Genomic DNA, 71,129 nt, shown 5'->3' with positions numbered 1-71,129 from the left:
CGCCGGAATCACTGAATCACTGGACCTTTAACTCCGGATTCATCGCTACCAGCTAGCTTCAACTAAATGGACGCTGTGGTCTGGCTAATCATCCTGAGCTAGGCCCATCTCCCGGCTATCTACCTCTCTGTCAACCGGACGGGACCACCTAGTGTTGACACGGAGCCCCGCCGATCCTACACGACTGGTCTGCCGACGAAATCGTCTGATGTGGTTACGACGTTAACCACGAAGATTCCATCCATCTGCTAGCCCCGGCCCGCTAGCACACGCTAGCCGTGGCCTCTTACTCACTAGTGCTTTACCACCGGACCTTATGATAACTCAGCTATACAGCTGATGTCTGCTGGACTGTTCCTTTTTACGGTACTACATCCTGTTTATGTTTAGCCTCAGCCCAAACATGGTTAGTTTATTGTTGTTTCGGTTATTTCTAATTGTACTATATCACTGTAGACCCCCAGCCTAGCTAAACCTGCCTTAGATAGCTCCTTTGCCCCTCCCCCTATACACGCGGAGACCGACTCAATTGATGCCTCCAGCGATGCTATCTCTTTCATTGTTACCCAACGCTTAGGTTTACCTCCACTTTACTCATATCCTTCCATATCCTTGTCTCTACATAATGCCCTGAATCTTTTCTATAACACCCGGAAATCTGCCCCCTTTATTCTATGTACCCAACGCACTAGAAGACCATCAATCAATCAATCAATCAATCAATTTTATTTTATATAGCCCTTCTTACATCAGCTAATATCTCGAAGTGCTGTACAGAAACCCAGCCTAAAACCCCAAACAGCTAGTAATGCAGGTGTAGAAGCACGGTGGCTAGGAAAAACTCCCTAGAAAGGCGAAAGCCTAGGAAGAAACCTAGAGAGGAACCAGGCTATGAGGGGTGGCCAGTCCTCTTCTGGCTGTGCCGGGTGGAGATTATAACAGAACCATGCCAAGATGTTCAAAAATGTTCATAAGTGACAAGCATGGTCAAATAATAATCAGGAATAAATCTCAGTTGGCTTTTCATAGCCGATCATTAAGAGTTGAAAACAGCAGGTCTGGGACAGGTAGGGGTTCCATAACCGCAGGCAGAACAGTTGAAACTGGAATAGCAGCAAGGCCAGGCGGACTGGGGACAGCAAGGAGTCACCACGGCCGGTAGTCCCGACGTATGGTCCTAGGGCTCAGGTCTCTCAGTTGGCTTTTCATAGCCGATCATTAAAGAGTTGAAAACAGCAGGTCTGGGACAGGTAGGGGTTTCGTAGCCGCAGGCAGAACAGTTGAAACTGGAATAGCAGCAAGGCCAGGCGGACTGGGGACAGCAAGGTGTCATCATGCCCGGTAGTCCTGACGTATGGTCCTAGGGCTCAGGTTCTCAGAGAGAAAGAGAGAACGAGAGAATTAGAGAGAGCATACTTAAATTCACACAGGACACTGGATAAGACAGGAGAAGTACTCCAGGTATAACCAACTAACCCCAGCCCCCCGACACATAAACTACTGCAGCATAAATACTGGAGGCTGAGACAGGAGCGGTCCGGAGACACTGTGGCCCCATCCGAAGAAACCCCCGGACAGGGCCAAACAGGAAGGATATAACCCCACCCACTCCGCCAAAGCACAGCCCCCGCACCACTAGAGGGATATCCCCAACCACCAACTTACAATCCTGAGACAAGGCCGAGTATAGCCCACAGAGGTCTCCACCACAGCACAAACCAAGGGGGGGGGCACCAGTTCTTAAAGCCTTTAGCCGTATCCTTATTCTAGTCCTCCTCTGTTCCTCTGGTGATGTAGAGGCTAACCCAGGCCCTGCAGCCCTCAGTATCACTCCTACTCCCCAGGCGCTATCATTTGATGACTTCTGTAATCGCAAAAGTCTTGGTTTCTTGCACATAAATATCAGAAGTCTACTTCCTAAGTTTGAGTTATTCACTGCGTTAGCACACTCTGCCAACCCTGATGTTCTAGCAGTGTCTGAATCCTGGCTCAGGAAGGCCACCAAAAATTCTGAAATTTCCATCCCCAACTATAACATTTTCCGTCTAGATAGAACTGCCAAAGGGGGTGGAGTTGCAATCTACTGTAGAGATAGCCTGCAGAGCTCTATCATACTATCCAGGTCTGTGCCCAAACAGTTTGAGCTTCTACTTCTAAAAATCCACCTTTCCAGAAATAAGTCTCTCACTGTTGCCGCTTGCTACAGACCCCCCTCAGCCCCCCAGCTGTGCCCTGGACACCATATGTGAATTGATTGCCCCCATTTATCCTCAGAGTTTGTACTGCTTGGTGACCTAAATTGTGATATGCTTAATACCCCAGCCATCCTACAATCCAAGCTAGATGCCCTCAACCTCACGCAAATTATCAACGAACCTACCAGGTACAACCCTAAATCCGTAAACATGGGTACCCTCATAGATATCATCCTGACTAACATACCCTCTAAATACACCTCAGCTGTCTTCAACCAGGATCTCAGCGATCACTGCCTTATTGCCTGCGTCCGTAACGGGTCCGCGGTCAAACGACCACCCCTCATCACTGTCAAACGCTCCCTAAAACACTTTAGCGAGCAGGCCTTCCTAATTGACCTGGCCCAGGTATCCTGGATGGATATAGATCTCATTCCGTCAGTAGAGGATGCCTGGTTGTTCCTTAAAAGTAATTTCCTCTCAATCTTAAATAAACATGCCCCATTCAAAAATACAGAACTAAGAACCGATATAGCCCCTGGTTCTCCTCAGACTTGACTGCCCTTGACCAGCACAAAAACATCCTGTGGCGTACAGCATTAGCATCAAATAGCCCCCCACGATATGCAACTTTTCAGGGAAGTTAGGAACCAATATACACAAGCAGTCAGGAAAGCAAAGGCTAACTTTTTCAAACAGAAATTTGCATCCTGTAGCACTAACTCCAAAAAGTTTTGGGACACTGTAAAGTCCATGGAGAATAAGAGCACTTCCTCCCAGCTGCCCACTGCACTGAGGCTAGGAAACACTATCACCACCGATAAATCTACAATAATCGAGAATTTCAACAAGCATTTTGCTACAGCTGGCCATGCTTTCCATCTGGCTACCACTAACCCGGCCACCAACTCTGCACCCTCTGCTGCAACTTGCCCATGCCCCCCGCTTCTCCTTCACACAAATTCAGACAGCTGATGTTTTGAAAGCGCTGCAAAATCTGGACCCCTACAAATCAGCTGGGCTAGACAATCTGGACCCTTTCTTTCTAAAACTAGCCGCCGAAATTGTCGCAACCCCTATTACTAGTCTGTTCAACCTCTCTTTCATAACGTCTGAGATCCCCAGAGATTGGAAAGCTGCCGCGGTCATCCCCCTCTTCAAAGGGGGTGACACTCTAGATCCAAACTGCTACAGACCTATATCCATCCTGCCCTGCCTTTCGAAAGTATTTGAAAGCCAAGTTAACAAACAGATCACCGACCATTTCGAATACCACCGTACCTTCTCCGCTATGCAATCCGGTTTCCGAGCTGGTCACGGGTGCACTTCAGCCACGCTCAAGGTCCTAAACGATATTATAACCGCGATCGATAATAGACAGTACTGTGCAGCCGTCTTCATCGACCTGGCCAAGGCTTTCGACTCTGTCAACCACCGCATTCTTATTGGCAGACTAAATAGCCTTGGTTTCTCAAATGACTGCCTCGCCTGGTTCACCAACTACTTCTCAGATAGAGTTCAGTGTGTCAAATCGGAGGGCCTGTTGTCTGGACCTATGGCAGTCTCTATGGGGGTGCCACAGGGTTCAATTCTTGGGCCGACACTTTTCTCTGTGTATATCAATGATGTCGCTCTTGCTGCTGGTGACTCTCAGATCCACCTCTACGCAGACGACACCATTTTGTATACATCTGGCCCTTCATTGGACACTGTGTTAACAAACCTCCAAACGAGCTTCAATGCCATACAACAATCCTTCAGTAGCCTCTAACTGCTCTTAAACACTAGTAAAACTAAATGCATGCTTTTCAATCGAACGCTGCTGGCACCCGCCCACCCGACTAGAATCACCACTCTCGACGGGTCTGACCTAGAGTATGTGGACAACTACAAATACCTAGGTGTCTGGTTAGACTGTAAACTCAACTTCCAGACTCACATAAAGAATCTCCAATCCAAAGTTAAATCTAGAATCGGCTTCCTATTTCGCAACAAAGCCTCCTTCACTCATGCTGCCAAACATGCCCTCGTAAAACTGACTATCCTACCGATCCTTGACTTCGGCGATGTCATTTACAAAATAGCCTCCAACACTCTACTCAGCAAATTGGATGTAGTCTATCACAGTGCCATCCGTTTTGTCTCCAAAGCCCCATACACTACCCACCACTGTGACCTGTACGCTCTTGTTGGCTGGTCCTCACTACATGTTCGATCGTCAAACCCACTGGCTCCAGGCCATCTATAAATCACTGCTAGGCAAATCCCCGCCTTATCTTAGCTCATTGGTCACCATAGCAGCACCCACCCGTAGTCTGCGCTCCAGCAGGTATATCTCACTGGTCATTCCCAAAGCCAACACCTCCTTTGGCCGCCATTCCTTCCAGTTCTCTGCTGCCAATGACTGGAACGAATTGCAAAAATCTCTGAAGCTGGAGACTCTTATCTCCCTCAATAACTTTAAGCATCAGTTGTCAGAGCACCTTACCGATCACTGCACCTGTACACAGCCCATCTGAAATTAGCCCACCCAACTACCTCATCCCTATATTGTTATTTATTTTGCTCTTTTGCACCCCAGTATCTCTATTTGCACATAATCTCTTGCACATCTAGCATTCCAGTGTTAATACTATTGTAATTATTTTGCACTATAGCCTATTTATTGCCTTACCTCCATAACTTGCTACATTTGCACACACTGTATATATATTTTCTGTTGTATTTTTGACTTTATGTTTTTTACCCCATATGTAACTCTGTGTTGTTTTTATTGCACTGCTTTGCTTTATCTTGGCCAGGTCGCAGTTGTAAATGAGAACCTGTTCTCAACTGGCTTACCTGGTTAAATAAAGGTGAAATAAAAAAAAATAAAAAAAATAAAACAGAGAGGTAGATAGCCGGGATATGGGCCTGGCTCGAGGCTAGCTCAAGGCTAACTGGTGCTTGCTTCGGGGGCAGTGGTGATTAGCCAACAGCAAGATCCATTCGGTTGCGACTAGCTAGTTGCGATCCGGTGTTAAGGTCCAGTGATTCAGTTATTCCAGCAGAAAATCCGATGTTCTGGGTGAAAACCGCTAACGGTGGCTAATAGCAAGTAGCTAGTTAGCTGGCTAGCTAGTTTCAACTGGAGATTCTAGATAAAAGGTAAGTAAATGATAGAATCCGTTCCACATTGGGTGAGGCGGGTTGCAGGAAAGTTTATTTAGTAGAAGGATGAAAAGTGTGATAGGGAAATATATACAACAAAAGACAAAAAAAAGAAAAAACTGGCTATTTACACGGACACACAACAGAGTACACGACCGCACTGCTACGCCAATCTAATGTACCTAACCCTTCCTGTACATCTAACTCAGCTGTACGTAGCCTAACCCTAACCCTAACTCTATTGTACCTAACCCTTACGGTAAATCTAACAATTATGTACGTAGCCTAACCCTGACTCTAACACTGTAACCTCCCAGGATGCTATTGTGGATCTGTTGTAACTAACGGTTTCACCTCAGAGAGGCAAAGCTAGGGGCTAATCGCTCTAAAGCCCTGTGGCTGCTCCAGAGGACAACAAGTCAGAGCCACCCTATGACATAGGGTTACATTCTAACCGACACCTCCCTCCCTAACACTCCCAGTGAGGAATAATATAGTTTCTCTAAATCAATGTCTGCTTGAGTTGGCAGACGGCTCCAACAGCAGCAGCTAGAGAGAGAACAGCCTTCTGGAGCCAAGAGGCTTGGACGGGAATGTAGAAGAATAACAACTAACGAAGAGTGAGATGTACAGTACCAGTGAAAAGTTTGGACACACCTAGTCATTCAAGGGTTTTTCTTTATTTTTACTATTTTCTACATTGTAGAATAATAGTGAAGACATCAAAACTATGAAATAACACACATGGAATCATGGAGTAACCAAACAACTGTTAAACAAATCAAAATATATTTTATATTTGAGATTCTTCAAAGTAGCCACCCTTTGCCTTGACGACAGCTTTGCACGCTCTTGGCATTCTCTCAACCAACTTCATGAGGAATGCTTTTCCAACAGTCTTGAAGGAGTTCCCACATATGCTGAGCACTTGTTGGCTGCTTTTCCTTCACTCTGCGGTCCAACTCATCCCTATCCGTCTCAATTGAGTTGATGTCGGGGGATTGTGGAGGCCAGGTCATCTAATGCAGCACTCCATCACTCTCCTTCTTGGTCAAATAGCCCTTACACAGCCTGGAGGTGTGTTTTGGGTCATTGTCCTGTTGGAAAACAAATGATAGTCCCACTAAGCCCAAACCAGATGAAATGGCGTATCGCTGCAGAATGCTGTGGTTGCCATGTGGGTTAAGTGTGCCTTGAATTCTAAATAAATCACTGACAGTGTCACCAGCAAAGCACCCCCACACCATCACACCTCCTCCTCCATGTTTCACGGTGGGAACCACACATGCGGAGATCATCTGTTCACCTGCTCTGCATCTCACAAAGACACAGCGGTTGGAACCAAAAATCTCAAATTTGGACTCATCAGACCAAAGGACAGATTTCCACTGGTCTAATGTCCATTGCTCGTGTTTCTTGGCCCAAGCAAGTCTCTTCTTCTTATTGGTGTCCTTTAGTAGTGGTTTCTTTGCAGCAATTCGACCATGAAGGCCTGATTCACGTAGTCTCCTCTAAAGAGTTGATGTTGAGATGTGTCTGTTACTTGAACTCTGTGAAGCATTTATTTGGGCTGCAAATTCTGAGGCTAGTAACTCTAATGAACTTATCATCTGCAGCAGAGGTAACTCTGGGTCTTCCTTCCTGTGGTGGTCCTCATGAGAGCCAGTTAATTGAAATGCATTCCAGATGACTACCTCATTGAGCTGGTTGAGAGAATGCCAAGAGTGTGCAAAGCTGTCAAGGCAAAGGGTGGCTACTTTGAAGAACCTCAAATATAAAATATATTTTGATTTGTTTAACACTTTTTTGGTTACTACATGATTCCATATGTGTTATTTCATAGTTTTGAGGTCTTCACTATTATTCTACAACGTCGAAAATAGTAAAAATAAAGAAAAACCCTTGAATGAGTAGGTGTGTCCAAACTTTTGACTGGTAGTTTATGCTGAACGCATAACGTAATAACATTTTTGCACGTAATGTAATCATTAAATTATTATTATTACATTATGAGTTGATTATTACATTATAAAGTGGTTTAAAAAAGTTAATCAATAGTGGAAAAACTTAAACCAATCATGCAATAACCTGAAATCACTCTTTCTTTAATGACATGAACCCCCCCCTCTCCATATCCCGCCTGGCGTATCCCCACCAACCCCTATAAATGTCAGTGCATGGTCAAAGATTATCTATTATATTGACAAGATGGTCGAGTGATCGCTCTAACAATGGAAATACATGTCCTCAAAGACAGAAGGCACGTGGGCGGAGGCGAGATCAGGTGGGACCATTCTAGCCAATGAGGAGCAGATACGCGTGTGAACAACAGGCACAACTCTGAAATAAAGTGTTGTCGTCAACCGCCTGAATTCAATGGCGAAGGTATTTCAAATTCATCTACCTCATGAATATGAACAGCCCGTCTTGAATTTCAAAAGAGACACCTCCGATTTAACGTTAATTTTTTTTCTCAAAGTTGCCGGGATGACACGTGCATCACACATACACCAGTACACTCGTAACACCCTAAGCATTACAAAACTGTTTATCTTGACTAAATTTGACACTCTCTCATTGCCCCCCATACAAAAACTCCTCACCTGCTTAATAATTAAGGATCTTTTTATTTATTTTTATTTCACCTTTATTTAACCAGGTAAGCCAGTTGAGAACAAGTTCTCATTTACAACTGCGACCTGGCCAAGATAAAGCAAAGCAGTGCGATAAAAACAACACAGAGTTACATATGGGGTAAAAAACATAAAGTCAAAAATACAACAGAAAATATATATACAGTGTGTGCAAATGTAGCAAGTTATGGAGGTAAGGCAATAAATAGGCTATAGTGCAAAATAATTACAATAGTATTAACACTGGAATGCTAGATGTGCAAGAGATGATGTGCAAATAGAGTTACTGGGGTGCAAAAGAGCAAAATAAATAACAATATAGGGATGAGGTAGTTGGGTGGGCTAATTTCAGATGGGCTGTGTACAGGTGCAGTGATCGGTAAGGTGCTCTGACAACTGATGCTTAAAGTTATTGAGGGAGATAAGTGTCTCCAGCTTCAGAGATTTTTGCAATTCGTTCCAGTCATTGGCAGCAGAGAACTGGAAGGAATCTGCTTAATGTGGACAGATTTTGGGCAGCAATATGGTTCTCGCTTCACCTCCCTCTCTCTGGTGTGGTTCAGTTCAGTCTACATCTGGGTTCTCAGCAAACAAGGATGTCCTAAGGACATTCGGTATCGTTCCCATTAGGTCCCTTTAAGGGTTTCAGTGAGACGTTATCCTACTCTAGGAAAAAGAAAATAACATGACTTCAACCTCAGGACCATAAAAGGACGTTCAGTAAACGTCCCGGTTTGGTCACAGTATAACGTTATAATAAGGTATTTTGATGTCCATTAGGGAACGTTATGAAAAGGCTTCTATTTGGGTCTGATAGGACCACAAGGGGATGTTTCATGATGGTCAAGGGGACGTTTCATGATGGTCAAGGGGACGTTTCATTATGGTCAAGGGGACGTTTCATGATGGTCAAGGGGACGTTTCATGATGGTCAAGGGGATGTTTCATGATGGTCAAGGGGACGTTTCATGATGGTCAAGGGGACGTTTCATTATGGTCAAGGGGACGTTTCATGATGGTCAAGGGGACGTTTCATGATGGTCAAGGGGACATTTCATGATGGTCAAGGGGACGTTGCATGATGGTCAAGGGGATGTTTCATGATGGTCAAGGGGACGTTTCATGATGGTCAAGGGGACGTTTCATTATGGTCAAGGGGACGTTTCATGATGGTCAAGGGGACGTTGCATGATGGTCAAGGGGACGTTGCATGATGGTCAAGGGGACGTTTCATGATGGTCAAGGGGACGTTTCATGATGGTCAAGGGGACGTTTCATGATGGTCAAGGGGACGTTTCATGATGGTCAAGGGGACGTTTCATGATGGTCAAGGGACATTTCATGATGGTCAAGGGACGTTTCATGATGGTCAAGGGGCGTTTCATGATGGTCAAGGGGCGTTGCATGATGGTCAAGGGGACGTTTCATGATGGTCAAGGGCGTTTCATGATGGTCAAGGGGCGTTTCATGATGGTCAAGGGGACGTTTCATGATGGTCAAGGGGACGTTTCATGATGGTCAAGGGGACGTTTCATGATGGTCAAGGGGACGTTTCATGATGGTCAAGGGGACGTTTCATGATGGTCAAGGGGACGTTGCATGATGGTCAAGGGGACGTTTCATGATGGTCAAGGGGACGTTTCATGATGGTCCAAGCCTAAATAAGTTCAGGAGTAGAAACGTAACTAGGTCAGATAGGGGAGAGGTTAACTAGGTTAACTAGGTCAGATAGGGGAGAGGTTAACTAGGTCAGATAGGGGAGAGGTTAACTAGGTCAGATAGGGGAGAGGTTAACTAGGTTAACTAGGTCAGATAGGGGAGAGGTTAACTAGGTTAACTAGGTCAGATAGGGGAGAGGTTAACTAGGTCAGATAGGGGAGAGGTTAACTAGGTTAACTAGGTCAGATAGTGGAGAGGTTAACTAGGTCAGATAGGGGAGAGGTTAACTAGGTTAACTAGGTCAGATAGGGGAGAGGTTAACTAGGTTAACTAGGTCAGATAGGGGAGAGGTTAACTAGGTTAACTAGGTCAGATATGGGAGAGGTTAACTAGGTTAACTAGGTCAGATAGGGGAGAGGTTAACTAGGTCAGATAGGGGAGAGGTTAACTAGGTTAACTAGGTCAGATAGGGGAGAGGTTAACTATGTTAACTAGGTCAGATGGGGAGATGTTAACTAGGTCAGATAGGGGAGAGGTTAACTAGGTCAGATAGGGGAGAGGTTAACTAGGTTAACTAGGTCAGATAGGGGAGAGGTTAACAAGGTCAGATAGGGGAGAGGTTAACTAGGTTAACTAGGTCAGATAGGGGAGAGGTTAACTAGGTTAACTAGGTCAGATAGGGGAGAGGTTAACTAGGTCAGATAGGGGAGAGGTTAACTAGGTCAGATAGGGGAGAGGTTAACTAGGTTAACTAGGTCAGATAGGGGAGAGGTTAACTAGGTTAACTAGGTCAGATAGGGGAGAGGTTAACTAGGTTAAATAGGTCAGATAGGGGAGAGGTTAACTAGGTTAACTAGGTCAGATAGGGGAGAGGTTAACTAGGTCAGATAGGGGAGAGGTTAACTAGGTCAGATAGGGGATAGGTTAACTAGGTTAACTAGGTCAGATGGGGAGATTTTAACTAGGTCAGATAGGGGAGAGGTTAACTAGGTCAGATAGGGGAGAGGTTAACTAGGTTAACTAGGTCAGATAGGGGATAGGTTAACTAGGTCAGATAGGGGAGAGGTTAACTAGGTTAACTAGGTCAGATAGGGGAGAGGTTAACTAGGTTAACTAGGTCAGATAGGGGAGAGGCTAACTAGGTTAACTAGGTCAGATAGGGGAGAGGTTAACTAGGTCAGATAGGGGAGAGGTTAACTAGGTTAACTAGGTCAGATAGGGGAGAGGTTAACTAGGTTAACTAGGTCAGATAGGGGAGCGACGTTGTGCTGTGAGGTGCTGTTTTATTGGTTTTTTAAAGCTAATTATTTTTATGTTTACTTGAGGAATTTGAGATGGAAGGGAGTTCGATGTGATCATGGGCTCTACATAATACTGTGCATTGCCTTGAATTCGTTCTGGATTTGGGGACTGTGAAGAGACCGCTGGTGGCATGTCTGGTGGGGTAATGGTGGGGTAAGTATGTCTGTCAGAGCTATATGTAAGTTGATTATACAGACAATTTTGAATTTTCAACACTAATATTTCTCAAAAAAACAAGAAACGATGTAGTCAATATTTCCTGTACTTTGAGCCAGGAGAGACTGGTATGCATCTAGCTGATATTATCCCACTGATTACAGTGAAGAGCAAGATGTGCTGCTCTGTTCTGGGCCAGAATTATTATGTTTTTCTTTCATTATTAGGTATTTTATGCATGGATATGATGGCTCAGTTTGTTGTTGGCATTTCATAGCTGAGTTTGCTCACTTTGCCAACTAAATATTTGGGGTGGGGTAAGGGGGGGTAGAAGGATTACTTTATCCTATCCCAGGTATTCCTTAAAGAGGTGGGGTTTCAAGTGTCTCCGGAAGGTGGTGATTGACTCTGCTGTCCTTGCGTCGTGAGGGAGCTTGTTCCACCATTGGGGTGCCAGAGCAGCGAACAGTTTTGAATGGGCTGAGCGGGAACTGTGCTTCCGCAGAGGTAGGGGGGCCAGCAGGCCAGAGGTGGATGAACGCAATGCCCTCGTTTGGGTGTAGGGACTGATCAGAGCCTGAAGGTACGGAGGTGCCGTTCCCCTTTACAGCTCCGTAGGCAAGCACCATGGTCTTGTAGCAGATGCGAGCTTCAACTGGAAGCCAGTGGAGTGTGCGGACGAGCGGGGTGTCGTACTCTGCGAATGTTGTAGAGCATTAACCTACAGGATCGGGTCACCGCCTTGATGTTAGCAGAGAACGACAGGGTGTTGTCCAGGGTCACGCCAAGGCTCTTTGCACTCTGGGAGGAGGACACAACGGAGTTGTCAACCGTGATGGCGAGATCATGGAACGGGCAGTCCTTCACCGGGAGGAAGAGCAGCTCCGTCTTGCCGAGGTTCAGCTTGAGGTGGTGATCCGTCTCCACACTGATATGTCTGCCAGACATGCAGAGATGCGATTCGCCACCTGGGCTGTTGCCAGAGAATTGAATGTTCATTTCTATACCATAAGCCGCTTCCAACGTCGTTTTAGAGAATTTGGCAGTACGTCCAATCGGCCTCACATCCACAGACCACGTGTAACCAGGCCAGCCCAGGACCTCCCCAGACCACGTGTAACCAGGCCAGCCCAGGACCTCCCCAGACCACGTGTAACCAGGCCAGCCCAGGACCTCCACAGACCACGTGTAACCAGGCCAGCCCAGGACCTCCCCAGACCACGTGTAACCAGGCCAGCCCAGGACCTCCCCAGACCACGTGTAACCAGGCCAGCCCAGGACCTCCCCAGACCACGTGTAACCAGGCCAGCCCAGGACCTCCCCAGACCACGTGTAACCAGGCCAGCCCAGGACCTCCCCAGACCACGTGTAACCAGGCCAGCCCAGGACCTCCCCAGACCACGTGTAACCAGGCCAGCCCAGGACCTCCCCAGACCACGTGTAACCAGGCCAGCCCAGGACCTCCCCAGACCACGTGTAACCAGGCCAGCCCAGGACCTCCCCAGACCACGTGTAACCAGGCCAGCCCAGGACCTCCCCAGACCACGTGTAACCACGCCAGCCCAGGACCTCCCCAGACCACGTGTAACCAGGCCAGCCCAGGACCTCCCCAGACCACGTGTAACCAGGCCAGCCCAGGACCTCCCCAGACCACGTGTAACCACGCCAGCCCAGGACCTCCCCAGACCACGTGTAACCAGGCCAGCCCAGGACCTCCCAGACCACGTGTAACCAGGCCAGCCCAGGACCTCCCCAGACCACGTGTAACCAGGCCAGCCCAGGACCTCCCCAGACCACGTGTAACCAGGCCAGCCCAGGACCTCCCCAGACCACGTGTAACCAGGCCAGCCCAGGACCTCCCCAGACCACGTGTAACCAGGCCAGCCCAGGACCTCCCCAGACCACGTGTAACCAGGCCAGCCCAGGACCTCCCCCAGACCACGTGTAACCAGGCCAGCCCAGGACCTCCCCAGACCACGTGTAACCAGGCCAGCCCAGGACCTCCCCAGACCACGTGTAACCAGGCCAGCCCAGGACCTCCCCAGACCACGTGTAACCAGGCCAGCCCAGGACCTCCCCAGACCACGTGTAACCAGGCCAGCCCAGGACCTCCCCAGACCACGTGTAACCAGGCCAGCCCAGGACCTCCCCAGACCACGTGTAACCAGGCCAGCCCAGGACCTCCCCAGACCACGTGTAACCAGGCCAGCCCAGGACCTCCCCAGACCACGTGTAACCAGGCCAGCCCAGGACCTCCCCAGACCACGTGTAACCAGGCCAGCCCAGGACCTCCCCAGACCACGTGTAACCAGGCCAGCCCAGGACCTCCCCAGACCACGTGTAACCAGGCCAGCCCAGGACCTCCCCAGACCACGTGTAACCAGGCCAGCCCAGGACCTCCATGTCCGGCTTCTTCACCTGCGGGTCTGAGACCAGCCACCCGGACCGCTGCATTTAGTGCATTTACATTTCAGTCATTTCAGCAGACGCTCTGATCCAGAGAGACTTACAGTTAGTGAGTGCAAACATTTTCAGACGTTTCTTTTGTACTGGTCCCCCGTGGGAATCGAACCCACAACCCTGTCGCTGCAAGCACCATCCTCTATCAACTGAGCTACACAGGACTTCTCCTAAAGGTTTGTATTTCCCACTGCTCCTAACCCAATGTGATGTAGGACGTCGGTACATTTTACATTTTAGTCATTTAGCAGACGCTCTTATCCAGAGCGACTTACAGTTAGTGAGTGCATACATTTTCATACTTTTTCATACTGCCCCCCCGTGGGAAACGAACCCACAACCCTGGCGTTGCAAGCACCATGTTCTACCAACTGAGCTACACGGGGCCCAGCCAGGCACTAATGAGTCTCTCTCACTGAATGAATGACAAATGGATGAATGGCCGATAATTGTGCACCTTCACAATTACATTTAAATTAGGCCTAACTAAATGATAAGGAGGGTGAAGAGGTTGATTTTAATTTAGGAAGACATTAGTGTAATGATGAGTTTGTGTTGTGCCCATTGATCAGCAGCAAATCATTTGACCGAACACCTTGGGGTTTAATTCCATTCTCTTTCACGTTTGACTTTGTAAAAACAAGCTGTAATGGAACTGTTTTATGTACTAATAACTCCATTACTAATCTAATGTATTGTAATGGAAACGGAAACATGCTACGTGTTGCAGTAGGTCTTTAGAATAATGCAGAACATATCCTTGACTCTATCCAGGTTGATGAGCAGGAAACAAATGATGCCAGTCAGCCTTCACAGCCGACCCATCGACACTACACCTAAACTATACCCAAACTAATTTCACACATAATAAGACTTAGCCTATGGACAAGATTAAATTGACAATAATCTGATGAGTGACAATATTATCAGTTGTCAAATTGTACATGAAACTGACTTCAATTAACTGAAAAATAAGGATGATCAAACCAAATCAAATTGTATTTGTCACATGCACCGAATACAACCGTGAAATGCTTACTTACAAGTCCTTAACCAACAATGCAGTTTTAAGAAAATAGAGTTAAGAAAATATTCAACCCCCTTGGCATTTTTCCTATTTTGTTGCCTTACAACCTGGAATTTAAATTGATTTTTTGGGGGTTTGTATCATTTGATTTACACAACATGCCTACCACTTTGAAGATGCAAAATATTTTTGATTGTGAAACAAACAAGAAATAAGACAAAAAAACAGAAAACTTGAGGGTGCATAACTATTCACCCCCCCCCAAAGTCAATACTTTGTAGAGCCACCTTTTGCAGCAATTACAGCTGGGGTATCTTGGGATATGTCTCTATAAGCTTGGCACATCTAGCCACTGGGATTGTTTCCCATTCTTCAAGGCAAAACTGCTCCAGCTCCTTCAAGTTGGATGGGTTCCGCTGGTGTACAGCAAACTTTAAGTCATACCACAGATTCTGAATTGGATTGAGGTCTGGGCTTTGACTAGGCCATTCCAAGACATTTAAATGTGTCACGCCCTGGCGCGGGGGACTCTCGTATGTTGAGCCAGGGTGTTAGTTTCTATGTTTTGTGTTGTAGGTTGTGGGTCTAGTTTGTATTTCTATGTTGGCCTGAGTGACTCCCAATCAGAGGCAACGAGTGTCAGCTGGTTGTCTCTGATTGGGAGCCATATTTAAACTGTCTGTCTTTTCCTTTGTGTTTGTGGTTTCTTGTTCTATTTTGGTTTGTGTTAAACCGTAGACATCACGTTATCATCCGTTGTTTTGATCGTGTGATCATTCTATTAATAAATATGTACGCATTCAACGCTGCGCCTTGGTCTCTCCCTGACGATCGTGACAAAATGTTTCCCCTTAAACCACTCAAGTGTTGCTTTAGCAGTATGCTTAGGGTCATTGTCCTGCTGGTTGGTGAACCTCCGTCCCTGTCTCAAATCTCTGGAAGACTGAAACAGGTTTCCCTCAAGAATTTCCCTGTATTTAGCGCCATCCTTCAATTCTGACCAGTTTCCCAGTCCATGCCGATGAAAAACATCCACACAGCATGATGCTGCCACCACCATGCTTCACTGTGGGGATGGTGTTCTCGGGGTGATGAGAGGTGTTGGGTTTGCGCCAGACATAGTGTTTTCCTTGATGGCCAAAAAGCTCAATTTTAGTCTCATCTGACCAGAGTACCTTCTTCCATATGTTTGGGGAGTCGCCCACATGGCTTTTGGCGAACACCAAACGTGTTTGCTTATTTTCTTCTTCAAGCAATGGCTTTTTTTCTGGCCACTCTTCCGTAAAGCCCAGCTCTGTGGAGTGTACGGCTTAAAGTGGTCCTATGGACAGATACTCCAATCTCTGCTGTGGAGCTTTGCAGCTCCTTCAGGGTTATCGTTGGTCTCTTTGTTGCCTCTCTGATTAATGCCCTCCTTGCCTGGTCAGTGAGTTTTGGTGGGCGGCCCTCTCTTGGCAGGTTTGTTGTGGTGCCATATTCTTTCAATTTTTTAATAATGGAATTAATGGTGCTCCGTGGGATGTTCAAAGTTTCAGATATTTTTTTATAACCAAACCCTGATCTGTACTTCTCCACAACTTTGTCCCTGACCTGTTTGGAGAGCTCCTTGGTCTTCATGGTGCCGCTTGCTTGGTGGTGCCCCTTGCTTAGTGGTGTTGCAGACTCTGGGGCCTTTCAGAACAGGTGTATATATACTGAGATCATGTGACAGATCATGTGACACTTAGACTGCACACAGGGGGACTTTATTTAACTAATTATGTGACTTCTGAAGGTAATTGGTTGCACCAGATCTTATTTAGGGGCTTCATAGCAAAGGGGGTGAATACATATGCACGTACCACTTTTCCGTAATTTATTGTTTTAGAATTTTTTTAAACATGTTTTTTTCTTCTAATTTCACTTGACAAATCTTGAGTATTTTGTGTATGTCCATTACATGAAATCCAAATAAAAATCCATTTAAATTACAGGTTGTAATGCAACAAAATAGGAAAAACGCCAAGGGGGATGAATACTTTTGCAAGGCACTGTAGGTCCTGGATGGCAGGAAGCTTGGCCCAAGTGATGTACTGGGCCGTACGCACTACCCTCTGTAGTGCCTTACGGTTGGATAACGAGCAGTTGCCATTCCAGGCGGTGATGCAACCGGTCAGGATGCTCTCGATGGTGCAGCTGTAGAACTGTAGAACGGATCTGAGGACCCATGCCAAATCTTTTCAGTCTCCTGAGGGGTATAGGCTTTGTCGTGCCCTCTTCACGACTATCTTGGTGTGTTTGGAGTATGATAGTTTGTTGGTGATGTGGACACCAAGGAACTTGAAGCTCTCAACCTGTTCCACTACAGCCCCGTCGATGAGAATGGGGGCGTGTTCGGCCCTCCTTTTCCTGTAGTCCACGTTCAGCTCCTTTGTCTTGCTCACGCTGACGGAGAGGTTGTTGTCCTGGCACCACACTGCCAGGTCTCTGACCTCCTCCCTATAGGCTGTCTCATCGATGTATGTGATCAGGCCTACCACTTTTGTGTCGTCAGCAAACGTAATGATGGTGTTGGAGTCGTGCTAGGCCACGCAGTCGTAGGTGAACAGGGAGTACAGGAGGGGACTAAGCACGCACCCCTGAGGGGCCCCCGTGTTGAGGATCAGCATGGGAGACGTGTTGTTGCCTACCCTTACCACCTGGGGGCGGCCCGTCAGGAAGTCCAGGATCCAGTTGCAGAGGGAGGTGTTTAGTCCCAGGGTCCTTAGCTCTAAGGGTTGGTGTGAGGTGTGACCCAGGTGCGGTGTAGGATATACAGTAGGCAGTAGGCAGAGATGGTGAAACAAGGATCTTTACTGGTGGTCCCGAAGCCAAAATACAAAATAACGGACTTATCACGATAAAAGAAAGTCGGAGCCAATAAGTCTCCAAAAACCGTCTGACAGCCAAAATACAAAATACTACCAAACAGGGAGAACACTTCTCAAGTACCTGTACATAGATCTCCGATCAGACACTGAGTAGTACTGCTGGACATAGAGGAACTAGCAGAGAAAACTGAGCAAGGGAACACAGGGAAGTGAGGGCATAAATACACAGGTGAACAGGTAGACACAGGTGACACCAATAGGATGATGATTGGTCCAGACTGTGAGTGAGGAGGTGCCTAAGGTAGTCGGAGGATGACACCTAGTGGGTCGCTCCGGAACTGCGACCCCCTCCTGTAACACTTAGCTTAGTGATGAGCTTTGAGGGCACTATGGTGTTGAACATTGAGCTGTAGTCAATGAATTGTGTTAGTGCAGATGTCTGAGTTACCAGAAGCCCCATCGTGTTAGTGCAGATGTCTGAGTTACCAGAAGCCCCATCGTGTTAGTGCAGATGTCTGAGTTACCAGAAGCCCCATCGTGTTAGTGCAGATGTCTGAGTTACCAGAAGCCCCATCGTGTTAGTGCAGATGTCTGAGTTACCAGAAGCCCCATCGTGTTAGTGCAGATGTCTGAGTCACCAGAAGCCCCATCGTGTTAGTGCAGATTTCTATGGCCCTAGAGTATATACTAATAGGGTGTCCAATCAAATCACATATTTTGGCCAATGGGTAAATAATAAAGTAGTATGTGAATAGATAATCCTCTAAGAAAACAAATAGTCCAAACCTCATGTCGGGCGGCAGGTGGCTTAGTGGTTAAGAGCGTTGTGCCAGTAACCGAAAGGTTGCTGGTTCTAATCCCAGAGCTGACTAGGTGAAAAATCTGTCGATGTGCCCTTGAGCAAGGCACTTAACCCTAATTGCTCGTGTAAGTTGCTCTGGATAAGAGCGTCTGCTAAATGACCAATTTATTTATTTCTGTCTCTATCCTAATCTGTTCAAAGGTTATTGGAGTTCTTACCGTTGTAGGACGGCCAGAATTAGGGTGAGTAAATCAACGGAGGCCAGAGGAAAAAAAAAGTGGTCAAAAATCAGGAAAATAGCATCTCAGCTAGGATGGATTCTGTGCGAGAATTAAGGCAAACTGACAGGCTCACCGTTGAACTCATCATCTTTCTTCTAAAATCTGGAGGACATAAAACAATATAGAGATAAGATAGATATTGATTTTGAGACATGACGTGGTTTATTTTCATGCCAGCCAGGTAGGCTATACTCCTGTTGTAAAGAGAAGCAATGTGCTTAATATTAGGAACGTTGAGAAATAAATATAGTAGGCCTAGCCTATAGAAAGCTGATGGGATCCTCCTCTTTTTAGTAGAGGCCATCACTCTGTTTTCTCACGCAATTGCATAGCCTATAGAAATGTTGCCCAACATGAGCTCATGGGCTCTCATGAAGTGTCTGATTAGATTTTCCATTACATTTGCATTGATGTCAGAGTGATTAGAGGGACAACAGAGTGCTGAGTACCAGGCAGTTAGCAAGTTTGGTAGGCTACTAATGACCATCAGCAGCATCAGAGCTTGGAGAAGCCTATTTACCGTGACTAAACGGTCACGTGGAATTAGACTGCCTTCATGACTCGTGACCGCCGGTGTGGCGGTAATACGGTCACCGCAACAAGCCCTAGTTCAGACACAAAAGACTGTTCAAAAACAAAAGACTGTTCAAAAACAAAAGACTGTTAAAAAAAAAAGACTGTTCAGACACCAAAGATACAGGTGTCTAAAGCTGAGAACAAAACAATGCATTTGAGTGAATTCAGTCTTTGGTTGGGTTTGTTCCATCGCTGCTCTGTGTCCGCTACCTACTTCAGTCTGAGACTGCCGTCGTTGAAATCCAATGACGAATTTTCAAAACGATGTTTTACCCACGTGTGTTCTGGCTTTGGCCCGACCCATCGGTTCCTGGGACCAATCAGAACTGTTAGAATGTGTTTGCGTTCTAGAAATCTTTGAGGGAGGTTACTTAATGCGGAGAGAAGAAGCTAACGTCCGTGGGAGTGGCGTAGCGTTTGGCCGGAGCAAGGAGTTTTGGTAGCCAGACAAATTATTATGTACAGAGTAACAGGGTTCTATGCTGGGTACCTTACTCTATATATGCAGAGTAACAGGGTTCTGTGCTGGGTACATTACTCTATATATGCAGAGTAACAGGGTTCTATGCTGGGTACCTTACTCTATATATGCAGAGTAACAGGGTTCTATGCTGGGTACATTACTCTATATATGCAGAGTAACAGGGTTCTGTGCTGGGTACCTTACTCTATATATGCAGAGTAACAGGGTTCTGTGCTGGGTACCTTACTTTATATATGCAGAGTAACAGGGTTCTATGCTGGGTATCCTTCATCATCTACACTACATGGCCAACAGTTAGTAGACACCCCTTCAAATGAGTGGATTCGGCTATTTCAGCCACACCCGTTGCTGACAGGTGTATAAAATCGAGCACACAGCCATGCAATCTCCATAGACAAACACTGGCAATAGAATGGCCCATACTGTAGAGCTCATTGACTTTCAACGTGGCACCGTCATAGGATGCCACCTTTCCAACAAGTCAGTTGGTCATATTTCTGCCCTGCTAGAATTGCCCCGGTCAACTGCAAGTGCTGTTATTGTGAAGTGGAAACGTCTAGGAGCAACAGCGGATCAGCCGCGATGTGGTAGGCCACACAAGCTCACAGAACGGAACCGCCGAGAGCTGAAGCGCGTAGCGTGTAAAAATCATCTGTCCTCGGTTGCAACACTCACTACCAAGTTCCAAACTGCCTCTGGAAGCAACGTCAGGACAAGAACTGTTCATCGGGAGCTTCATGAAATTGGGTTTCCATGGCAGAGCAGCCGCACAGAAGCCGAAGATCACCATGTGCAATGCCAAGCGTCGGCTGGAGTGGTGTAAAGCTCGCCGCCATTGGACTCTGGAGCAGTGGAAACAAGTTCTCTGGAGTGATGAATCATGCTTCACCCTCTGGCAGTTCGTCGGACGAATCTGGGTATGGCGGATGCCAAGAGAACGCTAACTACCCGGATGCATAGTGCCGACTGTAAAGTTCGGTGGAGGAGGAATAATGGTCTGGGGCTGTTTTTCATGGTTCGGGCTAGGCCCCTTAGTTCCAGTGAACGGAAATCTTAATGCTACAGCATACAATGACATTCTAGATGATTCTATGCTTCCAACTTTGTGGCAACAGGTTGGGGAAGGCCCTTTCCTGTTTCAGCATGACAATGCCCCCATGCAGAAAGCGAGGTCCATACAGAAATGGTTTGTTGAGATCGGTGTGGAAGAACTTGCTTGGCCTGCACAGAGCCCTGACCTCAACCCCATTGAACACCTTTGGGATGAAATGGAATGCCGACTGCGAGCCAGGTTCAATCACCCAACATCAGTGCCTGACGTCACAAATTATTTTGTGGCTGAATAGAAGCAAGTCCCTTCCCGGAAGAGTGGAGGCTGTTATAGCAGCAAAAGGGGGACCAACTCAATATTAATGCCCATGATTTTGGAATGAGATGTTCGACGAGTAGGTGTCCACATACTGTTGGTCATGTAGTGTACTTCCCCTTGGTCAGATCCTTCTTCACTTCAACCTTGACTTCCACTGCTATGGAAGCATTTCTCTCTCACACACACACACACACACTTGGTTTTACGATCCTTGTGGGGACCAGAAGTCCTTGACTTCCACTGCTATGCCGATGACACCCAGATCTACCTCCGCACCAAATCCCTCCTCAACCCACATTGAAACCTGCACCTCTGCAATAAAAACATGGACGCAACAAAACTTCCTCAAGCTCAACAGCGATAAAACGGAACTCCTCCACATAGGCACCAAATCCACCTTCACCAAAGCTGGCAACCTCCCCATTGATGACACCACCACTATTTCTCCCTCCCTCCATGCACGCAACCTTGGCGTCATCCTAGACTCCACCCTCTCCTTAGACCACCACATAAGACAGACTGTCAAATCCTCATTCTTCCACCTCCGCAACATTTCCAATGTCAGATTCTCCCTCTCCCGTCCTGCTGCTGAAACCCTGATACATGCACTCATCTCCTCCCGTCTTGACTACTGCAACTCACTACTCTCAGTCATCAACTCAAGCTCCCTCAATAGGCTGCAAATGGTTCAAAACTCTGCAGCCCGACTCCTCACCCACACCAAGTCCTGGCAGCACATCACCCTTGTCCTCTGTGAACTCCACTGGCTCCCTGTCTTCTAACGCATTGATTACAAGATCCTCCTTCGGGACCTACAAAGCCCTTCACCACCTTGCCCCCCACCCTTACCTCTCAGACCTTCTTCTTCCCTACCAGCCCACTCCGTTCCTCCACAGCAGGCCACCTTGTCATCCCCAGGTCCAAGCTCCAGAGCTTCCACTCCGTTCCGCCACAGCAGGCCACCTTGTCATCCCCAGGTCCAGGCTCCAGAGCTTCGGCGACAGGGCCTTCTCCAGGGTTGCTCCTAGGCTTTGGAACTCCCTCCAGCCATCCGTGACTCTGAGTCCATCACTATCTTTCAGTCCCCCCTAAAGCCCCGCCTCTTTGACAAGGCCTGTATTTCTTTTAATTTCTATCATTGTAAAGCGTATTTGAAAAGTCCCATGTATTATTATTATAACAGTTGTTTAAAACATATTGACAGGAATAGAAATGCAATGTTAAGGACAACAATACGACACCTCATGGTGGATCCATAGTAGTAGTTTATTATGGTAGAGTCAACTACTAAACATGTATGCCTGAACCAGGCAATGGTTCTCTAGGCCATCAACTCCATCTGTGTCTAGACATTACTTATTCATATTGAACATATTCTCCAAACTTTCTAGACTTTGTCCCAAATGGCACCCTATTCCCTATGGGCCAGAAGAAGTGCACTATAAAGGTGTGTCTCTAAAATGCTGGGAGAAGGAAGCAGCTTCCCACTAGTTTTTATATCTCACCTTTGTTTGATCAGAGTCCCATTGAGACAAGAGAGGCCCTGAATCAGGAGACAAAATGAACTCAGAGCAGCGTTTTTATAGGGTGAACCAGGTGTTCATCACTCTGGCCCGGTGCCAGTCCTCGCAACACAACAGGAAGCTACCGTGCCACGGCAGACCGCACGCTACCCCCGGACAGAAAGTTACTGTGCCGCCATGCCAGCCTGTCATGTGACCGTCCCCCCCCCCAGAGTAAGTCATGCTCCCTGCCCGCTCCCCAAACACTTCAGCTGACCTCAAATAATCAGCTCTGACATTAACATTATTTATTTGAAAAGTATGCAAGTACAGTGTTGGGATCTATTCTATGAAAAAACCACTGCTTATACCAAATACACAGACAAATGATTCTTCACCAATGTCGAATACAGACAAATGATTCTTCACCAATGTCGAATACAGACAAATGATTCCTCACCAATGTCGAATACAGACAAATGATTCTTCACCAATGTCGAATACAGACAAATGATTCTTCAATATAAACATGACAGTAAACAACAAAGACTGATGTGTTTTCAGAGATTCATTTGGTACCAGGTTGTTGTGGAAGTTCCCTAAAACGCCTGTATGGCAGTTCACTGAGACAATACCACCACCTGCTGGTAGCAACAGACAACTACACAACAGAGAAGGGAATCATATTGACGAACAGACAGTAATAATAATCATATAATAATGATGACAGTGACTCTGTTGCATCCATAAGAGCTTCAGAATGTAAGAAATATGAACATTTCTGGTTGTTCTGTAATTAATAAAGTAATTAGAAATGGAAGAGGATGGATCACCAGCTGCATGCATACTGAACAAAAAAATATTAAATATTAACCTTAACATGTGACAATTTCAACGATGATACAGTAAACCAGTCAATTGAAATACATTCATTAGGCCCTAATCTATGGATTTCACATGACTGGGCTGGGGCATCTGTGAAAAAAAACTGCACATTTTAGAGCGGCCTTTTATTGTCCCCAGCACAAGGTGCACCTGTGTAATGATCATGCTGTTTAATCAGCTTCTTGATACGCCACACCTGTCAGGTGGATGGATTACCTTGGCAAAAGAGAAATGCTCACTAACAGGGATGTAAACAAATTTGTGCACACAATTTGAGATAAATAAGCTTTTTCTGCATATGGAACATTTTCTGGGATCATTTATTTCAGCTCATGAAACATGGGACCAGCACTTTACACGATGCGTTTATATTTTTGTGTTTGATACGGTTCCATTTATTCCGTTCCAGAGCCGGTCCTCTGACAAACAGCACCACCAGCCACCATTGGGTCAGACCAGAGCCGGTCCTCTGATAAACAGCACCACCAGCCACCATTGGGTCAGACCCAAACTAAACCATAGCCTCATCTCTTCATCAGGTGGTTGATGGACCTCACCTCATCACTGGACAGAGGAGACAGGTTGTATCCTGTGAGCTCCGGCTTCCCTGAAACACAAACACACAAGTCGTCTGTAGCTCAGCTGGTAGAGCACGGCGCTGTGGTCCTCTGTAGCTCAGCTGGTAGAGCACGGCGCTTGTAACGCCAAGGGGTAGTGGGTTCGATCCCCGGGACCACCCATACACACAAAAAAAAAATGTATGCACGCATGACTGTAAGTTGCTTTGGATAAAAGCGTCTGCTAAATGGCATATTATTATTATTAAGTCTTTACAACAGTATCCACAAGATAATGCATACTAACGTTAATCAAATCAAATTTTATTGGCCACATGCGCCGAATACAACAGGTGCAGACATTACAGTGAAATGCTTATTTACAGCCCTTAACCAACAGTGCATTTATTTTTAATTTAAAAAAAGTAAAATAAAACAACAACAAAAAAAAGTGTTGAGAAAATTAGGCTATGCATTGTTGAAGGATACATTACTGATCGGGGCCCGGTTTTCCAAAAGCATCTTAAGGCTAAGTTTATCATGAAAACCATAGGATCCTGTGCTTCTTTGATGAACTTAGCCATAAGATGCTTTTGGGAAACCAGGCCCAGTACTGTCCACTACAGCCTTAAGGAAAGGAAGCATGGTTGATGATATTATGTAAAGATTTTACCTTGCAGTTCATTGAGGCGGTTGAGTTTGTCTTTCAGGGCTTGGCGAAGGTTGTTGATCTCCTTGTCAAGCTGCTCCTGATCTGGTCAGAGAAACCCAACACATTCCAGATGAAACCCAACACATTCCAGATGAAACCCAACACATTCCAGATGAAACCCAACACATTCCAAATGAAACCCAACACATTCCAGATGACACCCAACACATTCCAGATGAAACCCAACACATTCCAGATGAAACCCAACACATTCCAGTTGAAACCCAACACATTCCAGATGAAACCCAACACATTCCAGATGAAACCCAACACATTCCAGATGAAACCCAACACATTCCAGTTGAAACCCAACACATTCCAGATGAAACCCAACACATTCCAGATGAAACCCAACACATTCCAGATGAAACCCAACACATTCCAAATGAAACCCAACACATTCCAGATGACACCCAACACATTCCAGATGAGACCCAACACATTCCAGTTGAAACCCAACACATTCCAGATGAAACCCAACACATTCCAAATGAAACCCAACACATTCCAGATGAAACCCAACACATTCCAGAGGCTGGCATCCTGCTTCACAGTCATTAAAACAGATCTGAGCATGAGGAAACTCTTACCCCTCTGTATCATCTCTTTAGTCTTTGCTTTGGGGAATTTGATGAACATGTTTCCAAAGCAAACCTTCACTTTCTCTGCATGTACAAAAAAAGGATGAATAAGAGATTGAATTGCAGGTGATACATAAAACATTTCTGTATTTTCTGAGAGATAATGGAACATTGAAATGTGTTTATGAATTATCATTCAGAAAGACTGATATGAAACGTCGTCATCGTCCACGGCTCTGCCTGTGACTTTTAATTTAGTATCAAAGAGGGTGGTAGTGTCTTTGAGTTTATTAATCTTTGAATAAGAGCTCCGAACCGTCGTCATTCTGAACAGCACCCACCTTCCGATGCCATCTCATGTTTCAGAGCATTCAACGCTTCCCTGTTCATATTCCGCTTCGTGTCCAGATCCACGATCTAAAAACAGCCACATTAACAGCAGTAGTTGTGTTAACTGTATTACACAGTGACAATGAGTGAATGTGAGGAAAATGGAATGTCAAAAACTAGCTAGCCTGGGTGCGACCTAGCCTGGGCAACCGCTAGTGGGCTCTATGGTTCTCCACAGCCGGTAATAAAGTCGTGTACCCCGGCGTCCGGTTCATCTTGCCATTTAATCTTGTTAAGGAGGAAATGTAAGGAAAAAATACACTCCGACTTCGGAATGAAACGTTGCCTTTTCACATCTCATATGTTGCCTGACTACAATATGTTATCTTGATACGTTAATAAAATACATGCTGTGTTAATTTTGGCATTTTTACCTGGCTATGTACCGTAGATAGCAAACCCATAATAAGTCAATAGGGCTAACTAGCTAGCTACTAGTACTGTTAGCTAGCCAGATACTATGAATAATTGTTAGCCAGCTATGCACGAAGAATTGACATCTATCTTACATAATATTAGTTTTAGGTCATTTTTGCCTGTTAAACTATCTGGTTAGCTACATTATTTTGATTCACATATAGCTAGCTGATAGTTATGAAGTAAACCGTTTGCTTTGTGTATATATATATATATATATATATATTTTCGTCTATAGTTGCGAAGGTTCAGTGAAGCGTGAGATACTAACACAGATAGAACAATGGAGCCAGATATTTCACCGGATGTATAAATACGAAGCATCCGCTTGGCGTTTCCACTCACTACCAAATATGGTAGTGAGAGGAAGCCCAGGGGTCGGCAGTGGGAGGAAGCCCAGGGGCCGGTAGTGAGAGGAAGCCCAGGGGCCGGTAGTGAGAGGAAGCCCAGGGGCCGGTAGTGAGAGGAAGCCCAGGGGTCGGCAGTGGGAGAAGGTGGAAGGAGATGGATTCTGGCCAACATTCTGCAAATATCTCAATACAGTTTTCTGATCCCAAAACTAGAATCTGTTATGAACAGAGTGGAGTAAGTTTTGTAGACTTTAGCCTTTGCCAAAGTTGTAAAAAAAAAGTGCATTGTTTAGAAGGAGTGCAAAGGTGAACTGAGTTACTGCACAAGCGCACTTCACAGAGTAGGCGTTCCCTAACGGAAATATGCAGATATATGCTAGAACGGGCCAATAGGATCTCGCTAGCTCGTGATTGGCTCTGCCCACCTCCTTGCTTGTTCTGTCCGCGGTGTTACTGTGTTGGTAACAGCGAGCAACGACAACCATCACCATCAATCATATTTAACATGTTTTTTCTGTCATTCCGCCATTGCCCACAAACATACCACAGGTGTCGTAAAAGATCACATCTTCCTTTTATTTTCCTTTTTATTTTTTTTTCAAAACATACACATTTCATCAACAAGCAATGTCAATTCACAAATACCAATTCATCCCCGTTTCAAAATAGTCAGTGAAAATATCAAAACAAACCCCAACAAGTCAATGAGTCAGCCTCTCAGTCCATTAAACATCACCACTGAATAGTCAGTCTTTCTGGAGGCCTGCTGCAGGATCTGAGGCTGCTGTCACAGAAACATCCCTACTGGTTCTCCTTTCTTTGTCCTGTGTGTCCAGTGGCAGTATGACTGTGTCCAGTGGCAGTATGACTGTGTCTCCAGTGGCAGTATGACTGTGTCTCCAGTGGCAGTATGACTGTGTCTCCAGTGGCAGTATGACTGTTTCTCCAGTGGCAGTATGACTGTGTGTCCAGTGGCAGTATGACTTTCTCCAGTGGCAGTATGACTGTCTCCAGTGGCAGTATGACTGTGTCCAGTGGCAGTATGACTGTTTCTCCAGTGGCAGTATGACTGTGTCTCCAGTGGCAGTATGACTGTGTCTCCAGTGGCAGTATGACTGTCTCCAGTGGCAGTATGACTGTGTCTCCAGTGGCAGTATGACTGTCTCCAGTGGCAGTATGACTGTGTCTCCAGTGGCAGTATGACTTTCTCCAGTGGCAGTATGACTGTGTCTCCAGTGGCAGTATGACTGTTTCTCCAGTGGCAGTATGACTGTGTCTCCAGTGGCAGTATGACTGTTTCTCCAGTGGCAGTATGACTGTGTGTCCAGTGGCAGTATGACTGTTCCTCCAGTGGCAGTATGACTGTTTCTCCAGTGGCAGTATGACTGTGTCTCCAGTGGCAGTATGACTGTGTCTCCAGTGGCAGTATGACTGTGTCCAGTGGCAGTATGACTGTTTCTCCAGTGGCAGTATGACTGTGTGTCCAGTATGACTGTTTCTCCAGTGGCAGTATGACTGTGTCTCCAGTGGCAGTATGACTGTGTCCAGTGGCAGTATGACTGTTTCTCCAGTGGCAGTATGACTGTGTGTCCAATATGACTGTTTCTCCAGTGGCAGTATGACTGTGTCTCCAGTGGCAGTATGACTGTGTCCAGTGGCAGTATGACTGTTTCTCCAGTGGCAGTATGACTGTGTGTCCAGTATGACTGTTTCTCCAGTGGCAGTATGACTGTGTCTCCAGTGGCAGTATGACTGTGTCTCCAGTGGCAGTATGACTGTGTCTCCAGTGGCAGTATGACTGTTTCTCCAGTGGCAGTATGACTGTGTCTCCAGTGGCAGTATGACTGTCTCCAGTGGCAGTATGACTGTGTCTCCAGTGGCAGTATGACTGTGTCTCCAGTGGCAGTATGACTGTTTCTCCAGTGGCAGTATGACTGTGTCTCCAGTGGCAGTATGACTGTTTCTCCAGTGGCAGTATGACTGTGTGTCCAGTGGCAGTATGACTGTTTCTCCAGTGGCAGTATGACTGTTTCTCCAGTGGCAGTATGACTGTGTCTCCAGTGGCAGTATGACTGTGTCTCCAGTGGCAGTATGACTGTGTCCAGTGGCAGTATGACTGTTTCTCCAGTGGCAGTATGACTGTGTGTCCAGTATGACTGTTTCTCCAGTGGCAGTATGACTGTGTCTCCAGTGGCAGTATGACTGTGTCCAGTGGCAGTATGACTGTTTCTCCAGTGGCAGTATGACTGTGTGTCCAGTATGACTGTTTCTCCAGTGGCAGTATGACTGTGTCTCCAGTGGCAGTATGACTGTGTCTCCAGTGGCAGTATGACTGTGTCTCCAGTGGCAGTATGACTGTGTCTCCAGTGGCAGTATGACTGTCTCCAATGGCAGTATGACTGTTTCTCCAGTGGCAGTATGACTGTTTCTCCAGTGGCAGTATGACTGTTTCTCCAGTGGCAGTATGACTGTGTCTCCCGTGGCATTATGACTGTGTCCAGTGGCAGCATGACTGTGTGTCCAGTATGACTGTGTGTCCAGTGGCAGTATGACTGTGTGTCCAGTATGACTGTGTGTCCAGTGGCAGTATGACTGTGTGTCCAGTGGCAGTATGACTGTGTCTCCAATGGCAGTATGACTGTGTCCAGTGGCAGTATGACTGTGTCTCCATTGGCAGTATGACTGTGTCTCCAGTGGCAGTATGACTGTGTCTCCAGTGGCAGTATGACTGTTTCTCCAGTGGCAGTATGACTGTGTCTCCAGTGGCAGTATGACTGTTTCTCCAGTGGCAGTATGACTGTTTCTCCAGTGGCAGTATGACTGTTTCTCCAGTGGCAGTATGACTGTTTCTCCAGTGGCAGTATGACTGTCTCCAGTGGCAGTATGACTGTCTCCAGTGGCAGTATGACTGTTTCTCCAGTGGCAGTATGACTGTTTCTCCAGTGGCAGTATGACTGTTTCTCCAGTGGCAGTATGACTGTTTCTCCAGTGGCAGTATGACTGTCTCCAGTGGCAGTATGACTGTCTCCAGTGGCAGTATGACTGTCTCCAGTGGCAGTATGACTGTCTCCAGTGGCAGTATGACTGTTTCTCCAGTGGCAGTATGACTGTGTCTCCAGTGGCAGTATGACTGTTTCTCCAGTGGCAGTATGACTGTGTCTCCAGTGGCAGTATGACTGTTTCTCCAGTGGCAGTATGACTGTTTCTCCAGTGGCAGTATGACTGTCTCCAGTGGCAGTATGACTGTTTCTCCAGTGGCAGTATGACTGTTTCTCCAGTGGCAGTATGACTGTGTGTCCAGTGGCAGTATGACTGTTTCTCCAGTGGCAGTATGACTGTGTCTCCAGTGGCAGTATGACTGTGTGTCCAGTGGCAGTATGACTGTGTGTCCAAGGGCAGTATGACTGTGTCTCCAGTGGCAGTATGACTGTGTGTCCAGTGGCAGTATGACTGTTTCTCCAGTGGCAGTATGACTGTTTCTCCAGTGGCAGTATGACTGTTTCTCCAGTGGCAGTATGACTGTGTGTCCAGTGGCAGTATGACTGTGTGTCCAGTGGCAGTATGACTGTTTCTCCAGTGGCAGTATGACTGTTTCTCCAGTGGCAGTATGGCTATGTCTCCAGTGGCAGTATGACTGTCTCCAGTGGCAGTATGACTGTTTCTCCAGTGGCAGTATGACTGTTTCTCCAGTGGCAGTATGACTGTCTCCAGTGGCAGTATGACTGTCTCCAGTGGCAGTATGACTGTCTCCAGTGGCAGTATGACTGTTTCTCCAGTGGCAGTATGACTGTGTCTCCAGTGGCAGTATGACTGTTTCTCCAGTGGCAGTATGACTGTTTCTCCAGTGGCAGTATGACTGTGTCTCCAGTGGCAGTATGACTATTTGTCCAGTGGCAGTATGACTGTTTCTCCAGTGGCAGTATGACTGTCTCTAGTGGCAGGATGACTGTCTCCAGTGGCAGTATGACTGTCTCCAGTGGCAGTATGACTGTTTCTCCAGTGGCAGTATGACTGTGTCTCCAGTGGCAGTATGACTGTTTCTCCAATGGCAGTTTCTCCAGTGGCAGTATGACTGGCTCCAGTGGCAGTATGACTGGCTCCAGTGGCAGTATGGCTATGTCTCCAGTGGCAGTATGACTGTGTCTCCAGTGGCAGTATGACTGTTTCTCCAATGGCAGTTTCTCCAGTGGCAGTATGACTGGCTCCAGTGGCAGTATGACTGGCTCCAGTGGCAGTATGACTGTTTCTCCAGTGGCAGTATGACTGTGTCTCCAGTGGCAGTATGACTGTGTGTCCAGTGGCAGTATGACTGTGTCTCCAGTGGCAGTATGACTGTGTGTCCAGTGGCAGTATGACTGTGTGTCCAGTGGCAGTATGACTGTGTCCAGTGGCAGTATGACTGTGTGTCCAGTGGCAGTATGACTGTGTCTCCAGTGGCAGTATGACTGTTTCTCCAGTGGCAGTATGACTGTTTCTCCAGTGGCAGTATGACTGTGTCTCCAGTGGCAGTATGACTGTGTGTCCAGTGGCAGTATGACTGTGTGTCCAGTGGCAGTATGACTGTGTCTCCAGTGGCAGTATGACTGTGTGTCCAGTGGCAGTATGACTGTGTGTCCAGTGGCTCTATGACTGTGTGTCCAGTGGCAGTACGACTGTGTGTCCAGTGGCAGTATGACTGTGTGTCCAGTGGCAGTATGACTGTGTCCAGTGGCAGTATGACTGTGTGTCCAGTGGCAGTATGACTGTGTCTCCAGTGGCAGTATGACTGTTTCTCCAGTGGCAGTATGACTGTTTCTCCAGTGGCAGTATGACTGTTTCTCCAGTGGCAGTATGACTGTTTCTCCAGTGGCAGTATGACTGTCTCCAGTGGCAGTATGACTGTCTCCAGTGGCAGTATGACTGTTTCTCCAGTGGCAGTATGACTGTTTCTCCAGTGGCAGTATGACTGTTTCTCCAGTGGCAGTATGACTGTTTCTCCAGTGGCAGTATGACTGTGTCTCCAGTGGCAGTATGACTGTTTCTCCAGTGGCAGTATGACTGTTTCCAGTGGCAGTATGACTGTCTCCAGTGGCAGTATGACTGTTTCTCCAGTGGCAGTATGACTGTTTCTCCAGTGGCAGTATGACTGTGTGTCCAGTGGCAGTATGACTGTTTCTCCAGTGGCAGTATGACTGTGTCTCCAGTGGCAGTATGACTGTGTGTCCAGTGGCAGTATGACTGTGTGTCCAAGGGCAGTATGACTGTGTCTCCAGTGGCAGTATGACTGTGTGTCCAGTGGCAGTATGACTGTTTCTCCAGTGGCAGTATGACTGTTTCTCCAGTGGCAGTATGACTGTTTCTCCAGTGGCAGTATGACTGTTTCTCCAGTGGCAGTATGACTGTTTCTCCAGTGGCAGTATGACTGTGTGTCCAGTGGCAGTATGACTGTGTGTCCAGTGGCAGTATGACTGTTTCTCCAGTGGCAGTATGACTGTTTCTCCAGTGGCAGTATGGCTATGTCTCCAGTGGCAGTATGACTGTCTCCAGTGGCAGTATGACTGTCTCCAGTGGCAGTATGACTGTTTCTCCAGTGGCAGTATGACTGTTTCTCCAGTGGCAGTATGACTGTCTCCAGTGGCAGTATGACTGTGTCTCCAGTGGCAGTATGACTGTTTCTCCAGTGGCAGTATGACTGTGTGTCCAGTGGCAGTATGACTTTCTCCAGTGGCAGTATGACTGTCTCCAGTGGCAGTATGACTGTGTCCAGTGGCAGTATGACTGTTTCTCCAGTGGCAGTATGACTGTGTCTCCAGTGGCAGTATGACTGTGTCTCCAGTGGCAGTATGACTGTCTCCAGTGGCAGTATGACTGTGTCTCCAGTGGCAGTATGACTGTCTCCAGTGGCAGTATGACTGTGTCTCCAGTGGCAGTATGACTTTCTCCAGTGGCAGTATGACTGTGTCTCCAGTGGCAGTATGACTGTTTCTCCAGTGGCAGTATGACTGTGTCTCCAGTGGCAGTATGACTGTTTCTCCAGTGGCAGTATGACTGTGTGTCCAGTGGCAGTATGACTGTTCCTCCAGTGGCAGTATGACTGTTTCTCCAGTGGCAGTATGACTGTGTCTCCAGTGGCAGTATGACTGTGTCTCCAGTGGCAGTATGACTGTGTCCAGTGGCAGTATGACTGTTTCTCCAGTGGCAGTATGACTGTGTGTCCAGTATGACTGTTTCTCCAGTGGCAGTATGACTGTGTCTCCAGTGGCAGTATGACTGTGTCCAGTGGCAGTATGACTGTTTCTCCAGTGGCAGTATGACTGTGTGTCCAATATGACTGTTTCTCCAGTGGCAGTATGACTGTGTCTCCAGTGGCAGTATGACTGTGTCCAGTGGCAGTATGACTGTTTCTCCAGTGGCAGTATGACTGTGTGTCCAGTATGACTGTTTCTCCAGTGGCAGTATGACTGTGTCTCCAGTGGCAGTATGACTGTGTCTCCAGTGGCAGTATGACTGTGTCTCCAGTGGCAGTATGACTGTTTCTCCAGTGGCAGTATGACTGTGTCTCCAGTGGCAGTATGACTGTCTCCAGTGGCAGTATGACTGTGTCTCCAGTGGCAGTATGACTGTGTCTCCAGTGGCAGTATGACTGTTTCTCCAGTGGCAGTATGACTGTGTCTCCAGTGGCAGTATGACTGTTTCTCCAGTGGCAGTATGACTGTGTGTCCAGTGGCAGTATGACTGTTTCTCCAGTGGCAGTATGACTGTTTCTCCAGTGGCAGTATGACTGTGTCTCCAGTGGCAGTATGACTGTGTCTCCAGTGGCAGTATGACTGTGTCCAGTGGCAGTATGACTGTTTCTCCAGTGGCAGTATGACTGTGTGTCCAGTATGACTGTTTCTCCAGTGGCAGTATGACTGTGTCTCCAGTGGCAGTATGACTGTGTCCAGTGGCAGTATGACTGTTTCTCCAGTGGCAGTATGACTGTGTGTCCAGTATGACTGTTTCTCCAGTGGCAGTATGACTGTGTCTCCAGTGGCAGTATGACTGTGTCTCCAGTGGCAGTATGACTGTGTCTCCAGTGGCAGTATGACTGTGTCTCCAGTGGCAGTATGACTGTCTCCAATGGCAGTATGACTGTTTCTCCAGTGGCAGTATGACTGTTTCTCCAGTGGCAGTATGACTGTTTCTCCAGTGGCAGTATGACTGTGTCTCCCGTGGCATTATGACTGTGTCCAGTGGCAGCATGACTGTGTGTCCAGTATGACTGTGTGTCCAGTGGCAGTATGACTGTGTGTCCAGTATGACTGTGTGTCCAGTGGCAGTATGACTGTGTGTCCAGTGGCAGTATGACTGTGTCTCCAATGGCAGTATGACTGTGTCCAGTGGCAGTATGACTGTGTCTCCATTGGCAGTATGACTGTGTCTCCAGTGGCAGTATGACTGTGTCTCCAGTGGCAGTATGACTGTTTCTCCAGTGGCAGTATGACTGTGTCTCCAGTGGCAGTATGACTGTTTCTCCAGTGGCAGTATGACTGTTTCTCCAGTGGCAGTATGACTGTTTCTCCAGTGGCAGTATGACTGTTTCTCCAGTGGCAGTATGACTGTCTCCAGTGGCAGTATGACTGTCTCCAGTGGCAGTATGACTGTTTCTCCAGTGGCAGTATGACTGTTTCTCCAGTGGCAGTATGACTGTTTCTCCAGTGGCAGTATGACTGTCTCCAGTGGCAGTATGACTGTCTCCAGTGGCAGTATGACTGTCTCCAGTGGCAGTATGACTGTTTCTCCAGTGGCAGTATGACTGTGTCTCCAGTGGCAGTATGACTGTTTCTCCAGTGGCAGTATGACTGTGTCTCCAGTGGCAGTATGACTGTTTCTCCAGTGGCAGTATGACTGTTTCTCCAGTGGCAGTATGACTGTCTCCAGTGGCAGTATGACTGTTTCTCCAGTGGCAGTATGACTGTTTCTCCAGTGGCAGTATGACTGTGTGTCCAGTGGCAGTATGACTGTTTCTCCAGTGGCAGTATGACTGTGTCTCCAGTGGCAGTATGACTGTGTGTCCAGTGGCAGTATGACTGTGTGTCCAAGGGCAGTATGACTGTGTCTCCAGTGGCAGTATGACTGTGTGTCCAGTGGCAGTATGACTGTTTCTCCAGTGGCAGTATGACTGTTTCTCCAGTGGCAGTATGACTGTTTCTCCAGTGGCAGTATGACTGTTTCTCCAGTGGCAGTATGACTGTTTCTCCAGTGGCAGTATGACTGTGTGTCCAGTGGCAGTATGACTGTGTGTCCAGTGGCAGTATGACTGTTTCTCCAGTGGCAGTATGACTGTTTCTCCAGTGGCAGTATGGCTATGTCTCCAGTGGCAGTATGACTGTCTCCAGTGGCAGTATGACTGTTTCTCCAGTGGCAGTATGACTGTTTCTCCAGTGGCAGTATGACTGTCTCCAGTGGCAGTATGACTGTCTCCAGTGGCAGTATGACTGTCTCCAGTGGCAGTATGACTGTTTCTCCAGTGGCAGTATGACTGTGTCTCCAGTGGCAGTATGACTGTTTCTCCAGTGGCAGTATGACTGTGTCTCCAGTGGCAGTATGACTATTTGTCCAGTGGCAGTATGACTGTTTCTCCAGTGGCAGTATGACTGTCTCTAGTGGCAGGATGACTGTCTCCAGTGGCAGTATGACTGTCTCCAGTGGCAGTATGACTGTTTCTCCAGTGGCAGTATGACTGTGTCTCCAGTGGCAGTATGACTGTTTCTCCAATGGCAGTTTCTCCAGTGGCAGTATGACTGGCTCCAGTGGCAGTATGACTGGCTCCAGTGGCAGTATGGCTATGTCTCCAGTGGCAGTATGACTGTGTCTCCAGTGGCAGTATGACTGTTTCTCCAATGGCAGTTTCTCCAGTGGCAGTATGACTGGCTCCAGTGGCAGTATGACTGGCTCCAGTGGCAGTATGACTGTTTCTCCAGTGGCAGTATGACTGTGTCTCCAGTGGCAGTATGACTGTGTGTCCAGTGGCAGTATGACTGTGTCTCCAGTGGCAGTATGACTGTGTGTCCAGTGGCAGTATGACTGTGTGTCCAGTGGCAGTATGACTGTGTCCAGTGGCAGTATGACTGTGTGTCCAGTGGCAGTATGACTGTGTCTCCAGTGGCAGTATGACTGTTTCTCCAGTGGCAGTATGACTGTTTCTCCAGTGGCAGTATGACTGTGTCTCCAGTGGCAGTATGACTGTGTGTCCAGTGGCAGTATGACTGTGTGTCCAGTGGCAGTATGACTGTGTCTCCAGTGGCAGTATGACTGTGTGTCCAGTGGCAGTATGACTGTGTGTCCAGTGGCTCTATGACTGTGTGTCCAGTGGCAGTACGACTGTGTGTCCAGTGGCAGTATGACTGTGTGTCCAGTGGCAGTATGACTGTGTCCAGTGGCAGTATGACTGTGTGTCCAGTGGCAGTATGACTGTGTCTCCAGTGGCAGTATGACTGTTTCTCCAGTGGCAGTATGACTGTTTCTCCAGTGGCAGTATGACTGTTTCTCCAGTGGCAGTATGACTGTTTCTCCAGTGGCAGTATGACTGTCTCCAGTGGCAGTATGACTGTCTCCAGTGGCAGTATGACTGTTTCTCCAGTGGCAGTATGACTGTTTCTCCAGTGGCAGTATGACTGTTTCTCCAGTGGCAGTATGACTGTTTCTCCAGTGGCAGTATGACTGTGTCTCCAGTGGCAGTATGACTGTTTCTCCAGTGGCAGTATGACTGTTTCCAGTGGCAGTATGACTGTCTCCAGTGGCAGTATGACTGTTTCTCCAGTGGCAGTATGACTGTTTCTCCAGTGGCAGTATGACTGTGTGTCCAGTGGCAGTATGACTGTTTCTCCAGTGGCAGTATGACTGTGTCTCCAGTGGCAGTATGACTGTGTGTCCAGTGGCAGTATGACTGTGTGTCCAAGGGCAGTATGACTGTGTCTCCAGTGGCAGTATGACTGTGTGTCCAGTGGCAGTATGACTGTTTCTCCAGTGGCAGTATGACTGTTTCTCCAGTGGCAGTATGACTGTTTCTCCAGTGGCAGTATGACTGTTTCTCCAGTGGCAGTATGACTGTTTCTCCAGTGGCAGTATGACTGTGTGTCCAGTGGCAGTATGACTGTGTGTCCAGTGGCAGTATGACTGTTTCTCCAGTGGCAGTATGACTGTTTCTCCAGTGGCAGTATGGCTATGTCTCCAGTGGCAGTATGACTGTCTCCAGTGGCAGTATGACTGTCTCCAGTGGCAGTATGACTGTTTCTCCAGTGGCAGTATGACTGTTTCTCCAGTGGCAGTATGACTGTCTCCAGTGGCAGTATGACTGTCTCCAGTGGCAGTATGACTGTTTCTCCAGTGGCAGTATGACTGTTTCTCCAGTGGCAGTATGACTGTTTCTCCAGTGGCAGTATGACTGTTTCTCCAGTGGCAGTATGACTGTTTCTCCAGTGGCAGTATGACTGTGTCTCCAGTGGCAGTATGACTGTTTGTCCAGTGGCAGTATGACTGTTTCTCCAGTGGCAGTATGACTGTCTCTAGTGGCAGGATGACTGTCTCCAGTGGCAGTATGACTGTCTCCAGTGGCAGTATGACTGTTTCTCCAGTGGCAGTATGACTGTGTCTCCAGTGGCAGTATGACTGTTTCTCCAATGGCAGTTTCTCCAGTGGCAGTATGACTGGCTCCAGTGGCAGTATGACTGGCTCCAGTGGCAGTATGGCTATGTCTCCAGTGGCAGTATGACTGTTTCTCCAGTGGCAGTATGACTGTTTCTCCAGTGGCAGTATGACTGTGTCTCCAGTGGCAGTATGACTGTGTGTCCAGTGGCAGTATGAGTGTGTGTCCAGTGGCAGTATGACTGTGTCTCCAGTGGCAGTATGACTGTGTGTCCAGTGGCAGTATGACTGTGTGTCCAGTGGCAGTATGACTGTGTGTCCAGTGGCAGTATGACTGTGTGTCCAGTGGCAGTATGACTGTGTCTCCAGTGGCAGTATGACTGTTTCTCCAGTGGCAGTATGACTGTTTCTCCAGTGGCAGTATGACTGTGTGTCCAGTGGCAGTATGACTGTGTGTCCAGTGGCAGTATGACTGTGTGTCCAGTGGCAGTATGACTGTGTCTCCAGTGGCAGTATGACTGTGTGTCCAGTGGCAGTATGACTGTGTGTCCAGTGGCAGTACGACTGTGTGTCCAGTGGCAGTATGACTGTGTGTCCAGTGGCAGTATGACTGTGTCCAGTGGCAGTATGACTGTGTGTCCAGTGGCAGTATGACTGTGTCTCCAGTGGCAGTATGATTGTGTGTCCAGTGGCAGTATGACTGTGTCTCCAGTGGCAGTATGACTGTTTCTCCAGTGGCAGTATGACTGTGTGTCCAGTGGCAGTATGACAGTGTGTCCAGTGGCAGTATGACTGTGTGTCCAGTGGCAGTATGACTGTGTGTCCAGTGGCAGTATGACTGTGTGTCCAGTGGCAGTATGACTGTGTCTCCAGTGGCAGTATGACTGTGTCTCCAGTGGCAGTATGACTGTTTCTCCAGTGGCAGTATGACTGTGTCTCCAGTGGCAGTATGACTTTCTCCAGTGGCAGTATGACTGTGTCTCCAGTGGCAGTATGACTGTGTGTCCAGTGGCAGTATGACTGTGTGTCCAAGGGCAGTATGACTGTGTCTCCAGTGGCAGTATGACTGTGTGTCCAGTGGCAGTATGACTGTTTCTCCAGTGGCAGTATGACTGTTTCTCCAGTGGCAGTATGACTGTTTCTCCAGTGGCAGTATGACTGTTTCTCCAGTGGCAGTATGACTGTTTCTCCAGTGGCAGTATGACTGTGTGTCCAGTGGCAGTATGACTGTGTGTCCAGTGGCAGTATGACTGTTTCTCCAGTGGCAGTATGACTGTTTCTCCAGTGGCAGTATGGCTATGTCTCCAGTGGCAGTATGACTGTCTCCAGTGGCAGTATGACTGTCTCCAGTGGCAGTATGACTGTTTCTCCAGTGGCAGTATGACTGTTTCTCCAGTGGCAGTATGACTGTTTCTCCAGTGGCAGTATGACTGTCTCCAGTGGCAGTATGACTGTCTCCAGTGGCAGTATGACTGTTTCTCCAGTGGCAGTATGACTGTTTCTCCAGTGGCAGTATGACTGTTTCTCCAGTGGCAGTATGACTGTTTCTCCAGTGGCAGTATGACTGTGTCTCCAGTGGCAGTATGACTGTTTGTCCAGTGGCAGTATGACTGTTTCTCCAGTGGCAGTATGACTGTCTCTAGTGGCAGGATGACTGTCTCCAGTGGCAGTATGACTGTCTCCAGTGGCAGTATGACTGTTTCTCCAGTGGCAGTATGACTGTTTCTCCAGTGGCAGTATGACTGTGTCTCCAGTGGCAGTATGACTGTTTCTCCAATGGCAGTTTCTCCAGTGGCAGTATGACTGGCTCCAGTGGCAGTATGACTGGCTCCAGTGGCAGTATGACTGTTTCTCCAGTGGCAGTATGACTGTCTCCAGTGGCAGTATGACTGTCTCCAGTGGCAGTATGACTGTTTCTCCAGTGGCAGTATGACTGTCTCCAGTGGCAGTATGACTGTCTCCAGTGGCAGTATGACTGTGTCTCCAGTGGCAGTATGACTGTTTCTCAAATGGCAGTATGACTGTTTCTCCAGTGGCAGTATGACTGTCTCCAGTGGCAGTATGACTGTCTCCAGTGGCAGTATGGCTATGTCTCCAGTGGCAGTATGACTGTTTCTCCAGTGGCAGTATGACTGTGTCTCCAGTGGCAGTATGACTGTGTGTCCAGTGGCAGTATGACTGTGTGTCCAGTGGCAGTATGACTGTGTCTCCAGTGGCAGTATGACTGTGTGTCCAGTGGCAGTATGAGTGTGTGTCCAGTGGCAGTATGACTGTGTCTCCAGTGGCAGTATGACTGTGTGTCCAGTGGCAGTATGACTGTGTGTCCAGTGGCAGTATGACTGTGTGTCCAGTGGCAGTATGACTGTGTGTCCAGTGGCAGTATGACTGTGTCTCCAGTGGCAGTATGACTGTTTCTCCAGTGGCAGTATGACTGTTTCTCCAGTGGCAGTATGACTGTGTGTCCAGTGGCAGTATGACTGTGTGTCCAGTGGCAGTATGACTGTGTGTCCAGTGGCAGTATGACTGTGTCTCCAGTGGCAGTATGACTGTGTGTCCAGTGGCAGTATGACTGTGTGTCCAGTGGCAGTACGACTGTGTGTCCAGTGGCAGTATGACTGTGTGTCCAGTGGCAGTATGACTGTGTCCAGTGGCAGTATGACTGTGTGTCCAGTGGCAGTATGACTGTGTCTCCAGTGGCAGTATGATTGTGTGTCCAGTGGCAGTATGACTGTGTCTCCAGTGGCAGTATGACTGTTTCTCCAGTGGCAGTATGACTGTGTGTCCAGTGGCAGTATGACCAGTGTGTCCAGTGGCAGTATGACTGTGTGTCCAGTGGCAGTATGACTGTGTGTCCAGTGGCAGTATGACTGTGTGTCCAGTGGCAGTATGACTGTGTCTCCAGTGGCAGTATGACTGTGTCTCCAGTGGCAGTATGACTGTTTCTCCAGTGGCAGTATGACTGTGTCTCCAGTGGCAGTATGACTGTGTCTCCAGTAGCAGTATGAATGTGTCTCCAGTGGCAGTATGACTGTGTGTCCAGTGGCAGTATTACTGTTTCTCCAGTGGCAGTATGACTGTGTCTCCAGTGGCAGTATGACTGTGTCTCCAGTGGCAGTATGACTGTTTCTCCAGTGGCAGTATGACTGTCTCCAGTGGCAGTATGACTGTCTCCAGTGGCAGTATGACTGTTTCTCCAGTGGCCGTATGACTGTGTCTCCAGTGGCAGTATGACTGTTTCTCCAGTGGCAGTATGACTGTGTCTCCAGTGGCAGTATGACTGTGTCTCCAGTGGCAGTATGACTGTGTGTCCAGTGGCAGTATGACTGTGTCCAGTGGCAGTATGACTGTGTCTCCAGTGGCAGTATGACTGTTTCTCCAGTGGCAGTATGACTGTTTCTCCAGTGGCAGTATGACTGTGTCTCCAGTGGCAGTATGACTGTGTGTCCAGTGGCAGTATGACTGTGTCTCCAGTGGCAGTATGACTGTGTGTCCAGTGGCAGTATGACTGTGTGTCCAGTGGCAGTATGACTGTGTCCAGTGGCAGTATGACTGTGTCTCCAGTGGCAGTATGACTGTGTCTCCAGTGGCAGTATGACTGTGTCTCCAGTGGCAGTATGATTGTGTGTCCAGTGGCAGTATGACTGTGTCTCCAGTGGCAGTATGACTGTTTCTCCAGTGGCAGTATGACTGTGTGTCCAGTGGCAGTATGACTGTGTGTCCAGTGGCAGTATGACAGTGTGTCCAGTGGCAGTATGACTGTGTGTCCAGTGGCAGTATGACTGTGTGTCCAGTGGCAGTATGACTGTGTGTCCAGTGGCAGTATGACTGTCTCCAGTGGCAGTATGACTGTTTCTCCAGTGGCAGTATGACTGTTTCTCCAGTGGCAGTATGACTGTTTCTCCAGTGGCAGTATGACTGTCTCCAGTGGCAGTATGACTGTCTCCAGTGGCAGTATGACTGTCTCCAGTGGCAGTATGACTGTTTCTCCAGTGGCAGTATGACTGTGTCTCCAGTGGCAGTATGACTGTTTCTCCAGTGGCAGTATGACTGTGTCTCCAGTGGCAGTATGACTGTTTCTCCAGTGGCAGTATGACTGTTTCTCCAGTGGCAGTATGACTGTCTCCAGTGGCAGTATGACTGTTTCTCCAGTGGCAGTATGACTGTTTCTCCAGTGGCAGTATGACTGTGTGTCCAGTGGCAGTATGACTGTTTCTCCAGTGGCAGTATGACTGTGTCTCCAGTGGCAGTATGACTGTGTGTCCAGTGGCAGTATGACTGTGTGTCCAAGGGCAGTATGACTGTGTCTCCAGTGGCAGTATGACTGTGTGTCCAGTGGCAGTATGACTGTTTCTCCAGTGGCAGTATGACTGTTTCTCCAGTGGCAGTATGACTGTTTCTCCAGTGGCAGTATGACTGTTTCTCCAGTGGCAGTATGACTGTTTCTCCAGTGGCAGTATGACTGTGTGTCCAGTGGCAGTATGACTGTGTGTCCAGTGGCAGTATGACTGTTTCTCCAGTGGCAGTATGACTGTTTCTCCAGTGGCAGTATGGCTATGTCTCCAGTGGCAGTATGACTGTCTCCAGTGGCAGTATGACTGTTTCTCCAGTGGCAGTATGACTGTTTCTCCAGTGGCAGTATGACTGTCTCCAGTGGCAGTATGACTGTCTCCAGTGGCAGTATGACTGTCTCCAGTGGCAGTATGACTGTTTCTCCAGTGGCAGTATGACTGTGTCTCCAGTGGCAGTATGACTGTTTCTCCAGTGGCAGTATGACTGTTTCTCCAGTGGCAGTATGACTGTGTCTCCAGTGGCAGTATGACTATTTGTCCAGTGGCAGTATGACTGTTTCTCCAGTGGCAGTATGACTGTCTCTAGTGGCAGGATGACTGTCTCCAGTGGCAGTATGACTGTCTCCAGTGGCAGTATGACTGTTTCTCCAGTGGCAGTATGACTGTGTCTCCAGTGGCAGTATGACTGTTTCTCCAATGGCAGTTTCTCCAGTGGCAGTATGACTGGCTCCAGTGGCAGTATGACTGGCTCCAGTGGCAGTATGGCTATGTCTCCAGTGGCAGTATGACTGTGTCTCCAGTGGCAGTATGACTGTTTCTCCAATGGCAGTTTCTCCAGTGGCAGTATGACTGGCTCCAGTGGCAGTATGACTGGCTCCAGTGGCAGTATGACTGTTTCTCCAGTGGCAGTATGACTGTGTCTCCAGTGGCAGTATGACTGTGTGTCCAGTGGCAGTATGACTGTGTCTCCAGTGGCAGTATGACTGTGTGTCCAGTGGCAGTATGACTGTGTGTCCAGTGGCAGTATGACTGTGTCCAGTGGCAGTATGACTGTGTGTCCAGTGGCAGTATGACTGTGTCTCCAGTGGCAGTATGACTGTTTCTCCAGTGGCAGTATGACTGTTTCTCCAGTGGCAGTATGACTGTGTCTCCAGTGGCAGTATGACTGTGTGTCCAGTGGCAGTATGACTGTGTGTCCAGTGGCAGTATGACTGTGTCTCCAGTGGCAGTATGACTGTGTGTCCAGTGGCAGTATGACTGTGTGTCCAGTGGCTCTATGACTGTGTGTCCAGTGGCAGTACGACTGTGTGTCCAGTGGCAGTATGACTGTGTGTCCAGTGGCAGTATGACTGTGTCCAGTGGCAGTATGACTGTGTGTCCAGTGGCAGTATGACTGTGTCTCCAGTGGCAGTATGACTGTTTCTCCAGTGGCAGTATGACTGTTTCTCCAGTGGCAGTATGACTGTTTCTCCAGTGGCAGTATGACTGTTTCTCCAGTGGCAGTATGACTGTCTCCAGTGGCAGTATGACTGTCTCCAGTGGCAGTATGACTGTTTCTCCAGTGGCAGTATGACTGTTTCTCCAGTGGCAGTATGACTGTTTCTCCAGTGGCAGTATGACTGTTTCTCCAGTGGCAGTATGACTGTGTCTCCAGTGGCAGTATGACTGTTTCTCCAGTGGCAGTATGACTGTTTCCAGTGGCAGTATGACTGTCTCCAGTGGCAGTATGACTGTTTCTCCAGTGGCAGTATGACTGTTTCTCCAGTGGCAGTATGACTGTGTGTCCAGTGGCAGTATGACTGTTTCTCCAGTGGCAGTATGACTGTGTCTCCAGTGGCAGTATGACTGTGTGTCCAGTGGCAGTATGACTGTGTGTCCAAGGGCAGTATGACTGTGTCTCCAGTGGCAGTATGACTGTGTGTCCAGTGGCAGTATGACTGTTTCTCCAGTGGCAGTATGACTGTTTCTCCAGTGGCAGTATGACTGTTTCTCCAGTGGCAGTATGACTGTTTCTCCAGTGGCAGTATGACTGTTTCTCCAGTGGCAGTATGACTGTGTGTCCAGTGGCAGTATGACTGTGTGTCCAGTGGCAGTATGACTGTTTCTCCAGTGGCAGTATGACTGTTTCTCCAGTGGCAGTATGGCTATGTCTCCAGTGGCAGTATGACTGTCTCCAGTGGCAGTATGACTGTCTCCAGTGGCAGTATGACTGTTTCTCCAGTGGCAGTATGACTGTTTCTCCAGTGGCAGTATGACTGTCTCCAGTGGCAGTATGACTGTCTCCAGTGGCAGTATGACTGTTTCTCCAGTGGCAGTATGACTGTTTCTCCAGTGGCAGTATGACTGTTTCTCCAGTGGCAGTATGACTGTTTCTCCAGTGGCAGTATGACTGTTTCTCCAGTGGCAGTATGACTGTGTCTCCAGTGGCAGTATGACTGTTTGTCCAGTGGCAGTATGACTGTTTCTCCAGTGGCAGTATGACTGTCTCTAGTGGCAGGATGACTGTCTCCAGTGGCAGTATGACTGTCTCCAGTGGCAGTATGACTGTTTCTCCAGTGGCAGTATGACTGTGTCTCCAGTGGCAGTATGACTGTTTCTCCAATGGCAGTTTCTCCAGTGGCAGTATGACTGGCTCCAGTGGCAGTATGACTGGCTCCAGTGGCAGTATGGCTATGTCTCCAGTGGCAGTATGACTGTTTCTCCAGTGGCAGTATGACTGTTTCTCCAGTGGCAGTATGACTGTGTCTCCAGTGGCAGTATGACTGTGTGTCCAGTGGCAGTATGAGTGTGTGTCCAGTGGCAGTATGACTGTGTCTCCAGTGGCAGTATGACTGTGTGTCCAGTGGCAGTATGACTGTGTGTCCAGTGGCAGTATGACTGTGTGTCCAGTGGCAGTATGACTGTGTGTCCAGTGGCAGTATGACTGTGTCTCCAGTGGCAGTATGACTGTTTCTCCAGTGGCAGTATGACTGTTTCTCCAGTGGCAGTATGACTGTGTGTCCAGTGGCAGTATGACTGTGTGTCCAGTGGCAGTATGACTGTGTGTCCAGTGGCAGTATGACTGTGTCTCCAGTGGCAGTATGACTGTGTGTCCAGTGGCAGTATGACTGTGTGTCCAGTGGCAGTACGACTGTGTGTCCAGTGGCAGTATGACTGTGTGTCCAGTGGCAGTATGACTGTGTCCAGTGGCAGTATGACTGTGTGTCCAGTGGCAGTATGACTGTGTCTCCAGTGGCAGTATGATTGTGTGTCCAGTGGCAGTATGACTGTGTCTCCAGTGGCAGTATGACTGTTTCTCCAGTGGCAGTATGACTGTGTGTCCAGTGGCAGTATGACAGTGTGTCCAGTGGCAGTATGACTGTGTGTCCAGTGGCAGTATGACTGTGTGTCCAGTGGCAGTATGACTGTGTGTCCAGTGGCAGTATGACTGTGTCTCCAGTGGCAGTATGACTGTGTCTCCAGTGGCAGTATGACTGTTTCTCCAGTGGCAGTATGACTGTGTCTCCAGTGGCAGTATGACTTTCTCCAGTGGCAGTATGACTGTGTCTCCAGTGGCAGTATGACTGTGTGTCCAGTGGCAGTATGACTGTGTGTCCAAGGGCAGTATGACTGTGTCTCCAGTGGCAGTATGACTGTGTGTCCAGTGGCAGTATGACTGTTTCTCCAGTGGCAGTATGACTGTTTCTCCAGTGGCAGTATGACTGTTTCTCCAGTGGCAGTATGACTGTTTCTCCAGTGGCAGTATGACTGTTTCTCCAGTGGCAGTATGACTGTGTGTCCAGTGGCAGTATGACTGTGTGTCCAGTGGCAGTATGACTGTTTCTCCAGTGGCAGTATGACTGTTTCTCCAGTGGCAGTATGGCTATGTCTCCAGTGGCAGTATGACTGTCTCCAGTGGCAGTATGACTGTCTCCAGTGGCAGTATGACTGTTTCTCCAGTGGCAGTATGACTGTTTCTCCAGTGGCAGTATGACTGTTTCTCCAGTGGCAGTATGACTGTCTCCAGTGGCAGTATGACTGTCTCCAGTGGCAGTATGACTGTTTCTCCAGTGGCAGTATGACTGTTTCTCCAGTGGCAGTATGACTGTTTCTCCAGTGGCAGTATGACTGTTTCTCCAGTGGCAGTATGACTGTGTCTCCAGTGGCAGTATGACTGTTTGTCCAGTGGCAGTATGACTGTTTCTCCAGTGGCAGTATGACTGTCTCTAGTGGCAGGATGACTGTCTCCAGTGGCAGTATGACTGTCTCCAGTGGCAGTATGACTGTTTCTCCAGTGGCAGTATGACTGTTTCTCCAGTGGCAGTATGACTGTGTCTCCAGTGGCAGTATGACTGTTTCTCCAATGGCAGTTTCTCCAGTGGCAGTATGACTGGCTCCAGTGGCAGTATGACTGGCTCCAGTGGCAGTATGACTGTTTCTCCAGTGGCAGTATGACTGTCTCCAGTGGCAGTATGACTGTCTCCAGTGGCAGTATGACTGTTTCTCCAGTGGCAGTATGACTGTCTCCCAGTGGCAGTATGACTGTCTCCAGTGGCAGTATGACTGTGTCTCCAGTGGCAGTATGACTGTTTCTCAAATGGCAGTATGACTGTTTCTCCAGTGGCAGTATGACTGTCTCCAGTGGCAGTATGACTGTCTCCAGTGGCAGTATGGCTATGTCTCCAGTGGCAGTATGACTGTTTCTCCAGTGGCAGTATGACTGTGTCTCCAGTGGCAGTATGACTGTGTGTCCAGTGGCAGTATGACTGTGTGTCCAGTGGCAGTATGACTGTGTCTCCAGTGGCAGTATGACTGTGTGTCCAGTGGCAGTATGAGTGTGTGTCCAGTGGCAGTATGACTGTGTCTCCAGTGGCAGTATGACTGTGTGTCCAGTGGCAGTATGACTGTGTGTCCAGTGGCAGTATGACTGTGTGTCCAGTGGCAGTATGACTGTGTGTCCAGTGGCAGTATGACTGTGTCTCCAGTGGCAGTATGACTGTTTCTCCAGTGGCAGTATGACTGTTTCTCCAGTGGCAGTATGACTGTGTGTCCAGTGGCAGTATGACTGTGTGTCCAGTGGCAGTATGACTGTGTGTCCAGTGGCAGTATGACTGTGTCTCCAGTGGCAGTATGACTGTGTGTCCAGTGGCAGTATGACTGTGTGTCCAGTGGCAGTACGACTGTGTGTCCAGTGGCAGTATGACTGTGTGTCCAGTGGCAGTATGACTGTGTCCAGTGGCAGTATGACTGTGTGTCCAGTGGCAGTATGACTGTGTCTCCAGTGGCAGTATGATTGTGTGTCCAGTGGCAGTATGACTGTGTCTCCAGTGGCAGTATGACTGTTTCTCCAGTGGCAGTATGACTGTGTGTCCAGTGGCAGTATGACAGTGTGTCCAGTGGCAGTATGACTGTGTGTCCAGTGGCAGTATGACTGTGTGTCCAGTGGCAGTATGACTGTGTGTCCAGTGGCAGTATGACTGTGTCTCCAGTGGCAGTATGACTGTGTCTCCAGTGGCAGTATGACTGTTTCTCCAGTGGCAGTATGACTGTGTCTCCAGTGGCAGTATGACTGTGTCTCCAGTAGCAGTATGAATGTGTCTCCAGTGGCAGTATGACTGTGTGTCCAGTGGCAGTATTACTGTGTCTCCAGTGGCAGTATGACTGTGTCTCCAGTGGCAGTATGACTGTGTCTCCAGTGGCAGTATGACTGTTTCTCCAGTGGCAGTATGACTGTCTCCAGTGGCAGTATGACTGTCTCCAGTGGCAGTATGACTGTTTCTCCAGTGGCCGTATGACTGTGTCTCCAGTGGCAGTATGACTGTTTCTCCAGTGGCAGTATGACTGTGTCTCCAGTGGCAGTATGACTGTGTCTCCAGTGGCAGTATGACTGTGTGTCCAGTGGCAGTATGACTGTGTCCAGTGGCAGTATGACTGTGTCTCCAGTGGCAGTATGACTGTTTCTCCAGTGGCAGTATGACTGTTTCTCCAGTGGCAGTATGACTGTGTCTCCAGTGGCAGTATGACTGTGTGTCCAGTGGCAGTATGACTGTGTCTCCAGTGGCAGTATGACTGTGTGTCCAGTGGCAGTATGACTGTGTGTCCAGTGGCAGTATGACTGTGTCCAGTGGCAGTATGACTGTGTCTCCAGTGGCAGTATGACTGTGTCTCCAGTGGCAGTATGACTGTTTCTCCAGTGGCAGTATGATTGTGTGTCCAGTGGCAGTATGACTGTGTCTCCAGTGGCAGTATGACTGTTTCTCCAGTGGCAGTATGACTGTGTGTCCAGTGGCAGTATGACTGTGTGTCCAGTGGCAGTATGACAGTGTGTCCAGTGGCAGTATGACTGTGTGTCCAGTGGCAGTATGACTGTGTGTCCAGTGGCAGTATGACTGTGTGTCCAGTGGCAGTATGACTGTGTCTCCAGTGGCAGTATGACTGTTTCTCCAGTGGCAGTATGACTGTGTCTCCAGTGGCAGTATGACTGTGTCTCCAGTGGCAGTATGAATGTGTCTCCAGTGGCAGTATGACTGTGTGTCCAGTGGCAGTATTACTGTTTCTCCAGTGGCAGTATGACTGTGTCTCCAGTGGCAGTATGACTGTGTCTCCAGTGGCAGTATGACTGTGTCTCCAGTGGCAGTATGACTGTGTGTCCAGTGGCAGTATTACTGTTTCTCCAGTGGCAGTATGACTGTGTCTCCAGTGGCAGTATGACTGTGTCTCCAGTGGCAGTATGACTGTTTCTCCAGTGGCAGTATGACTGTCTCCAGTGGCAGTATGACTGTCTCCAGTGGCAGTATGACTGTGTCTCCAGTGGCAGTATGACTGTGTCTCCAGTGGCAGTATGACTGTTTCTCCAGTGGCAGTATGACTGTGTCTCCAGTGGCAGTATGACTGTTTCTCCAGTGGCAGTATGACTGTTTCTCCAGTGGCAGTATGACTGTTTCTCCAGTGGCAGTATGACTGTCTCCAGTGGCAGTATTACTGTCTCCAGTGGCAGTATGACTGTTTCTCCAGTGGCAGTATGACTGTGTCTCCAGTGGCAGTATGACTGTTTCTCCAATGGCAGTATGACTGTTTCTCCAGTGGCAGTATGACTGTTTCTCCAGTGGCAGTATGACTGTTTCTCCAGTGGCAGTATGACTGTCTCCAGTGGCAGTATGACTGTCTCCAGTGGCAGTATGACTGTTTCTCCAGTGGCAGTATGACTGTGTCTCCAGTGGCAGTATGACTGTTTCTCCAGTGGCAGTATGACTGTGTCTCCAGTGGCAGTATGACTGTGTCTCCAGTGGCAGTATGACTGTCTCCAGTGGCAGTATGGCTATGTCTCCAGTGGCAGTATGACTGTCTCCAGTGGCAGTATGACTGTCTCCAGTGGCAGTATGACTGTTTCTCCAGTGGCAGTATGATTGTGTGTCCAGTGGCAGTATGACTGTGTGTCCAGTGGCAGTATGACTGTGTGTCCAGTGGCAGTATGACTGTGTCTCCAGTGGCAGTATGACTGTTTCTCCAGTGGCAGTATGACTGTTTCTCCAGTGGCAGTATGACTGTGTCTCCAGTGGCAGTATGAATGTGTCTCCAGTGGCAGTATGACTGTGTGTCCAGTGGCAGTATTACTGTGTCTCCAGTGGCAGTATGACTGTGTCTCCAGTGGCAGTATGACTGTGTCTCCAGTGGCAGTATGACTGTTTCTCCAGTGGCAGTATGACTGTGTCTCCAGTGGCAGTATGACTGTGTCTCCAGTGGCAGTATGACTGTTTCTCCAGTGGCAGTATGACTGTCTCCAGTGGCAGTATGACTGTCTCCAGTGGCAGTATGACTGTGTCTCCAGTGGCAGTATGACTGTGTCTCCAGTGGCAGTATGACTGTTTCTCCAGTGACAGTATGATTGTGTGTCCAGTGGCAGTATGACTGTGTCTCCAGTGGCAGTATGACTGTTTCTCCAGTGGCAATATGACTGTGTGTCCAGTGGCAGTATGACTGTGTGTCCAGTGGCAGTATGACAGTGTGTCCAGTGGCAGTATGACTGTGTGTCCAGTGGCAGTATGACTGTGTGTCCAGTGGCAGTATGACTGTTTCTCCAGTGGCAGTATGACTGTTTCTCCAGTGGCAGTATGACTGTGTCTCCAGTGGCAGTATGACTGTTTCTCCAGTGGCAGTATGACTGTTTCTCCAGTGGCAGTATGACTGTGTGTCCAGTGGCAGTATGACTGTGTGTCCAGTGGCAGTATGACTGTGTCCTCCAGTGGCAGTATGACTGTGTGTCCAGTGGCAGTATGACTGTGTGTCCAGTGGCAGTATGACTGTGTCCTGAGCATCCTTAAACGTCTCCTGTGTTCTCAAAAGGCTTTGTCTATTGCGCCATCTTCTGTCCTGACTGTATATAACCTCCTCCAATACAGTAGCCTTTCTATCCCGTTAATCCGGACGCCGAATTCGAACCGCATCCTGAGCTGCCAACGGTGACAACAGTCTAGCAGTTTTGTCATAGTAGAGTTTGTCTTGCCTTCAACTGCAGGGCCCTGTCCTGCACAGCTAATGGGCAGTGATTCAGGCAGAAAATAGGCAACCTGGAACGCAACTTGCGTCCCATTAGGATTTCTGCAGGTGACAGGCCACATTCCAAGAGCGCTACTCTGTAAGACAATAAAGCCAAGTATGGATCAGTCCCACTGTGTGCTGCCTTGTTGAAGAGTATGGATCAGTCCCACTGTGTGCTGCCTTGTTGAAGAGTATGGATCAGTCCCACTGTGTGCTGCCTTGTTGAAGAGTATGGATCAGTCCCACTGTGTGCTGCCTTGTTGAAGGGTATGGATCAGTCCCACTGTGTGCTGCCTTGTTGAAGGGTATGGATCAGTCCCACTGTGCGCTGCCTTGTTGAAGAGTATGGATCAGTCCCACTGTGCGCTGCCTTGTTGAAGAGTATGGATCAGTCCCACTGTGCGCTGCCTTGTTGAAGAGTATGGATCAGTCCCACTGTGTGCTGCCTTGTTGAAGAGTATGGATCAGTCCCACTGTGCGCTGCCTTGTTGAAGAGTATGGATCAGTCCCACTGTGCGCTGCCTTGTTGAAGAGTATGGATCAGTCCCACTGTGCGCTGCCTTGTTGAAGAGTATGGATCAGTCCCACTGTGCGCTGCCTTGTTGAAGAGTATGGATCAGTCCCACTGCGCGCTGCCTTGTTGAAGAGTATGGATCAGTCCCACTGCGCGCTGCCTTGTTGAAGAGTATGGATCAGTCCCACTGCGCTGCCTTGTTGAAGAGTATGGATCAGTCCCACTGCGCGCTGCCTTGTTGAAGAGTATGGATCAGTCCCACTGCGCGCTGCCTTGTTGAAGAGTATGGATCAGTCCCACTGCGTGCTGCCTTGTTGAAGAGTATGGATCAGTCCCACTGCGTGCTGCCTTGTTGAAGAGTATGGATCAGTCCCACTGCGTGCTGCCTTGTTGAAGAGTATGGATCAGTCCCACTGCGTGCTGCCTTGTTGAAGAGTATGGATCAGTCCCATTGCGTGCTGCCTTGTTGAAGAGTATGGATCAGTCCCACTGTGTGCTGCCTTGTTGAAGAGTATGGATCAGTCCCACTGCGTGCTGCCTTGTTGAAGAGTATGGATCAGTCCCACTGCGTGCTGCCTTGTTGAAGAGTATGGATCAGTCCCACTGCGTGCTGCCTTGTTGAAGAGTATGGATCAGTCCCACTGCGTGCCGCCTTGTTGAAGAGTATGGATCAGTCCCACTGTGTGCCGCCTTGTTGAAGAGTATGGATCAGTCCCACTGTGTGCCGCCTTGTTGAAGGGTATGGATCAGTCCCACTGTGTGCCGCCTTGTTGAAGGGTATGGATCAGTCCCACTGTGTGCTGCCTTGTTGAAGAGTATGGATCAGTCCCACTGTGTGCTGCCTTGTTGAAGAGTATGGATCAGTCCCACTGTGTGCTGCCTTGTTGAAGGGTATGGATCAGTCCCACTGTGTGCTGCCTTGTTGAAGGGTATGGATCAGTCCCACTGTGTGCTGCCTTGTTGAAGAGTATGGATCAGTCCCACTGTGTGCTGCCTTGTTGAAGAGTATGGATCAGTCCCACTGTGTGCTGCCTTGTTGAAGAGTATGGATCAGTCCCACTGTGTGCTGCCTTGTTGAAGGGTATGGATCAGTCCCACTGTGTGCTGCCTTGTTGAAGGGTATGGATCAGTCCCACTGTGTGCTGCCTTGTTGAAGGGTATGGATCAGTCCCACTGTGCGCTGCCTTGTTGAAGAGTATGGATCAGTCCCACTGTGCGCTGCCTTGTTGAAGAGTCTCTTCATGACCCTTTTCAACATGTCCGTTACTTTTAGGATATAGCGGACTAGAGGTTATAAGTCTGAACTCATAATGCTCAGCAAATGTCTTAAACGTAGGTGCATTATCAGGAACAACCACTAGGGGAATCCCATGCCTAGCAAAAAATGATTTCAAATGCAAAATGACAGTCTTTGCTGTTGTGCTGCACAAGGGTGCAATTTCAAGGTTATAGTCAAACAAGTCCACTCCAACCTTCTCCCAGGCTGTGGTGGGTACCTCTCCCAGGCTGTGGTGGGTACCTCTCCCAGGCTGTGGTGGGTACCTCTCCCATAACCATGGGCTCCTTGGGCTGTCTATAATGACATTTGAGACGTGTCACAATTTCCCACCGTTTGCTCAATGTTAGAATTGATATTTGACCAATAAAGGGACTCTCTGGCCTTCTCTTACATTTCTCAGCTCCCAGAGGTCCTTCATCCCCACTCTATTAGTCTTCAACACCATTGACCACTGACAGCTCTGCGCTTACTGGGAAGTGCTGCTTACAAAAGCCCATTTTCCAGATGATGGATCACCTTGCAAAGAATGGGATCTGTTATGGTCTCTTCAGCTATTCTCCTTAGTTGCTGTCAGAAACAGGAAGTGACTCCCATGACCATATCCACATGCAAGGCAACCTCCTCCTCCATAAACTCCTGACTGAGGCTGTTTTGGGCCACCGCTGGTGGAGACACAGAGGGCATCTGCTACCACTAAAGTTGACCCAGGCACCTACAGTACCAGTCAAAAGTTTGGACACACCTACTCATTCAAGGGTTTTTCTTTATTTTTACTATTTTCTACATTGTAGAATAACAGTGAAGCCATCAAAACAATGAAATAACACATATGGAATCATGTAGTAACCAAAAAAGTGTTAAACAAATCAAAATATATTTGATACTAGAAATTCTTCAAATAGCCACACTTTTCCTTGATGACAGCTTTGCACAGTCTTGGCATTCTCTCAACCAGCTTCACCTGGAATGCTTTTCCAACAGTCTTGAAGGAGTTCCCACATATGCTGAGCACTTGTTGGCTGCTTTTCCTTCTCTGTGGTCCGACAAACCATCTCAATTTGGTTGAGGTCGGGGGATTGTGGAGGACAGGTCATCTGATGCAGCCCTCCATCATCCTTCTTGGTAAAATAGCCCTTACACAGCCTGGAGGTGTGTTGGGTCATTATCCTGTTGAAAAACAAATGATAGTCCCACTAAGCCCAAACCAGATGGGATGGCATATCGCTGCAGAATGCTGTGGTAGCCATGCTGGTTAAGTGTGCCTTGAATTCTAAATAAATCACAGACAGTGTCACCAGCAAAGCACCCCCCCACCATAACACCTCCTCCTCCATGCTTCACGGTGGGAACCACACATGCGGAGATCATCCATTCACCCACACCGCGTCTCACAAAGACACGGCAGTTGGAACCAAAAATCTCAAATTTGGACTCCAGACCAAATGACACATTTCCACCGGTCTAATGTCCATTGCTCGTGTTTCTTGGCCCAAGCAGGTCTCTTCTTATTATTGGTGTCCTTTAGTAGTGGTTTCTTTGCAGCAATTCGACCATGAAGGCCTGATTCACACAGTCCCCTCTGAAGAGTTGATGTTGAGATGTGTCTGTGACTTGAACTCTGTGAAGCATTTATTTGGGCTGAAATTTCTGAGGCTGGTAACTCTAATGAACTTCTCTGCAGCAGAGGTAACTCTGGGTCTTCCATTCCTGTGGCGGTCCTCATGAGAGCCAGTTTCATCATACTGCTTGATGGTTTTTGCGACTGCACTTGAAGAAACTTTCAAAGTTCTTGAAATGTTCCGTATTGACTGACCTTCATGTCTTAAAGTAATGATGGACTGTCGTTTCTCTTTGCTTATTTGAGATGTTCTTGCCATAATATGGACTTGGTCTTTTACCAAATAGGGCTATCTTCTGTATACCCCCCCCTACCTTGTCACAAAACAACTGATTGGCTCAAACACATTAAGAAGGAAATAAATTCCACAAATTAACTTTTAAGAATGCACACCTGTTAATTGAAATGCATTCCAGGTGACTACCTCATGAAGCTGGTTGAGAGAATGCCAAGCATGTGCAAAGCCGTCATCAAGGCAAAGGGTGGCTTATTTGAAGAATCTCACATATAAAATACATGTTTTAATTTGATGTCTTCACTATTATTCTACAATGTAAAAAAATAGTAAAAATAAAGAAAAACCCTTGAATGAGTAGGTGTGTCCAAACTTTTGACTGGTACTGTAGATTAGAACAAAACCAGAGCGTTGCAACCTTCATCATCATCATCCTTTGAAGACGAGGAGGCATGTCATTCAGATTTTTTTTAGAGAGATTGGAATAAGGGGTTTATGGTCTGTTTCTAGAATCACCTTTGGTAAGCCATAAATGTAACAGTGAAACTTCTCACAACCAAACGACCAACCCTAGGCACTCCTTTTCTATTGGAGCATAACTCTTCTCAGCATCAGTCAAAGAACGGTCCGCATAAGCCACGTGCTCCACATCCCCTGATGCTCCTGAAGAAGCACTGCTCCAACGCCATCTTTGGAGGCGTCCGTGAACACCTTAGTAGGCCTGTCAGGTTGAAACAAGTTAGCACTGGCTCTTCAGACAAAATGTTTTGTACATCGAACAACTCTCTTTCATGTTCTCTGTTCTATGAGAACTCTGTCTTGTCCTGAAGGAGTGACCTTCAGTTCACCGTTTTAGCTGACAGGTTTGGTACAAACTTCCCCAAACAGTTGACCATGCCCAAAACACGCGGAATCCCTTTCCTATCTGTGGGGTTTGCCATCTCCCTCACCTGGCATGATCAGGCTGCACAACCTCCGAGGACAGCTTATCCCCTCTGGTACAATCACAAACATAAGTGTTTGGCTTCTTGTTTTACATTTACATCATTTAGCAGACGTTTAGCAAACCTTTAGTCTCAATTGCTTGGCCATTGTACACTTTGAGAGCCACAGCCTTTTGCATGATGGCTGGTTTGTGCTTTAGCTCATGAAAATCCCTCATTTTGATCAGGTTGGCTTTAGCCCCTGTATCCAGCTTTAAGGTCAAAATTGTATCATTTGTCCATGAGTGGTACAACCCAGTGGTCACTAGCTCCAGTATGGACCTGTGATGGTTCTTGCCCGTCCTCCATGCAATCCACAGTACCCACAAACAAATCACTTTGTTCATTCTCCTTCGTTTCAATGGTGTGAACATTTTGTCTCCCATACTTGTCCTTTGCAAAACAAATTTTTTCCCAAAAGATTTTTCTCCTTGCACTTGTAGCAACATTTTCCAAAGGCAGGGCACTTACTGGCCTGGTGACTGGTGCCACACCTATTACAGTCATATTGCTTGTGGCTCCTTTGCTCACAGCGCCCCCTTGTGTCCTTGTCTACAGAATCCACTGCTGCGCTTTCCACCTCCATAGCAGTGTTTGCTGGTGTGGAGCTAAAGGTTTTAATATGCAATTGTGCCAGCTCATTCGCCTGACATATTTTTTATGCAGTATCCAAATGTAACTCACTTTCCTGCAGCAATCTTTCTCGAACTCTGGAGTCATTTATACCAAACACAATCTCATCTCGAAGCACAAATGAGGTTAGGTCTACAAAATTACACGTACATGCTTTTATTTTCAAATCTGTAACAAAGATGTCAAACTTTTGACCTTGCTGTTGTATACAAGAGACATGTATCTTCTTCTTAGGTGAACAATATGTATCAAACTGATCCAGTACCTCCGTCAACTGGTCTTATCCTCATCAAACTGCCCATCTTAATCTTTTCTTTTTATTGGCCAGTCTGAGATATGGCTTTTTCTTTGCAACTCTGCCTAGAAGGTCAGTATCCCGGAGTCGCCTCTTCACTGTTGACGTTGAGACTGGTGTTTTGCGGGTACTATTTAATGAAGCTGCCAGTTGAGGACCTGTGAGGCGCCTGTTTCTCAAACTAGACACTAATGTATTTGTCCTCTTGCTCAGTTGTGCACCGGGGCCTCCCACTCCTCTTTCTATTCTGGTTAGAGACAGTTTGTGCTGTTCTGTGAAGGGAGTAGTACACAGCGTTGTATACCACAGGTGTCGTAAAAGAGTGTCATAAACAATCACTCAGAACCACATCAATACTCATCTGTTCCCATTGGAAACGACAGGCTGTGGTCTATCTTGGTTTAGATATAGTAGGGGGAGTGCGAGTGCTTCTCAAATATATTGTTTTATGCATTCTCCATACTCCCGTCCTCACTCAAGAGAACGTGGTCGGAAAATGCACTCCGAGCATGAAATTGTGGAGCACAGCAGTATGCATATTGAGAAACACCCTAAATGTGGAGAATGATACATTTGCATCTGTTGGCCATCAAGTAGTGCTATTAATTTCTATCCCATTGTAGGCTACTGTAGCCTACCGTTTGATACAATAAATATGTTGAAATGATGATCGCTGGAGTCATTGCAAATCAATTTGATGCCACTACCTCGAGCTGGCAAACGGTTTTAATAAATAGCTTATTACTTCAGTTTATTGTTGTTGTAGTCTTGTGTTATTATGCAATTATTAAATGGCCATGTTTAGTTAATTAAATTGGAAGTTATCAATTGTGATCATGGTCACAGCTCTATTGAAAATGAATCATTCTTCACATTTAATGTCAGTTTCAATGTGGACTTTTCTCTGAAATTAGATGATGGCCTATCTGGGGCTATAGGCTTCCTGCATCTAGCTCAGCAACCCATGGCAAAATTTAACAGCAAACCATGGTAGCCTATGCCTATTGAAATGACAAGTCAATCTCGCAAAATAGGCCATTTATAATGGTTTGTAGTCTTAACATCTGGCCATTTATAACAGTTTGTAGTCTTAACATCTGGCCATTTATAACAGTTTGTAGTCTTAACATCTGGCACATAATAATGGCAGAATAGACAGAAAATAACCCAACATTCATTGTTTGAAGTTTGTCCAAGTGTTTCTTGCACAGAGATTGAGATCCTCTGTCCAACTTTCATCACTCAAACTCTCCTTTCGGCTGTATCTATAGTTATGCAATATGCACATACACAAACAGGATTTATTTACAATTATAAACTGGGTGGTTTGAGCCCTGAATGCTGATTGGTTGAAAGCCGTGGTACATCAGACCGTGTACCACGGGTATGACAAAAAAAATCTTTTTTACTGTTCTAATTATGTTGGTAACCAGTTTATAATAGCAATAAGGCACCTCAGGGGTTTGTGGTATATGGCCAATATACCACGGCTAAGGGCTGTCCCTTGGCCATATAGCCTATCACACCTCCTCAGGCATTATAGCTCAATCATAACAGTCAAACAAGTTAAATCGACATCCATTGATGGAAAATGATCTGGCGAGTTTAATGAGGGCAAATTATATTTTCTCTTGAGACATATTCTTAAGCTAGCAAGAATAATTATTTTGATTTTGCTTCTTAGCCTAGATCTTTACAAATTAATTTGCTTCATAACATTATGGAAAAATTGTTTATTTGCTAAATGTGGCAACGGGAAATAAAATGTGGGCGTGTTTTCATGCATTGTGAGCGGGTTTTGAGAAGTCATTTCCTTAAAATTGTAGATAGACCTGGCAACCCTGAACTCGCCCATAGCGAGCTGCAGCTACCCCTTTCTCCCCTAGTTGACTACATTAAAATGGTGGAAGCCCTGTCCGTGCTAACACGGTCTTTTGGCCACTAGAGGCCAGAGGTGTAGTCCAGGGTATACGCTGGTATACGGCGTATACCTACTTATTTTTCAGTCAGCATTGCGTATACCCACTTCTAAATCCCCCCTGATGCGCATCATTCAGTAATATCTGTGAGTCAGATTGCCTATTTTCTTCCTCGGGGATAGTGAAGCCATGACCCACCCTCCTCTGCCTCTAATTGGCTGGTACTCGCTGCTTTCACTGATTAGATTGGTTAACTTTAGGCATGAGGACTGATGAGCCAATCAGAGGCAGAGTAGGGGCGGGTCATGCCGAGGAAAATATCGCTAATACCTCAGGTGCCAGTGAAAAAAAAAAAAAAAACTCAGGTGCCGGTGCCACTTGACTACGATAACGGCAGCAGACCAAACAACGGATGAAGAAAGGACACAAGCGGCGGTGTGCCACCCCAGTTGATGGAAGACATCATTCTGAGGTAAGTTTTAAGGTGGTTTCCAAATGAATCATTATTTTAAACTACTGGCAAATTGCCAGTGACTGCACATTTAGAGGGAGAAGAGATGTTGCCGCCAATAGTTAGTGCGAGTCGGCTAACGTTATGAAGCTAGCTACGTAGATTGGGATAATGTGGGGAAACCGGGGCATTGTTGGTTTTCAGTAAGTGTTTAATCAACCCAGTTCATAAGAATTTCATACCAGACTGATGAAACTGATTATCTCAATGTTTATGAAGCTTGTTTATTATTGTAAAGGTCTAAATTATAACGTTAGCCAAGTTACTAAGCCCTAAATTATAACATTAGCCAAGTTACTTAGCCCTAACTAACCTATATGATCTAGTTTAATTGCATAGTAGCTAAGCTGGTAGTTGATTTTAAGTAAGTTAAAACACAAGAATGGGGACAAATAGTTTAAGATTCAGCCTAAAACAATATTGAGGTCTAATCAGGCTGTCTTATTTTGTATAGGGACAGGTAACCATGAAAAGGAAGGGAGATATTGCAGACTTTTTTGTAAAGAGGCACAAATCAGGCCCAGATCAGGCCCAGGCAGACCCCACCCCTAAAACCAGCAGCCCTGGCAGCTCTCAACCGGGAGCTAGCCAGGCAAGTCAGTGTGAGCATAGAGAAGGATCCAGTCTACCACCACCAGGTCAGAACACACAGGCAGTAAATTGCATCTCCAGTTTATTGAAAAGTGAAGCCTCACACTGTAACAAAAGGTGATTTTGACAGATTAAGCCTCATTTTGAATTTCTGTGTGATGTTATTTATTTTATTGCCCTTCTATTTATTTTGTCTGTATCCATGTTTGTTTTTTACAATGCTACTGTTATATAACATTTTGTGTTAAATTTGTTGTTTTTTTGTTAAATAAACTCTCCCAAGTATTTCACTCACTAATCTCCTGTATGCTTCAGCTTCACTTGCTGAAAATATTTCCACTTGGTTATGCAGATTGTTAATGTAAAGAGGGGGACCCATGTCTTGCTGATGACTATTGTGATCACAGTAGTGTGTGTGTGTGTGTGTGTGTGTGTGTGTAAGTGTGTGAGAGAGAGAGAGACAGGGAGATGCATAATTAGTTTTGTTGTTGTCTGTAGACATCAATAATGACTGGCCAGACCTGTGGAGTGCTAAACAAACAGAAGACTTCAAATCCAAGAACCCCTGGTTGGGATCCAAAAACAAAAAATTGGGTAAGTTTAGGTAGATTGCTAGTTTGGGTAACTTCTGAAACAGTGGGCACAGATAACTTTGTGTGTGTGTGTGTGTGTGTGTGTGTGTGTGTGTTAAAGGACCATGCACACGTACAGCTGTGGATACAGGAGTAGTTACATTGTTTGTTTATGCTTCGCAGGATGTCTGGTCTGTAGCAGTGTGAACTCCATTGGGATCGACAAGGAGCAAGGACAAGGTGTATCGCTCTCAAGAGAATGGATGAACTTTGAAATTCAAGTGTCTGGCCAGGGAAGTAGAACAACAAGTTTGTCAATCTTGAGAAATAAGGTGAGGAAACATGCGTTGTCCAAGGCCCACACTCAGGCTGTGAAGGTGGCAGAGCAACAGAAAGAAGCTGCCATTGAGAATGCAGTGGAGACTATGACTGAGTCCTACATGAAGGAAACTGAAGCTGTGTTTCGAACAGCCTACCATCTGGCCAAAAAGAACCGACCCTTTTCTGACCATGAGAGCCTCATTGAGCTGCAGGAACTGAATGGTGTAAAAATGGGCTCAATACTTCATTCACGTTACAGTGCAACACAAATAATACAACATGTTGCTAGTGAGATGCAGAGCAAAATCATCAGTAGCATTATAGCATCATCCAGTAAGTTAGCTGTCCTAATTGACGAGGCATCTTCTTTAAGTCACAAAGCTGTCATGACAGTTTCTATTAAAGCATCAATTCAAGAAGAAAGCCCTGAGTTCATATTCCTGGAACTTGTTGAACTGGAAAATCAGAGAGCAGATGGCATATTACAGGCGTTACTCACCTGTTTAACTAATGCTGGCTTTACAGAAGAGTGGCTTCATGAAAACTGGGTAACATTTGTATCTGATGGAGCCAGTGTCATGCTAGGAAAGAAGTCAGGAGTAGCAACCAGACTGACTTTGAGATTCCCAAAGCTTTTTGTATGGCACTGCATGAACCATAGACTTGAACTTGCTGTGTCAGATGCAGTTGATGAGGTAAACTCTGTCAATCACTTTAAAACTTTTATCCAGAAGCTATACTCTCTGTATAGTGTGTCAAACAAAAATGAACGTGAACTTGTTAATGCAGCAGCTGAAGTAGGCTCACAACTTCTTCGCATTGGCAGAATCTTGGATGTACGCTGGGTGGCCAGTAGCTTTCGGACTGTTCGTGCTGTTTGGACATCCCTGGGAGCTCTTGTGCAGCACTTTAAAAATGCTTGCAGTGATGAGATGAGGTCCACCAAAGAGAGGCAGATGTACAGAGGTTTGTTAGACCGTGTTCAAAGTCCAGAATTCATTTGTGACCTTGGCCTCATGTACGACACTCTCCATGAACTAAGTCTCCTGTCACAGGAGCTTCAGTCTCGTTCTATAACGCTCCTCAGAGCAGAGCATCTGCTGAAACGCTCAATCAGAGTGATCCAGTCATTCAAAGAGAGTCCAGGTGAGAAATATAGTGAGGCTTTAGAAGCAAAACAGACTGGGGAGTATCGGTCTATAGCCCTGAAAACAAATGCAAAGCTGAAGTCTATCAATCCAGGCCAGTTCTTACAAAGCCTTGTGAACAATCTGGAGAAACGCTTGTCTTTTGAAGATGAGACCATCATGGACCTCAGCATCCTTGATCAGAGTAAGTGGCCATCAAAGCCCAGCATCCGCCATGGTGAAGAACAAGTTAAGCGACTGTGCAAGCGATTTAACTTGTGCACAGACCAAGCACTGAATGGGATGCGGGACCTACTGGAAGAGCCCAGTAGTGAGCCCAAGGACCTAAAACCACTTATGAACTGTATGAAAACATTCCCTGTCGGTACAGCAGAGTGTGAGAGGAATTTTAGCCTTATGAACAATATAAGCTCAGACAAGAGGGCTGTCCTTCTGATCTCAAACATATCAAACTTGATGATGATTAATATCAACGGCCCACCAACTTCCAAGTTTGAGCCTAGAAAATATACAAGGACCTGGTTGAAGAGCCATCGTGCTGCCTCTTCGGTGCGTTCTAGACAGTGCAGTGTGAAAGCTCCTGCAGAAAGCAAATTTGTCTGGAATATACTGTAGTATGAGCAAAGGTCAGAAACCCAGTGCTGGGTTGAGAGAGTATATCACTGTTGATGTGTTGTTAATGCATATATTTTTGTTAATTGTTAACTAAATATTGTTGTAACATATTTTGTTGAATGATTTACCGGTAAATGAACATGTTCAAAACAAAGCATATAGCAATATGAACAAGGATGCATTGTCACCTTCAGATTTGAAGTATTTTATTTAAATAAATGTGCAAAAAATAATCGAAACACCATTTCCTGTTTGCCTCATGATAAATACATTTTACATTCATCCAGGCTGCTCTTGTGACCAGTAGTAACTACAAACTGCTCCTAATCAAGTCATGATCATTTTATAATAGTGTGCAAGTAGAAATTACATATTTTTGGGTAAACTAAATCATAGTCTTACATGTCACTGTTTCTAAAACAGGGCTTTTTTCTGGACTACTTAAAAAAAAAAAAGGTGAATACTGAGAGTATACCCACTTCTCCAGGGACCACTACACCACTGCTAGAGGCCTCTATCATTCTCTACGGTACAAAACGGTCGCTGGGGGACACGAGTGCATTACCGGCTGTGCATATCAAGCCGAGCGGATACTGGAGAGCTCCATAAAGCCCACTAGCGGCTGCCCAGGCTAGGTGCGACCATTATACCTCCGTGGGTGCGACCCACCATGTCCCGGTGGTTCCCTAAAAACACGCCATTCGATACAGTTACGACTTTTTCGTAGTACATTAGGATAATTAGTTAAAGGGTTAGGGAAAAAGTCCCTTGTCTCGAAGTGGCGTGTTTTAAGGGAGTCCAATGGCTCGCTAGCTGGCCGTTAGCTAACATTAACTAGCTAGCTTCCCAGCTAACGTTTGGTTAAATTACAACCGATTTAATTAGCCTGCGAGCTAGCAACATGGACAGTAACAGTGTTCGTACAAAGTATCTTGAATGACCAAACATTACCTGTTGTTTGTTTGCAAGAACATCCTCTGCCGCCTCTTCAACTTCGGTCAGATATTCTAAAATTCGTTCCGCCTCCATGATGGCTGTGTGTTGCAACAAAAATATGTCCTACGTGCAGCAAGTACTTCACAACATATTGGTTCCCATGATAAAATAACTGCCCCAGAATGATGACTGAAGTCCTAAAGACTAATGAATATGTTCTCATTGAACCAAAGACACACATACGTTTATTTTGTTCTTCTTCTTCTGTGGATTTCATATGGTGGTTGGCAACCAACTTTAAGGTACATTAATGCCACCAACTGGACTGGATTGTGGGCAGAGACAGTGAAAGTCTAAATCTTACCCAATAATCTCGTCTCCCTAAGGAAACGAAATACAGTGGGGGAAAAAAGTATTTAGTCAGCCACCAATTGTGCAAGTTCTCACACTTAAAAAGATGAGAGAGGCCTGTAATTTTCATCACAGGTACACGTCAACTATGACAGACAAAATGAGAAAATGTGAGTCTGTCACATTGTAGGATTTTTAATGAATTTATTTGCAAATTATGGTGGAAAATAAGTATTTGGTCACCTACAAACAAGCAAGATTTCTGGCTCTCACAGACCTGTAACTTCTTCTAATAATTAAATACTACATCCCCTGATGATTTCCCATGGTCTGATATACCACGGCTTCAACCAATCAGCATTCAGGGCTCAAACCACCCAGTTTATAATTGTAAATAAATCCTGTTTGTGTATGTGCATATTGCATAACTATAGGTGCACCGGGGCCTCCCACTCCTCTTTCTATTCTGGTTAGAGTCAGTTTTTCGCTGTTCTGTGAAGGGAGTAGTACACAGCGTTGTACGAGATCTTCAGTTTCTTGGCAATTTCTCGAATGGAATAGCCTTCATTTCTCAGAACAAGAATAGACTGACGAGTTTCAGAAGAAAGATATTTGTTTCTGGCCATTTTGAGCCTGTAATTGAACCCACAATTGCTGATGCTCCAGATACTCAACTAGTCTCAAGAAGGCCAGTTTTATTGCTTCTTTAATCAGCACAACAGTTTTCAGCTGTACATAATTGCAAAAGGGTTTTCTAATGATCAATTAGCCTTTTAAAATGATAAACTTGGATTAGCAAACACAACGTGCCATTGGAACACAAAACTGATGGTTGTTGATAATGGGCCTCTGTACGCCTATGTAGGAAAGGGAAAGGGGGATACCTCGTCAGTACAACTGAATGCATTCAACTGAAATGTGTCTTTCGCATTTAACCCAACCCCTCTGAATCAGAAACGTAAGGGGGCTGCCTTAAACCCCTCTGAAATATAGTCAGGAAAAGTTATTTATATTTGTGCAATGTTTTAATAGCTATGTTAATTGATACATTCGTAAAGGATAAATACATTGGTGTAGCATTCAAAACATAATGTATCTTTATAAAACAACTTATTGCACCTGAACAGGATTTACCTGCACTATCTCTGGATGAAAGACAGATGGAAAACCTCTGTCGCACAACACTGATGAAAAACAAATGTTTAAAAAGTGAAGAAAGAAACTTGCAGCATTGATCACAATCTTTAAATACAAACTAATACTCATTACATCTTACTCAGGCAACAATTATAATAGAGATTAATTTGGTCTTCACAATCAAACATATGTTCAATGAAACCCATGCATATATACATATTCTTGCATATAGAGCTTGTATTTTGGTGAGATCAGAGTAGCATGAACTGTTATTTTGTGTTAAATTCAACCTGTTTTCCATTTATTCTCCTGACTGAGGTTGTGGTTTTGGTCCCTGGTAGCGGGTGATCCCTTATTGGATTAACATAGTCTGGTTGTACGGTGTAGGGTGAAGTTGCCCCTAGACGCTGATCTGGGGTCAGTCTTCCATTTTCCCCACTAATGGTTTAGGGTAAGAGAGGGGAAGCTGATTCTAGATCTGTATCTAGGGGCAACTTCACCCCAGAGTCTGGTTGTACATCCTGGTCCTCAGACCAGACCACTCTCCTCCTCTCAGATCCACTTCTCCTCCCTACTCACATTGGCCAGCCCCAGAGAGAGCACTGTTACACCCAGTCCTCTGCAAAGCCTCAGCCCCAAACTCAGTCTCATTCTTAACCCCAGCCTCAATATCAGCCCCAGTGTAGAAAAGGCAAGGCCTTCAGATTTAGTATTTCCCTATGCACCCCTAGTTTGTCCATTTAGTTGGAATCACCCTTAACTTTCTACCCAATCAGAGACATTATCTTTAGCCTGCTTTTTGTAAGTCCCGCCTCCAACCAGTGAGTTGCAGTAGCCTTCCAGAAAAGTCTGAATTTCAGACGTGGACACTGATGGACCATGTAGCAAGATAGGTGAGAAGGGGAAGATGATGGAGAGGCGGTAGTGGTGTTGGGTGAAGGCCACGGTGGGGAAGATAGTGGAGGAGGTCGTGGTGTTGGGCGAAGGCCACGGTGGAAAAGATAGTGAAGAGACGGTCGTGGTGTTGGGCGAAGGCCACGGTGTGGATGATAGTGAAGAGGTGGTTGTGGTGTTGGGCGAAATCCACAGTGGGGAGGAGAGTGGAGGCGGTCATGGTGTTGGGCAAACATATGTTGAAATCACTACTAGTCAGGCTTCATTCCGGGCCTTCTTTTTTGCGCAGTCGCTGTGGTCAGACCGAGCAAGCTACGGTCAAGTGGGTCACCTCGTTGAACTCTGAACAACCTAGAGACTATAGTGACGCAGGGATGGTTTTAGCCTGTCCATTTGGTGATGGTAACTCCCTGTTTAAACATATGGTTAATGGACACTGTCCATTAGCAATGTAACATATGGACAATGCCAATATATTATACTGCAGTTGGACAGTCAGTCATCAATCAGCCATCAGTCAATAAGATATCATACTGAAATCAAACTGATACATACTGACACCAAACTCACTTTGTCCAACTTGTTTAGAAGCCAACTATCACATATGTCAGAGCCGGCCCAAAATTCATAGTGCCTTCTGTTGAAACCATAAAAAACCATTAAACACCTAGTCTTGTGATTCTGGGACTTTTCTAGAGCATGTCTCTATGGGTGATGTCTCTGTGTCCTGGGAGCACTTGTCAGGCTAAAGCATGTCTAAAGCAGTCTCTGTGTCCTGGGCTTATGGGGCGGTTCTGTGGGTCTCAAAAGAATACTTGAAGTACACATGGCTGTGTGAGTCTGTCCAATTGCAATATGAAATATTGGCACTGGCAATATATCATATGGCAAATGGACAACGTAGGCCACGGTGGGGAAGATACTGAAGAGGCGGTCGTGGTGATGGGCGAAGGCCATGGTGTGGAAGTTAGTGAAGAGGTGGTCGTGGTGTTGTGCGAAAACCACAGTGGGGAAGATAGTGGAGTCGGTCGTGGTTTTGGGCGAAGGCCATGGTGGGGAAGATGATGGAGAGGCGGTCGTGGTGTTGGGCAAAGGCCACGGTGGGGAAGATGATGGAGAGGCGGTCATGGTGTTGGGTGAAGGCCACAGTGGGGAAGATGGTGGGAAAGGAAATAAGGAAGAAAGTGGAGCATATTCTGAATAAACATGGAGTTACACAGGCCTGGAAGGTCTGCTGAAGGACAAGGTGATACACAGGCCTGCTGGGAGATCTGCTGAAGGACAAGATGATACACAGGCCTTCTGGAAGATCTGCTGAAACCAAGAGAATACACAGGCCTTCTGGATGATCTGCTGAAAGACAAGATGATACACAGGCCTTCTGGAAGATCTGCTGAAGGACAAGATTATACACAGGCCTTCTGGAAGATCTGCTGAAGGACAAGATTATACACAGGCCTTCTGGAAGATCTGCTGAACGACAATATGATACACAGGCCTTCTGGATGATCTGCTGAAGGACAAGATGATACACAGGCCTTCTGGAAGATCTGCTGAAGGACAAGATGATACACAGGCCTTCTGGATGATCTGCTGAAAGACAAGATGATACACAGGCCTTCTGGAAGATCTGCTGGAGGACAAGATGATGGACAAGAAAAAAATAAGATATGTGGAATATTTTTTGAGTGAATATGGAATGGAGGATCCCACAGAACTTTTGGAAGAGCTTGAGGAGGAAATGGAAAAGGACGAGAGTGAGTATGAATTAAATGTGGTGGCAGGTGCAGTGATGACTGCTGAGAAGAAGTTGAGTGTAGAGGGAAGTAGTGAGGTGAGGAAGGTGGGCGTCAAGTGCAGAAACAGGGATATATGCTCCAGTAGTTCAGAGTTGGAACTTGTTGCGAGTGAAGTACCTGTGGCGAGGATCACCGAGGTCGGGCCTTGTCCCAAGGATGATAAGGATGACTTTGGCCCAGTGGGAGTGAGATTTGTAGAGAGAATGGATCCTTGCTGTTTGGTTGATCCATATGTGGTGTCAAATTGGGTGGAGGAGAGGTTGGGGACTGTTGAGTTGGTGAAGGTAACTCAGAGTGGACTCCTGATTATTTCTTGTGTTTCCTCCACCCAGAGGGAGCTTCGGATTATGAGATTAGGGGCAAGAATTGTGACGTGATTTGCTCTCCGGAGCAGGGCACCGTTGAAAGGAGTGACAATGGAGGTGGCATTAAGTGTTGAGGAGGAGCAGTTGAAATTGAAGATTCCCAGTGTCTTTGACGCCCGACGCTTGATGAGACGTAGATCCGGTGGGGAAACGGAGATGACATTATCTGTCATGCTGAGTTTTTATGCAGAGTTGTTAACAGATAAGGTCAAGGTAGGAAGTGTCAGTTATCCCAGGAGAGTTTATGTTCCAAAAATATTATGATGTTTTATGTGTCAAGGTTCAAATAAAATAAAATCGAATTGTATTTGTCACATACACGTGTTTAGCAGATGTTATTGTGGGTGTAGCGAAATGCTTGTGCTTCTAGCTCCTACACTGCAGTAATATCTAACAAGTAATATCTAACTATTTCACAACATATACCCAATACACAAATCTAAGTAAGGAATGGAATTAAGAATATATACATATATGGACGAGCATGGACTAAGATACAGTAGAATATTATAGAATACAGTATATACATAAGAAATGAGTAATGCAAGATATGTAAACATGATTAAAGTGACTAGTGTTCCATTTCTTAAAGTGGCCAGTGATTTCTATAGGCAGCAGCAGCCTCTAATGTGCTAGTGATGGCTATTTAACAGTCTGATGGCCTTGAGATAGAAGCTGTTTTTCAGTCTCTCGGTCCCAGCTTTGATGCACCTGTACTGACCTCGCCTTCTGGATTATAGCAGGGTGAACAGGCAGTGGCTTGGGTGGTTGATGTCCTTGATGATCTTTTTAGCCTTCCTGTGACATCGGGTGCTGTAGGTGTCCTGGAGGGCGGGTAGTTTGCCCCCAGTAATGCGTTCGGCAGACCGCACCACCCTCTGGAGAGCCCTGCGGTTACCCTGTGCAACTGGGTCCTGGACTTCCTGACGGGCCGCCCCCAGGTGGCGAAGGTAGGAAACAACACCTCCACTTCGCTGATCCTCAACACTGGGGCCCCACAAGGGTGCATGCTCAGCCCCCTCCTGTACTCCCTGTACACCCATGACTCCGTGGCCAAGCACGACTCCAACTCAATCATCAAGTTTGCAGACGAAACAACAGTAGTAGGCTTCATTACCAACAATGACGAGACCGCCTACAGGGAGGAGGTGAGGGCTCTGGGAGTGTGGTGCCAGGAAAATAACCTCTCACTCAACGTCAACAAAACAAAGGAGATGATAGTGGACTTCAGGAAACAGCAGAGGGTGCACCCTCCTATCCACATCGACGGGACCGCAGTGGAGAAGGTGGAAAGCTTCAAGTTCCTTGGCGTACACATCACTGAGAAACTGAAATTGTCCACCAACGCAGACAGTGTGGTGAAGAAGGTGCAACAAAGCCTCTTCAACCTCAGGAGGCTGAATAAATTTTGCTTGGCACCTAAAACCCTCACAAACTTTTACAGCTGCACAATTGAGAGCATCCTGTCGGGCTGTATCACCGTCTGGTATGGCAATTGCACTGCCCGGTTCAGACCCAGGGCCTCGAGCTTGGAGGGTACTATGGTGTTGAATGCTGAGCTATAGTCAATGAACAGCATTCTTACATAGGTATTCCTCTTGTCCAGATGGGATAGGGCAGCGTGCAGTGTGATGGCGATTGCATCGTCTGTGGTTTTATTGGGGCGGTAAGCAAATTGAAGTGGGTCTAGGGTGACAGGTAAGGTAGAGGTGATATGATCCTTGACTAGTCTCTCAAAGCACTTCATGATGACAGAGGTGAGTGTGTCACGACTTCCTCTGAAGCTGCCTCCTTTCCTTGTTCGGGCAGGCTTCGGCGTTCCTCGTCACCGGCCTTCTAGCCACTGCCGCTCCTCATCTCATCATTCCATTTGTTTTGACTTGTATATTACACACACCTGGTTCATATCCCCTCATCAGTACCTGTATAAGTGTTTCCTCTGCCCCCTTGTCTTTGTGCGTGATTGTCTATTGTGAGATTAGAGAAGTTCGGTTGAGCTCCTAGTATTTTGTATCGCCGGGATATTTCCCTGTGTGCCGTGTTGTTCCAGTGCACACTGGAGTGTTTTGACGCATTACTGCGTAACTCTGTGTTCCGGAATAAATGCTGTTATTCTGTGATATACCCTCCTGCGCCTGACTCCTTTGAAATCACTCATCACAGAGTGATACGGGGCGATAGTCATTTAGTTCAGTTACCTTTGCTTTCTTGGGTACAGGAACAATGGTGGCCTTCTTGAAGCATGCGGGGACATCAGACTGGGATAGGGAGAGAATGAATATGTCCGTAAACACTCCAGCCAGCTGGTCTGCGCATGCTCTGAATGCGGCTAGGGATGCCGTCTGGGCCGGCAGCCTTGCAGGGGTTAACATGCTTAAATGTCTTACTCATGTCGGCCACGGAGAAGGAGAGCCCACAGTCCTTGGTAGCGGGCCGCGTCGGTGGCACTGTGTTATCCTCAAAGTGGGCGAAGAAGGTGTTTAGCTTGTCCGGAAGCAAGACATCGGTGTCGGCTACGTGGCTGTTTTTCCTTTTGTAGTCTGTGATTGTCTGTAGATCCTGCCACATACGTCTTGTGTCTGAGCCGTTGAATTGCGACTCCACTTTTTCTCTATACTGATGTTTTGCCAGTTTAATTGCCTTGCGGAGGGAGTAGCTACACTGTTTGTATTCTTCCATATTCCCAGTCACCTTGCCCTGGTTAAATGTGGTGGTTCGCGCTTTCAGTTTTGCGCCATCTATCCACGGTTTCTGGTTAGGGTAGGTTTTAATAGTCACAGTGGGCACAACATCTCCTATACACTTCCTGATAAACTCAGTCACCGTTTCAGTGTATTCGTCAAAATAATTTTCGCAAGCTACCCCAAACATATCCCAGTCCGCGTGATCAAAACAACCTTAAAGCGTGGATTCCGATTGGTCAGACCAGCGTTGAATAGTCCTTAGCACGTGTACTTCCTGTTTGAGTTTCTGCCTATTGGAGCAAAATGGAGTCGTGGTCAGATTTGCCGAAAGGAGGGCGGGGGAGGGCCTTATAACCATCCCGGAAGTTCGAATAGCAATGGTCGAGAAAGCCCAGTGAAGTTCTTTGAGGGCCGTCGTGGTTTCGGCTTGAGGGGGGATATACACAGCCGTGACTATAACCAAAGAAAATTATCTTGGGAGATAATACGGTCTGCATTTGATTGTGAGGTATTCTAGGTTGGGTGAATAAAAAGACTTGAGTTCCTGTATGTTACTACAATTACACCATGAGTCGTTAATCATGAAACACACACCTCCGCCCTTCTGCTTCCCAGAGAGATATTTATTTCTGTCTGCGCGATGAACTGAGAACCCATCTGGCTGGACCGATTTCGACAGAATATCCCGAGAGAGCCATGTTTCCGTGAAACAAAGTATGTTACAGGCCCTGATGTCTCTCTGGAAAGAAATCCTTGCCCTGAGCTCGTCAACTTTGTTATCCAAAGATTGAATATTAGCGAGTAGTATACTTGGAAGCGGTGGGTGGTGTGCGCGCCTCCAAAGTCGGACCAGCAGGCCGCTCCGAGTGCCTCTCCTCCGCCGGCGATGTTTTGGGTCAGCTGCTGAGGAGAGCAAACAAAGGATCTGCTTCGGGAAAGTCATATTCCTGGTCGTAATGCTGGTAGTTCTGGTGAGTTACCGCCGCTCTGATATCCAATAGTTTTTTCCCGGCTGTATGTAATGATACAAAACACTTTCTGAGCTAATAATGTAAAAAATAATAAATAAAAAAACAAAACACCACAAAGTTTCCAAAGAGCTAGTCGCGAGGCCGCCATCTTTGTCGGCGCCAGGTTTATGGGCACATTGCAGCAGTGTGTAGTAGGGAGATTCCTAGATGTGAGAAGTGTGCAGGAGGGCATGAGACGGAGGAATCTGTAGTATCGGTGGGAAAAGTTGTGTGTGTTAGTTGTGGGGATGCCCATGAGGCTGGAGATCGGAGGTGTCCGGTGAGAGAAAGGCAGATTGAGGTTCCCAGCGTTACAGTAGTACAGAAAGTGTCATATGGTGAAGCAGTGAAGAGAGTGGTAGAGGAAGACGGGTACAGGGTGAGGGATCCTGAGAGGATTCCCGTGAGTAGGCAGAGACCAAGAGAGAGTGATGGGAAGAATATGTGCTTCAGTAAGGTGAGCTTTTTAGCATTCATAGCCATGGTTGTCAATTGTACTGCAGAAATGGATCGAAAGTCACAGAAAATAGAGGTTGTAGTTGCAGCAGCAGAGAACTACTTAGGATTGCGAAGATTTACTGCAGAACAGCTGCAGGGGGTGTTGAGTGGTAGTGACATATCATCTCAGACTGTTGGTCTGGAGTAGGAATAAGTAGGGTTAAATAGTGGAATGGGTGGTGTATTTTAGAGATGCTAATAGGTAGGGTTAAATAGTGGAATGGGTGGTGTATTTTAGAGATGCTAATAAGTGGGGTTAAATAGTGGAATGGGTGGTGTATTTTAGAGATGCTAATAAGTGGGGTTAAATAGTGGAATGGGTGGTGTTTTTTTAGATAGGTGGGGTTAAATAGTGGAATGGGTGGTGTATTTTAGAGATGTTAATAGGTAGGGTTAAATAGTGGAATGGGTGGTGTATTTTAGAGATGTTAATAGGTAGGTTTAAATAGTGGAATGGGTGGTGTATTTTAGAG

The 71,129-nt window shown here is 47.0% G+C and overlaps 2 protein-coding genes across 4 annotated transcripts; one reads left to right on the top strand and one right to left on the bottom strand.

Moving 5' to 3' along the window:
* Positions 1-23,701: 23,701 nt before the first annotated feature.
* pdrg1 (p53 and DNA-damage regulated 1) lies at positions 23,702-62,041 on the bottom strand. Its single transcript, XM_041891794.2, has 5 exons — positions 61,934-62,041; positions 25,522-25,597; positions 25,190-25,264; positions 24,561-24,641; positions 23,702-23,937 (listed from the first exon to the last, which is right to left on the bottom strand). The coding sequence occupies exons 1-5, from the start codon at positions 62,009-62,011 to the stop codon at positions 23,855-23,857; spliced, it is 393 nt and encodes a 130-aa protein (XP_041747728.1). The 5' UTR covers positions 62,012-62,041; the 3' UTR covers positions 23,702-23,854.
* Positions 57,552-61,221, top strand: LOC121577850 (E3 SUMO-protein ligase KIAA1586-like). 3 transcript variants are annotated; one of them, XM_041891790.2, is made up of 4 exons: positions 57,552-57,696; positions 58,190-58,373; positions 58,825-58,920; positions 59,082-61,221. In XM_041891790.2, the coding sequence occupies exons 1-4, from the start codon at positions 57,637-57,639 to the stop codon at positions 60,980-60,982; spliced, it is 2,241 nt and encodes a 746-aa protein (XP_041747724.1). In that variant the 5' UTR covers positions 57,552-57,636; the 3' UTR covers positions 60,983-61,221. The 3 variants fall into 3 exon arrangements, with proteins under 3 accessions (XP_041747724.1, XP_041747726.1, XP_041747725.1); XM_041891792.2 differs by lacking the exon at positions 58,190-58,373; XM_041891791.2 differs by lacking the exon at positions 57,552-57,696 and having other exon boundaries at positions 58,100-58,443.
* Positions 62,042-71,129: the final 9,088 nt, after the last annotated feature.

Source organism: Coregonus clupeaformis, unplaced genomic scaffold (genome assembly GCF_020615455.1).
Source record: "Coregonus clupeaformis isolate EN_2021a unplaced genomic scaffold, ASM2061545v1 scaf0216, whole genome shotgun sequence".
Classification (NCBI taxonomy): domain Eukaryota; kingdom Metazoa; phylum Chordata; class Actinopteri; order Salmoniformes; family Salmonidae; genus Coregonus; species Coregonus clupeaformis.
Note: the sequence above shows the minus strand (reverse complement) of the source record. Positions and strands in the feature narration are given on the sequence as shown.

What these genes read in the sequence shown, in the direction of transcription:
- pdrg1 (XM_041891794.2), bottom strand. Translation starts at nt 62,011, where the DNA reads ATGGAGGCGGAACGAATTTTAGAATATCTGACCGAAGTTGAAGAGGCG. An exon ending in TTCTTGCAAACAAACAACAG is followed by an intron (nt 25,598 to 61,933) that starts GTAATGTTTGGT and finishes GGCTGTTTTTAG; the next exon opens with ATCGTGGATCTGGACACGAA. An exon ending in CCGCCTCAATGAACTGCAAG is followed by an intron (nt 23,938 to 24,560) that starts GTAAAATCTTTA and finishes TTTGTGTTTCAG; the next exon opens with GGAAGCCGGAGCTCACAGGA.
- LOC121577850 (XM_041891790.2), top strand. Translation starts at nt 57,637, where the DNA reads ATGAAGAAAGGACACAAGCGGCGGTGTGCCACCCCAGTTGATGGAAGA. An exon ending in ATGGAAGACATCATTCTGAG is followed by an intron (nt 57,697 to 58,189) that starts GTAAGTTTTAAG and finishes TATTTTGTATAG; the next exon opens with GGACAGGTAACCATGAAAAG. An exon ending in ATCCAAAAACAAAAAATTGG is followed by an intron (nt 58,921 to 59,081) that starts GTAAGTTTAGGT and finishes TATGCTTCGCAG; the next exon opens with GATGTCTGGTCTGTAGCAGT.